Below are 70,886 nucleotides of genomic sequence, written 5' to 3'. Positions count from 1 at the left end.
AGTCCATGAGACTCTTATCTCCAATTAACCACCAGAAAACCAGAAGTGGCCCTGTGGCTCAAGTGGCAGAGCACTAGCCTTGAGCTGAAAAGCAGAGGGAAACACCCGGGCCCAGAGTTCAAGCCTCATGACCAACCAAAAAACAAAAACAAGATCAGCCCTTGTCATTTGCAAGCATTAATTTGTTTCCACCCTCCAGTGGGGAGAAAGACACTACAGATAGCAGGTATAGAGATTGTTACATTGTGACCCCTCTCCCAGTCCAGATGTCATGTCTATGTGCAAAACACCGTCCATCAGTATCCATGGGAATAGTTCCAAGGCTTTCTGAAATGGTAAAATAAAGTTTATAATACACTATGTAAGTACTAGTTATTCTGTATTATTTAGGGAATAATAATAAAAAATAAAAATACAAACATATTTGGTACAAACTCAATTATTTTTTCATATATTGTCTGTGTGAGTTGGTTAAATCTGTAGATTCACAAGTCACAGCTGAGTCCATTGTACTGTCAGCTATGAAGAAAGGGGTAAGTTCACAAGAAATAGCATAAAGCCAGAGAAATTCCTCTTGCCTCACTACTAGGTTCCTTCCTTCTCTCCCCTCCCTCTTTCTCTCTCTTTTTCTTTCTTTCCTTCCTGTATTTTTGTTTGTTTAAAATAAGTTCTAACTATGTAGCCCATGATGGCCTGGAACTCACTGAACAGTTCAGGCTAGACTTCAACTCATAATACTCTTGCCTCGGTGCCCTGAGGCTAATTCAAAATCAGATGCAAATTTGAGCCTTGGTTTCTCCAGGCATTAGCAGGACTCTCCCCATGTCCTCTTCTTCTTTCTTTCTTTCTTTTCTTTTTTTAGTCGGTTGTGGGGCTTGAACTCAGGGCCTGGGTGCTGTCCCTGAGCTTTTCAGCTCAAGGCGAGTGCTCTACCACTTGAGCTACAATGTCACTTCCGGTTTTCTAGTTGTTTATTGGAGATAACAGTCTCACAGACTTTCCTGCCTGGGCTGGCTTTGAACTGATCCTCAGATCTCAGCCTCTTTGAGTAGCTAGGATTACAGGCGTGAGCCACCGGCGCCCAGCCCCACTTCTTGTTCTTTCAGATACCTGGGGATTATTCATGGAGAGCCAAGTAATGGTGACACCCAGTGAGAAGCAGCTTCCCTTGGGACAGCAGCATTTTAGAGTTCCTCAAGCTCTGTTGCCATCTTAGCCAAGCTGCCGAAGGGCTGGGGACCTGCATGAGACTTAGCTCCATAGCTCTTAGTTAAAAGTAAGTAAATTGTCTCTTGAGGTTCTGAACGCTTCTTCTTTGGGAAGGACTTACTTTCATTGTGATGTCAGATCATACCAAACTGACAGCAAATGAGGGATGATTTTGTTTTCTTTCAGGGTCTCCTTTGACAAAATGCAAATATTCTTTGTGGTACTATTTCCCAACAATACTTTTTCAGTGTTCAGGGTTAGAAAAGTCTGGATAGACCTTTAAATTCACTGGTCTTTTTGGAGGAAGGAATGGTGGTGGGGAATAAAGGCGAGGCTATAACCAGGTTGCTCCTCTTGTTCACTTTCATGAAATAAAGCAACTGCTGTACTATAGAGAAAGGAAAAGCTGTTTGAAAGTCCAACAATCTCTCAAGGTCAGACAGTAAAATTTGTTAAGTTAGAGCAGAGACTGTATTACATCTTAGCCAAATTTGGGGAAAATAATTGACTAGGAGAAAATATATCTATTCAGAGAGAAGGGCGAACAGCTGAACCACAGAAATAGTAAGAGGAGAGGACACGGGGAATGGCCCCGGACGTGTTAGTGTGACATCTAGAAAGCTCTGCACCAGTACAGACATTCCAGTGGGCTGTCTCCGTTATGAACGCTTACCACAAGATGGCAGTACTCTCGTTTGGCTTATGCTCTTGGATCAGTTTTCCCAAGATAAAGCTGAGGCATTAGAGCTGTGAGATCAATCCCCTAATGTTAAGTTAGCTGTCAAAAATTAGTTTATGAGGCTTTGAGGGATGGCTCAAGTGGTAGAGGGCTTGCCTATCTGCAGAATGGGTCAGAATTAGAATATAGCACAGTGCCATCATCCAGAAATTCAGAAAAATATCTGCAGCTATTATGACCATTCCTATTCTTACTTAGCACTCAAAGCTAACAGGAAGGAAGAAAGCACTTCTCATCCTGGCATATTAGTTAAAGGTCTGGCCAGTGTAGCGTGTTCCAGTGTTAGCTTTTTCCCTACATCATGCAGCGCATTGGTAGTTAGTCAGTGTGACAGTGTCTGCCTGGCACAACTCTGCAAGTTGCCAACTCACAGGCAGATAAACCCTTTCCTGACCAGCAGAGAAAACCAGCAGAGTTACCAGTTTACAAAGGCACACTTACATACCCCTGGGCACACTTGTACAGATACCCTCACCCTCACATACTTGCATGAACTCACACACCAAACACACAGGCACATACTTCAGCACACTTGGCCCACAGCTTCCCCTTCCTCACTCATATTCCCTCACATACCTCTCCCACACGTCAGAGGTCTTCAGGGGTATAAAATAAGCCAATGCTGATTTCTTGGGCCCTTCATGGTTTTTTCACCCTTAGTCCTGCTCCTCAGTCTTTCCTACCCCGCTCCCCCCAATCCCTGCCTCAGGTTTTCCAGATTCAAGCCCATCCCTTATCTCTGGCGAGAGATAAATCCTGCCTCTGTACATGAAACAGTGACTCACAAGCCACAGCAATGGGTCTGGGATCCTCAGGAAGAAACACAGAGTGAGTGGTTCACTGGGAGCTCTCATAGGACACAATACATAGTCATATTCCAGACGGAGGCTCACTACAGCCATAGGACACACAGCACAATTGGGAAATGAAAGATGTGTGGGTGCAGTTCAATGAGAGACAGGCAGAAACTTTTAGCATCTTCTTCTAGAAGCAGCCATACAACGTGTGCTTAATATTGAGCAGTGAGCTGTGAAGACACACTAGGGAAGTGTTATTAAGAGACTCAGCGCCCAGATTTTTGTTGGACTGGTTTTGAAGGCATCTCTGCAACATGCTTGGTATATACCATATTCCAAACTCCAAAAGGAGAAATATATTCATCCCAGCCTTACTGTTTGTACAGCATATTTATATGTGCTAAAATTTCTTCTCAGGTAAGGTCTTCATCAGCATGGGGGCTAGTTTGTGCTTGAAGTCTCCAGACTATACTCAAGCCACAGTGAGCCATTGAGTTGCCCAGGTGCTAGCTGCCCTTCCAGAACTTCCTCCTGTCATTCACAGTCTCATAGAGAAGGTGCACACCAGCCTGCCACTGCAGGCTGGAGGATGACAAATAAACCCCTTGACCACTGGCCTCTTCTCCAGGCCCCAGGGCCATCAACACTGTCACAGGGCAACTTGCAAAAAGTATTAGAAGAGGAGCAGTGAGGAAAGACACAAGCAACAGCCTCAGATTTGCTAAGAGGCCTGGAGAAGAAAGGAGGACACCGGAAAAGAGTGAAAGGAGTGTGTATGTGTGTGTGAGTGTGTAAAATATCTATGCAAACAGGGCCAGAGTGCTTGTCAACCAAGTCTGATCACCCCACAGCAGCCTGCTGCTCACTCTTGTCTCATCCAATCATCACAACAGCCCTCTAGAAGGACAACTGTATCTACATTTGCACATTACAGATAAGGAGTTTCCAAAGGCAACCTCGTCTAGATCCTCAATCCCTAGCTTCTCTCAGGCTATTGAAGTCTTAGAAATGAAGTTATACAATATATATTCTCATTTCTGGTATCTTTTTTATTTAACATAACAGTGATTTTGTGTGTGCTTGTAGTTAGTTCTCTCTTATTATAAAGTAGAATTCTGTAGCATAAATATACCATTAACTATCCATTCTCTGAAATGAACTTTGGAGTAATTCTCTTTCTCCTCCTCCTCTTCTCCCTCTTCCTCTTTTCCTCAATTCTATCCTATACTCTGGAAATGCAGATTGTGCTAGGCTTCTCCCTAAACCTCCCTCAGCCTGACCCTAGACTCCTGGCAGTAAAATCTGAGCAACCATGGGACCAATGACTCTGCCAATCTCCATAACATCTCTTATCCTCCTCATTCTTCTTCAGAAATTCATTCTTCCTTTTATGTTAGATTCTAAGCTGCCTTTAAATCCGTTTACTTCCTGAAATATCCTGTTGAATTGAGATTTCATTAAATATCCTACCAGTTTGAAGAAAATGGCATTAAGCATTATATTTTTTATTTACTTATCTTTATATCTCTTGAAGGCTTTTAAAATATGTCCACATATAATTTCATCTTATTAAGTTGATTTCCTAGATATTTGTGTTTTTGTCTATTGCAAATAGAAGACTCCATTATATTTCCTCATTGTTACCTGAAAGTGTAGATGTTGTGTGGACTCAGGCATGTGTTTGAGTATGTGCTGAGACCTCACTAGAGTAGCTTCAGCTTATGAACATACCTGGATCAGGCTTTCTGCTCTACCTCTTGCATTGTGCCTCCTGGCACCTGAAACACCTGCTCTTGAGTGTGTTGACTATGGAGCCTTTACCTGTTTTTTTGTTGTTGTTGTTGTTTTGTTTTTTTTAATTTAATTTAATTTTATTTTATTTGAGAACATACTGTACAGAGGGGCTACAATTACATGGGCAGGATAATGCATACATTTCTTACCAAGCATTGCAGCCTCCTCCTTTGTTTACCCTTCACCTCCCTTCCCAGCCTCCCCCCTCCCCCCACCCAATTATACCCCCCTCCCCCCCAGCCTTTACCTGTTTGAGAAAGGACAACTTGATTCTATGTACTTCGTGTGTGTGTGTGTGTGTGTGTGTGTGTGTGTGTGTGTGTGTGTGTGTGTGTGTGTGTGTGTTTCTGGGGTTTAAGGTCAGGGCCTAGGTGCTTTCCCTAAGATTTTTTTGCTCAGGGCTAACACTCTACCACTTGAGCAACAGCACTGCTTCCAGCTTTTTGGTGGTTACTTGGAGATAAGCATCTCAAAGTCTTCTCTGCCTGGGCTGGCTTTGAACAGTGATTCTCAGATCTCAACCTCTACTCAAGATTATAGGCATGGGCCACTACTGTCTGGCTGTACTTTCTTTTGATGGCTGTGAGGACTTTGCTTAAGCCAGAAATACTCCCATGAGCATTGCAATGGCTTTGCCTCTCTGCGTTTCAGCTTTCTCACCTGCAAAGAAATGACCTTGGTCTGAATTTGAGAAACTTCAGCCATAATAATGTGTAATATTTCTCTGAAACAAAAAACATCTTCCCTGTGATGAATCTGCAGGGCAAGAGGTGCTGCTCAGGATGAAAGATGTGCCTCATATAAGGAAATGGTCAGCTACCAACGAGCTGTGACTATTCTATCTGTTGTAGATTTATTGAAACAGTCTTAAGATATATACAGCCACAAGATGAAGGAAAAAGAAAAAGAACAAACTAGTAATATTCATAGTGAGAGTTTTTAAGGTTCTTATATAAACAACATAAAAAGATAAAAAATAAAACCCAAACTCTATAAAATCAAATATCAATAAATTTAAAGTATGAACAAAATGATCTTACCACATAATATTTACTTCTCTAACTAAAAGTGAAGATAATAATTTTTTTCTAAAAGCATAGAGAATATTGTCATATTCTGAACAATGAATCATAAGTCTCAGCCAGGCACTGGTGGCTCATATCTGTAATCCTAGCTACTTAGGAAGCTAAGATCTGAAGCTACCTGTTCAAAGTGTGTACTGTCAAGAAAGTCCAGAGACTCTTGTTTCCAGTTAGCCAGCAAAAGGCCAGAAGCAGAGCTATGGCTCAAGTGGTAACGCCCTAGCTTTGAGCTAAAAAGCTCAAATGCCTCTGCTCTGAGATCCAGTCTAGTACTGGCACACACACACACACACACACACACACACACACACACACACACACACACACACACACACACATACACACACATCAACAAGTTTTAAAGAAGGGCAATAGAGTGGATGTTCTCTGGCTATCATGAACTTCAGCAAAAAAGCTGATAAGAAAATAAACCCCTGTCCATTGCAACAATGAGAAGTACAAGTTGTCATGTCGAAAACGAACTTTACAACTTTGGTGGGGGGGGAGGATTGGGTGGGGGGATGAGGGGAGGCTGGGAAGGGATGGGAAGGGTAAACAAAGGAGGAGGCTACAATGCTTGATAAGAAATATACTCACTATCTTGCCCATGTAATTGTAACCCCTCTGTATAGTATTTTCACAATAAAAAAAATAAACTCCTGATTGGAAATCAAACAATTCAGTGATTTTAGAACATGAGTCAAAATGAAACAAACAAACAAAAACACAAAGAAAAACACCACCAGTAGAAATGAAAGCAGATTTGGAAATAAGGGAAACTTCTAATTGGCAGAGAAGACTAGAAGGATGGAGCCAGGTAGACTCATGGATGAGGGGCAGGGAAGTGGAGAGCTTGTCCTCACCAAGATAACACCCCCTCCACACACACACAGTGTTAGATACATAACCCTGTGCTTCCCTGAGTTCAGCTGGTGGATGAGCTCCAGCCAAGGTCACAGGCAAGCTTGGCAGCTGTTTGAAACCTCCCCCATCCCTGGTCCCCAGGCAGGGCTCACCAAAATTCCCAGAGCTCCTATGACCTTCACAATCCTTGCAAGCACTATGTGAAGACAAGTAGAGAGGGCATCACTCTAGGTGTGGGGCTAGCAGGTGGAAGCTGCCTTGAGAGCTCTCTGTTAGAGCTTGTAAGAGCAGCTTTGGACAGCTACAGGAAAACGGGTATGTTGTGCCTGCCTCTTGGTCCAGGGATTGTGTCATTGGGGCAGGAACCTGTAGCCTCCTGTTCTGCTTTCTGCTTGGGACTGATGGGAGGAGCAAGGCAGGGCAATGCAGATGAAATGAGTGTATGGGCGTGCGGTCGCTGTGTGCAGGGCATAAATGGGTAGTTGGTATGTGTTGGGTATGAGTGAATATATGGCTGGTATGTATTTGACATGGAGTGAGTATTTATTGGTGCCTTGTTTATGACTGTGTATGTTGTGTGTGTCAGGCATGGATATGGGAGTGGTATGTGTCAGACCTGAGTGTGAGTGCATCAGGCATGGATGTGTGAGCATGTGTTTGGTGTGTGTTGGGCATTAGTGTGAGAGTATGTGGTTGCTATGTGTCAGGAGTGTGGGGGGTATCGGTGTGTGAGTGCATGGTTGATGAGTTGTATGTGAATGTGTGCCTGGTGTGTCAGGCCTGGGTGGGTGTCATTGGAACCTGCATGGATGGATTCCGGAGCCTCTAATGGAGTCAGCTTTCTGGAACACTTTCCAGATCCATGAATGGGATTTGTGACCCACTCTGGCAAGATTTCCTAGCAGAATTTGTTTTCTCTTTTTTTGTTAGTAATGGCTTAGCTTTCATGGACCTCTATTTAAAGAAAGGAGAGTCATTCTTGATAACGTTGCACTGGAGTTTAAGAAAGATTCACAACTGCCCAGCATATGAAACTGACCTCAATGTTTGAAAGATGAGTGTGCCATGCAGTCAGTGTCATGAGAAAGACAAGATCCATAGCCTTCAGGGCTCTCACGCTCCATTCTAGACTTCATCCCCCAGAGGGAGAGGGCCACTTGGCTTGCTAGTAGCAAGTGGAGTTTTACCCATCTCCTGCCCTGTGGGAAGGGAGACAATCAGCAGATACCTTTGGGTCTGACTGATGTTGCTCTGGCAGGTGTGGCAGGAGCTCAGGTACGATTTTCTATGTGAGATTCTACTGGCACAGCCTAAATAGCATTACCCAGGCATGAACAACTGGCAAGGGTACATGTCTTAAGAGAACTCCTGGGCACATTTCTGTCAACTTGGAGACATTGGATGCATATTCTTTTCTCTTTGAAGAGGACGATACTGGGGCTCTAAGTCAGGGCCTGAGTCAGACTGGCCCTTAGCTTTTTCACTCAAAGCTGGCACTCTAGCATTTGAGCTACAGCTCCACTTTCAGCTTTTGGTGGTTAATTGGAGATAAGATTCTCATTGGCTTTCCTGTCTGGGCTAGCTTTGAACTGAGATCCTAAGATGTCAGCCTCCTTAGTAACTATGATCATAGGCCATGAGTCACCACTGCCTAGCTTGTCGACATATTCTTATTTGCAGGCACCTGACTACTCAGATTTGGTTTCCTCTTTGTTTTTACTCACTAAAAAACCACAGAATTTAGTAGCTGTTTGTATGATTTCTTGACAGATATGGACAATGATATTTTTAATGGAGTTGGAAATGGGCCACACAGTTTATACAAAACAAGATGGAAAGTTTGACAGTTGTCCTATGCAACAAGGCTTGGAAGCAAAAAAGGTTTGAGAATAAAATCAACCCCAAGTATCACAAGTTGTTTGGGGATGAAAACTGATGTTAAGGAAGATGTGAGGAGAAGCTTAGGAAAGATGTTGGGGGGGGTAATTATGGGGTAGAATGAGGGTGTCTGATCTCTCTCCTGACAGGTCTCGGCAGGAGGGGGTCATCTTAAACAGAGACAGGCTCACAGGACAGCTGGCTAATCACAGGCAACCAGAATAAGTCCATGTGGCCTTCCTCCATCGATGGAGTCCTCCCTTTGGTCCCCAGTCCTGTACTTTCCTGAGACCCTGGAAACCCAGGAAGATGATGCTCTGACTGTAATATCCTTGGGGATCAGGAGGGTTCAGTTCATTTGCTCAGCCAACGTTCCCCTCTAGTTTCTATGTCATAAGGATGATTCCTGGGGAGCCTGCATTCTGACATGATCACTGTATGGGTGACATGCGATCCATGGGATCTGGGAGCTTCAGAGTGGTTCTCTGTCAAGAGGGGGCTATTTATGGATGATCCCACTCCACAACCAATAGCCTTGGGGGCAGCCTCTTTTGGGGCTGGGCTTGTACCTTTGCTCAGGTAGATGAAGCCTGGCAAGGCCATCTCTGTGGGGCCCCTCAAACCCTTGGGGTGCAGACATTTTATTTGGCATCATATATTTTGGGAAGACTGTGAGTGGACAGGATGTCACAGGGGTAGACGATGGTTCCAGCCAGGTGGGGGAATTCAGCTACTTCTGTTCTTTGTTTGTGGAGAGCAGTGCTTTGGGTGTACATTTGGTTTAGCTTTTATTTTTCACTTCTTTTAAAATTCATTTTTAGCACATCTTTTTTTTTGTTGTCAGTTGTGGGGCTTGAACTCTGGATCTGGGTGCTATCCCTGTGTTCTTCAACTCAAGGTGAGCACTCTACCACCTGAGCCACAGCTCCACTTCTGGTTTTCTGGTGGTTAAATAGAGATAAGAGTCTCATGGACTTTCCTGCCCAGGCTGGCTTTGAACCACCATCCTCAGATCTCAGCCTCATGAGTAGCTAGGATTATAGGTATAAACCACCAGCACCCGGCTCATTTTTAGCACATCTTGAAATATGTTATGCCCTATGATGTAGGTGTTACAGTTCTCTAATTCAAGTGTTACACTTGTTACAGTTTTTAAATTCATGTGTTACAATCTATTTTCAGATATACTACACTTTTCAGGTGGATAATCTGCTGTGGTTTTCCCAGTTCATCATTCTTCACAGCACATGTAATGATGACACCAGGAAGGACAGGCCCTTTTGCCACCCACAGGAAAAAAACCCTCTTCCTCTTCAGTGTGACAGTCTATAGTTTAAGGTCTTATAGCACCAGCACAATTAAATGCATCTCAGTCCTGGAACTGTTTTGTACTCTTCTGTATCATGTACTTACTGTGAAAGTCATTGTCTGTGATAAACAATAGAAATTTGTTGTCATGATTATTAGCAGCTTTCCTACAGTTGCAGAGAGCCAAGTCAATCAGACCTCTCAGTTCATGTGAGACGACTCATATAGGGGCTCCATTGGTTGATTTGTATACTCATTCATTCATTCATTCTTCTTCCACTAATTCTTTCACATGTTCATTCATTCACTTTCCAATTTCCCCATTATTTCAGGAGGAATGCATAAATCATGTCTTGTACTCTTATAGTCTCAGCTACCCCAGATGTTAAAGAAGGAGGATTACTGGAGCCTGGACAATATAGAAAAACATCATCTCAAAAACAAACAAACCAAACAACAACAACAAAAATAGTGCAGAATATTTCCCCCAGGGAGCACCACCTAAATTCCCTGCGCTTCCATTTCAGGAGCCAGGTTACCAATGGGTGCCCCTTCTACAGAGGGACCAAACCCAGGTTCAGGGGTAGAACTATGTCCTCATGGCCACTGAGGCTTGGCTAAGCCTAGAAGGAAACCCAAGATCCTAGTAGGAGACTTTTAATCACTTTTCTCAGTAACTGACAGCTCCACAGAGTAAAAATCACAAGAGACATACATAAATTGAAAAATCTATTAAAAGAATTTGAATTATTTTAAATAGAGCTTTAACCCCATGACTTCAGTTACATGCATGCCGTTTTGAACCTGTGAGAGATTCATCAAAACTGAATGTCTTCTGATTCATACGAATTCATGAATTTCAAAGAATTGGCACCACACATTGTTCTCTGACTACAGTGAATTTAGGCAGAAATTAAAGAGAGAAAAGTACAAAAATCTTGCCAAACAACTCTAAACTTCTAAGTAGCACTAAGATTAGAGATGTAATCCCCATGTAGAATAGGATTCTCTCTTTCTTTCTCTTTCTCTTACTCTTTCTCTCTCTCTCTTTTTCTCTCTTTCTCTTTCTCTCCCTCCCTCTGTGTGTGTGTGTGTGTGTGTGTGTGTGTGTGTGTGTATAAAATTAAAACATTCTGAAGTAACAAGCATGTGTTGACCTGGGGCTTCAAGAAACATTCTGTAGATATAGAAATGTATAGACTGGCATCAATCTCTATCTCCAAAACCAAAAAATTTCCATCTGAACCTAGATAAAATAGCAGGGAACTATACCAAATATGCATAAAAAGACACAGAAAGAACAGAGATGGATAAAAAGAATCAGGGAATCCAAATGATCAATTCTTTGGAGGGCATAATAAAATTGCTGACCCTTAGCAGGAGAAATCTAGCATTGAAAACAGTCACAATTTACACCAGTAACTGTGGCATGACAGGAATGGTGAAGATAAAGACTTGGGAGCCTGTATTTTCCTGGGTAGGAAAATGCAAGGGGCTAACACATACTTTGAAGTATGTGTGGTAGTACAAAGATCATCAGCATTCCTTATATCTCCATGCTTCCATCCCCTCTCTCCTCAAAGCTTCAGAAGAATGTTCACAATTGCATCTGTCATTCTGTCCATATTCCCATCTCCTGTATCTGATCCAGTTCTGCCCTTACAACCAGTCCCCAAGGCTGTGGCCAGGTCTTGGGCCCCTTTGTGGAGTTATCAAAATTCAGCTGTCCCAATACCCCAAGGAGGGAAAATTGTTTCATTATGAAACCCACTCTCAACATCAGTAGCCTGCAGACCTTCCCAGCATGCTCAACCTTTGTGTTTACTTTCCAGCAACTTTCCCAAGAGGGAGATAAGGTGTGGGTCAGATCACACACGAGGGCTATGGCACTGCCAAGAGGTAGAGCTGGGCGAGGGTGCATCTGTGGATGTTCGGCTGTGGCCCTTTCTCCAATTCCTGTTCCCTTTTAGTTTCATGGCTGCCTTCCACGTCCAGCTCTGCAGAACTACTGCCTTGCACACTGCTTCCCTCTGGTCCTGGGAGTCTTGCCACTAAGCACAGGCCTGCCCAGACCTCAAGGAAAGAATGGCGGAAAATTGGCCAGCAGCAAGCAGAGGTTGAGTTCTTATGCTGGCCCCTCACTCTGTGCCCTCCTGGGGCTCCCTGAGAAGAATATGGGCTACAACCAAAGTAACTAATATTCCAACCTTTGCTCTTAGAAGTTCCCGTGGTCCTACCAGTCCTGGGATGCAGGGTTATGAGGGTAAGCCAGGAGGGCAGAGACCCCTACCCACATCTTATAAGGGAGGTTATGAGGCTGCAGCAGGCAGCCCCAGAGAAGTGTGGGCAATAGAGATGTTGCATTAAGGCTTGTGAGCCCAGGGCTTATGTCACCAGGGGGCAGAAAATGTAATGTCCTGCTCTGTTTTCTGCTTAGGGAAGATGGGAGGAGCAAAGCAGGGGAGTTGAGATAAGGCACTGGACAGAAACACTGGCCAAAGGGAGGCTGTCAGCAGCAAGAGGCCTCTAGTGGGCAGGGACATGTGGGGTTCAGAGCTTGGAGGGTGCCACCCACAGCAGCATCTGCCATTATTCTGTGTCCCTAGCCCCTAGAGCGGACTCTAGAAACGGCCATGTTTGAGAAGGTGTTCCAGCTGGTGGGGCTCATAGTGTTGGGGACCCATGTCTGTAGTTACCAATTTAATAACATTGACAAGCACATGAAATATTTTGCCATTTCCGTGGAATATGTCGTGCATAAGTTCAATGAAGACCAGGATGATGAGTTTGCCTACAAGTTTCTGCAAGTGTGGAGAAGCCAACACCAGGTGCGTGACCAAATGTCCCTAGGAGGTGTCCATATTTGAAAGCTAGCAGGGTTGGGGGAATCTTGGATCTGTGAGAAAGAGCAAGTGAGTTTTTAATTTGGTGTTAAAAACAGTAACAGCAACAATTTGTAACACCCTCCCCCCGCCAAACAAAAGCTATTACTAAAGGAGCTTTGTTTTATTATCTTAATGAGTGTGGCTCCTGAAAAGCAGACAGAAGGAAGGAAAGCTTACAGAAAGGAGGAATCAGCATCTGAACTTGACATTGGCATGTGGGAGGAACAAGATCTGTTATTTCTTCATGTGGGAAATCAGCGGTGGAGAGAGAAGAACATGTCCTCGTGGGCTTCTCTACTAGTAGAAGACAGAGACAAAGTAGCCCCAAATCCACGAATGAAATGGTGGGGAGTGGGTGATATGAAGGTCAGTACATTGATTCAAGGTCACAGGGGGTAAGGAAGATTAGAAGCTTGTAGCTCCTTGGGTGAGTTCCCTCTCCAGTGGGCCTACCTGGTAGGACCTAGCCACATAGAGGTTTGGGGAGCAGAAGTGAAGGCAGCCACTAAGAGAGGCCTGGACTAGGATGAGCCAAATGTACTTGGAGAAGGAGGTGCTAAAGTAGAGGTGTGTTGGGGAGGCAAAACGTAAGGATGTGGGGATGCTAAGCTTGGAATGTCAGGAATGCATTGTGTGGTGTTTCTCATATGGATTGATAAACACTTCTTCGGATGCTTGCAGGATGTTAGTAGCCAAAATTGACAGGCCTGGACAAACTTGAGACCAGACCAGGGACAAGAGTGCCCTGGTCACTGGGAGGTGGGCATTGGGTAAGATGTGAATGAATATATGGATGGTGTGTTGAGCATGGGCGTATATGTGGCTAGTGTGTCAAGCATGGGTGGATATCATTATCACCAGAGTGAATTCCTGAGGCCCTAATTGAATGGGCTTTCTGAACAATTTCCCAGTCAGTTTGTGGGAAGTATGGCCTCAACCTGGGAGCATACCCTAGTTTGTTTTGTTTTCTCTCCATGTTTGGGAGTTATCATGGATCTCTATTTATGAAATGGAAATAACTTTTATATGTGTGTATGTGCTGGTCCTGGGGTTTGAACTCAGGCATTGTATCTGAGCTTTTTTTGCTCCAGGTTTTTGTGCTCTACCACTTGAGTCATAGTTCTACTTCTGACTTTTTGGTAATTAATTGAAGATAAGAGTATCATGGACTTTCCTGCCTAGGCTGACTTCAAATCACAATCTTCAGATCTACACCTCCTGAGTAGCTAGGATTACAGACTTGAACCACCAGTGCCTGGCATGAAAATAACTTTGAAAGGTGAGCAGAAAAAGGAGTGATAGAATGCTTGCCCAGGAATTACAAGGCCATGAGTGCAAGTTCCAGTCACTGCCAAATAAAGAAAATACATTTTAATGATGTTTTAGGATCCTAATACACATTCAGAATCACACAGGTCACTTAATATTCACCCCATCGAGTGTTTGCAAGATCAAACTTCTGGGCTGACTGTGCTGAGTGAACCATGTAACTTCCTAATCCCAAGAGGCCCACTTGGTTCTTTTTGTTAACTTACCTGATGGATTCCTGTGGTAGAGAAAGGGAGCCATTTAGCTAAAAGCAGTGTCTGACACTCTTGTGAGAATTGTCATATTGGTTATATTGTCAGGTATAGTTGTGGTATGGCAGGGCCTTTGCTGTGTAGGAGTGTGTGTGTGTGTGTGTCTGTGTGTGTGTGTGTGTGTGTGTGTGCCAGTCCTGGGACTTGAACTCAGGGGCCAAGTTGCTGTCCCTGAGCTTCTGCTTTGCTCAAGGATTATGATCTACACTTGAGCCACGGCCCACTTTTGGCCTTTTATTTTTGGATAGGTTATTGGAGATACGAATCTCACAAACTTTCTTGCCTGAGCTGCTTTGAACCACTATTCTTGTATCTCAGCTTCCTGAGTAGCTAGGATTACAGGCATGAGCCACTGGCATCTGGCTGTGTAGGTTTTGTCTTGTTGTTTGTTTTTAGAAAAGGTCTCCAAAGGTTGGGGCTAGCCTAAAACTCTCTGTAGCCCAGGCTGGCCTCAAACTCAAGATCCTATGCTTCAACTTCTTAATGTTGGTATTCTATGTCTGCCCTACTGTGCCCAGTAATATACAGGATTTGGTTGCATTAAGGTGTTATACCCTGAATATTCGTTGTCCTGGTAATTAATTAGCCAGTGAAAAGAGTACTGAAGAAAGATCCTAATGCATGTTTTCCCAAAGAAAATGTCCATTAAGTACACATTAAGAAAACATACTTAGAGAATGTTGCTAAGCACATCACTGATCTACACTCTCAACTTAACTCATTTTTTAAGGAGGAGTTAAATGGAGACATGAGGAGAAAAATGGACAGACATAAATTAGAAAGCAAGGTGCCAGGTATAAAGGTAAACACCTATAGATCCAGGAGTGAAGAGGTGGAGGCAGAGGCAGTAGGCATTAGGAGTTAAAGGCCATTTGGGGATTATATAGATAAACCCTATCTCAAAAACAGATTGAGAGATGGCAATACAGACAAATACACACACACACACACACACACACACACACACACACACACACACACACACACACACACATACACGCACAGTGACAGAGAAACAAAAATAGAGAAATAGAGAAAAGAAATGACCATGATAAGTATATCTTTATTGACATACATAAGTACCTTTGTATCTTTTTATCATTTTTTTCTATTTGGTTCTTTAGAAGAGTTTTGCATAACAACTTGTAAAATTTCTCTTCACAGAGGTGGACTTGGATATTTTTAATAGACTTAGAGTTGGGCCGTACAATTTGCAAGAAATACGAGGAAGACATTGACAGCTGTCCATTGCAACATGGCCCAGGAGCGAAAAAGGTTTGAGAATAAAATCAACTTCACGGTATATCACAAGTCTTTAGGAACGAAACTGATACTAAGGAAGGTCTGAGAAGAGGCTTAGGAAATGTGTTGAGGGGTACTCCTGGGTAGAATGAGGGTGCATGACCTCTGTCCTACCAGATTTCATGAATGTCCCCACTGAAGGCAGGAAGGGATCATCTGTAGCAGAGACAAGCTCTCAGTGTTGGGTGCAGCTCCTTTGCTCATAGCCAACTGGCTGACCACAGGCAACTAGAACATACTCATACTCATCCATGGAGGGAGCCCTCCCTCTGGTCCTAGCCCTATACCTTCCTGAGACCCTGGAGGTCCAGGAAGATGATGTCTGTGGTCCTTACCCTTCCTTTGTTAGTGCCCTTGGGATTGGGGTGGTTCCAGGCATTGACTCAGTCTGCCTCTCCCTCTAGTTTCTATGTCATAAGGATGATTCCTGGAGAGCCCGAGTTCTGACATGATCACTTTATGGGTGACATACGATCCATGGGATTTGAGAGCTTCAGAGTGGTTTTCTGTCAAGGGAAGGTTGGTCATGGATGATCCTATTCCCCAACCAATAGCCTTGGAGGCAGCCTCCTTTGGGGTGGGCTTGTGCTGTTGTTGCTCAGGTGGATGGAGCCTGGCAAGGCCATCTCTGCAGGGCCCCTCAGACCCTTGGGGTGGGGACATTTTATTTGGCATCATATATTCTGGTAAGGCTATGAGTGGACAGGATGTCACAGGGATAGATGATGGTGGTTCTAGCCAGATGGGAAAAGGGATTCAGCAACCTTTACATTTTGTTTTGGTGAAGCCCTTAGCTTTATCCATGAGGATTGTCTTTAGGTGACTGCTTTGCTTTTCGTTCTTTACTTTCCTATTTTAGTGTTTAACTCAAGATATCACGTAAACGATGATATCAAATATTGATATTGATAATATCAATGCATATTGTATTTTTTGAATTTGTCTGTTACTATTATTTTTTTCAGGTTCGCTGCATTTATATTGTGGAGTCTCTAATCTGGATTACCCAGTTCAAAGTTATGAACAGCACCTGCATACAGACATAGGTGGAATGGGGTCTTGGGCCACCCACAGCAGAATCCCCCTCTCCCTCTGTATTAGGACAGTCTGTAGTCCAAGGTCTATGCAGCACCAGCACAATTAAAGGCATCTCACAGCATCTTCTGTGTCCCTGAGCAGTTTTGGGCTTTTCTGCCTTGTTTTCATATATGTCACAGTCAGTGATAAGCAAGAAAACGTCATTATTATTTGACCTTGCCTATAGGTGCAGAGTGCTTAGTAAGCTTTATAAAGCATTTCATCCTTCATGTGATGGTTTCTTTCAGTTGTTCTTCCCTTGTTTCATCCATTTATTCTCATTTCTCTGTAACTTTCACTCATGTACTCAGAAGGAATGCAGAATATTTTTCACGACAGTTGTAGCCTATAGTCTCACTGTTCCCATCTCAAGGACAAAGTTCTTAGTGACCCTTCTATAGAGGGGCCAACCCAGGCCCAGGTCTAGGAAAGGAAGAGGGTAACTGATATTTATTTATTTATTTTCTTTTTTTTAATTTAATTTTATTTTATTTGAGAACATACTGTACAGAGGGGCTACAATTACATGGGCAGGATAATGCATACATTTCTTACCAAGCATTGCAGCCTCCTCCTTTGTTTACCCTTCACCTCCCTTCCCAGCCTCCCCCCTCCCCCCACCCAATTATAGCCCCCTCCCCCCCACACCGACATTGTAAAGTTGGTTTTGACATGACATTTTGTACTTCTCATTGTTGCAACAGGTCCACCTGAATCCTTAAACGACATGTTTGTCCCCATCTCCTCCACATGTTATACTGACATCAAATATAGTGAAAGCGGGGGTTACACTGTGGGGGAGAGACATACAAAGCAACAAAGAAATAATCTTATAAATGCATTAGAAACACATGCATGAAAGAAATGAAAAGGTATGAGTCAAGCGGAAAAGGTCAGATAATGTGATGTTAGGAAAATGAACCCTTAAATAGGTAACTGATATTTATAAGAGGCTTTGCTTTTATGGACAATGCATGTTGCCTGACTAACAAAGTCATCCTCTCCAGGAACAAGAGCTTAAGAGACAGTGGTTCTTGTATTTATGTCCCCACCTGCTCTCTGCTGCCTGTGCTCCCTATCTGGGACTCATCCTGGCTTTTTCAGCTGTCAATATTACTCCTTGTCCTTGAGAGACCATAGTGTCAGATCTCCACCCTGAGGAGCAAGTCTTTCTCATCATATCTTGGTGGGGTGAAACCTTAGAGGGGCAGAGAGACAGGAGAATGGAAGTAGGGTGGCCAGGAAAATGGCAGAGAGGCATTGGTCATGCTGTTTGGAAGAGCACTGGAAGAGTGTTCCTCCATCCTTGGTCTCTGTGGATTCAGTGACCCCTGATAAAAAGTTGAGCCCTTTCCTGGCCAACTTGTGCTCATGATTTTGTCATTGTCTTGGTGGGACAAGATGGAAACAGAAGTATTCCTGGATGGATCTTTAGTCACAATGATGGTACTCTGCCCCAGCATTGATGCTTTGACCTAGTTGTAGGATTTGTAACATCACCCACAATCTGGTAGTGGCATGCTTATATTTCCAAGTGCAGATGTGTGGTCAGCAAAGCTAGTTTGTTACTGGCCTCAGACTCAGCAAGGTAGAGTCCTTATTCATGATCCCTGAGTTCTTTATTCAGGGCTCAGATGTTCACATAGTCCAGGCCTGCTGTTCATAGATCTCATGCCAATTTCCATGACTGACCATCAAATATATCTTGTGTTCTTGGTTCATCAGCCCTGTGTCCATTTTCATAGATGTCTTGCAATATCCCTAACACATAAAACATTAGTTAATTGGCTTTGTGACCAATGTTGTAAAATAGTTCTCTGGGGAACTCTTAATATTTTAGCAATTATATATATATATATATATATATATATATATATATTTCTCTAGGGAATTCTAGTATTTTAGCAATTGTGTGAATTGTTGCTAGTTTATTTTGTCTAAGGCCTGTGTCTGACCTCTGTGCCTAGCTGTCACAGAAATAACATGCTCCTACTGTGGACTTCATGGAGTTGATGCTTAGAACTAGGTAACAGCCATCTGTTGGGGTGCTAAATTTTGTGCCTTGTCATAGGATAAATACAAATTAGTAGGTTAGTAATGAAAGCAACATGTTGAAGAGATATTTTACTCCCAGCATCTCTTTAGCACTCTTCGTAACAACTAAGATATGGAATCTATTAAAGTGTCTAACTAAAGATGAATGGATAAAGGGTATATAGTGTATACACAGTGAAAGATTATTCAACCATGAAAAGGAAAGTCTTCCATTGGTGACAGCATAGATAGACCTGAGGATAATATACTGAGTGAAATAAGACAGACACAAGAAGACAAATACTATATGCTCTCCCTAGTAGGTACAATCTAATAGAAAATTTAACATTGTAACAGTAGGATGTAGAAAAATGTAATAATGGAAAGATGATAACACCAGGAGTTATGTGGTTAGAGATACTTATGCAAGAGTACAAACCTTTAGTTGTAAGATGAATGAGTTCTGCAGATATGATGATTATTACAAATAAGAATGCACTACCCAGGAGACTATCCAAAGCCAGTCCAGGCTGACAAATCTAACTGACTTTTATTTCCAGTTAATCAGCAAAATCCAGAAGTAGAGGTAAGGCTCAAGTGTTAGTGCCAGCCATGCCATGTTTGGTTATTTTAGGCTCAGCACTAAAGTAACCAAAAAAAAAAAGATGTGAGGTAATAAATTTGCTAGAAATGGAATGACTTAGAAAAAATTATATTAAGTGAAGTAAGCCAAGCCCAAAGAATATAGGTCCCATGGTTTCCCTTATTTGCAATAACTAGTATATGTCTGAGACAAGCAGAAAAGGTCAGATAAGTTGATGTTAGGTGAAATGAGCCCCAAGATAAGGATTCAAATGTTCTTTCTTGCAATTGTTTCTAACGTATTTATAAGATGATTTCTTTGTTGCTTTGTATGTCTCTCCCCCCATGGTATAACCCCTGTTTTCACTGTATTTGATGTTGGTATAATTTGTGGAGGGGAAGGGAAAAAACAAATCATTTAAATAGGGATACAGGTGGATCCATTGCAACAATGAGATGTATAAGTCATTATGTCGAAAAATGAACTTTACAACTTTGGTGGGAGGGGGGTGTGGGGAAGATGGGAAGGGATGGGAAGGGGAAAAAAGGAGGAGGCAACAATGCTTGATAAGAGATGTACTCAGTATCTTGCCCATGTAATTGTAACTCCTCTATACGGTATTTTCACAATAAAAAATAAATTTGCTAGTTAGTTTGATTATGATGGTAATTTAATAGTTTACAGATGTGTGAAAACATACCCTTTAATATTTTTATCAGATATATCTCTAAAACTGTAAGAACACAAAAACATAAGAACCATGTAACTATCTATAATCCCTTACAAAAAGACACATAATAATCCCCAAAAGGGAGAAAAGAATAAAAATAGAAATTTCAAGACAGATTTTTCTAAAATTAAAGGGAGAATTTATTTGAAAATAAAATATGAATAAATTCAGAAGAGGGAGGATACATCTTGCTTGAGATATTTACAATAAAATGTTAATTGCTCAAAGTTCTTCTAAGATTCTTGAAAGCCAATAAAAAGAAAAGGAAAGGTAATACATTAGAAAATAATAAGTAGGATAAGTGACAGCAAGAGCTCTGAGTAAAATTTGGATATCTTTAACCAATGCCAATATTGTGAATCAAATCAATACACTATAATTACTCTTCTACCTAATTGAGTTAGAATAGTGGTAGGAAGCAAGCATTATCATTCAACATTTCCAAACTCAAAACCATGACCAGAAAACCAGTAGCATCCATATCACCTTGGAGCTGGTTAGACATGTACTGTCTTATGCTTTACCCAGACCCATCCAATCAGCACCTGTGTTTTAGCAAGATTCATAGAGGCCTCATGGACACATTAATTCAAAAAGCACAGGTGCAGTGCACTGATTCTCACACTTGGCTGCACATTGGAACCCCTGGGGGAATTGAAGTGTTGGTTTCCTGAACTCTCTGAGAGATTCTGCTTTGTATTGATGAAGTAATGGCCCAGGGTCTTAAAACTCCCAAGTGCTAAAATTGGAAAGTAGTGACTACAGCATTAATCAGTGACTAGCAATAGATTCTAAATATGAGTTTCTAGAAAGGTTTTGCAACAATTCCTCAACTAGTCTTTTGTATAATCCCTCAAATATATCGAAAAAATATTCAGAGTGATAACCACAGCCGAAGACATCAAACCACTAAATAACATCCAGTAGAAAGACAACTTAAACAGTGTGATGCTTTTCACAACCTGCCTGGAACACTTATATCCATTTGTGTCTACTGCACATTGCCACTTCTCATACAGGCTGGAGCAAATGCCCAGCTCGTGTCTCTCCAGGAACTTGATGCATACTGATTTTGGATTTTCACAGAAAACAGGAACTCTGAGAGCTTGAGGGGTCCATGTCCACCTTCTCTCTCTCTATGGCCCAGTCCCTGGACAGTGGAAGAGACAATGTTGTCCTAAACAAGTGGAGTCCAGAGGATAGACATTCATTAGGTCAGGTGGACAGCTGTTATCCACAGAGTCAACTCTATGGAAAAGTGGAGGTGCTTGGTTGTTGACTGAGTCTCTTGAGAGCTGCTTAGACCTGAATGAAGGCCAGAAGCCAATAGATGAGAGGTGACTCCCAAGGCAAGGTCACAGGTGCTTGATTACATCACAAAGTGTGTCCTCCCTGCAGTTTCTGGGTTCAGTGGATGAAGATGGACCAGAGATCAGGACACATAGAGTCTCCTGACCACACCATAAGTTTGAACTGAGAGACTTGGAGGCCCAGGAGAACCTCAGGCTGGACCAGCCAGCTAGGGCCCAATTCCACAAGAAAGAAGGGGCCAAGCAGGAGGAGCAGGTTTGAAAGTCGCAGTGGGTTTGGGGCCAAGACAACTTGGGTCAGAACAAGTTTCACAGTCCCATATTTCAGTGGGTGGTGGGAGGCATAGGACCAGGTAAGACCGCAACAGGTTCTACAGAGGCAGGCAGTTGCTCCTAGAAATACAGACTACATTTAGGATAAAAGGAGTGGAAGACTGGTGGAAGAGATTAACTAGGTTGTCATGTATGAGGAGAGGGGTCACTGTAAAGGGTGACCCTGACAGCTTGGTCTTGAATCCAGATAGGCCGATACTGAGAAGGCAGTCTGATATGATAAGATCTTTGAACTATGAAATTGACTTAGAATCAAACTGGAATCATTTTTTTTTGTCAAGATTTAACCCAAAGAAGTAAATAACTAAAGCTGGAAGGTTATAGGGGAAGGTACTTTATGTATATGAGCCTGGTGACAAGAACTCTTCATGAAAGACAGTCAGCACCACAGCTTAAATTAAAAAAAAATGTGTCATCATCCTTAAGCAGTCATGCAAAGGGTTTCAACTCAACATGTCAGTTTCTGAGTAATGCATCTTGATCAATATTACTCCTTTCATCATTTTGCCCCCATCTCTCCAGACTGCCTGTAGAATCCCAGTCTCCCTAAAGCTACCAGTCTTTCAAGGAAATACTTTTGCAAGGACATCCATCCCATGCTGTCTAATTAATTACCTTGGGCAGATACCACCCTATTTATCAACCCATGTTGCCAAAGTTTTGTTTAAAATGTACTTATGTAATCCTCATTTCACCTTTAAGACCATCTTCTCCTCTTATTCTCTTCAAATATACTTAGGGCTTACAATGGCATGTATATTCCCATCACAGGCCTCTGATGTTCCCAGCTAAGTGCAATCAATCTTTAGAGAAACGTCGTGTGATAAATCACTGACCAGTTCACCAGAGGCATCAGCAGCAGCCATCATTTCACCAGCACCAGCACTGAGAGGACAGGAGGATACCATTTTGTGCCTCTTGACTCTGAGGCTCTGGGACCATGACCAGAACCTGGTGGTTCTTTCTCTTCCTCCTCACCTTTCTTGTGGCCATGGGAGTCAGCATAGACCCAGCCAAGAATAAGATGAAGGTGTTGAGGCCATTCACATTTGTCAATGTTTCAAATGCTAACGTGAAGCAATGTGTATGGTTTGCAATGCAAGACTACAATGAAGAGAGTGAGGATGAATTCATCTTTATGGTGGTCAAGATAGTCCGTGCCCAGGTGCAGGTAAAGATCTTCTCTCTAAATGGGACATTGACATGTGGTTGCACAGGTAGAACTGAGAATGAAAGAACGGATCTGTGAGAAACAGGTTGCTATGGCACGTAAGTGTGCACACACACTACAGAGTAACAGCAGTGCACACCTAGTATGGTCCATTGTTCTAAGTAGTCTGCATAAATCAATTCATTTAACTCCAAACTTTGCAAAGTGTTTATGCTTTTTCTAAGGTTGGGAAAAAATCAAGGAGGAAAAATCAAGCACCATGAATATTTTGTAATAATGGTGCCCAGGCCACATTTGAACCTGGTCTTCAAAGCATGGAAGGTGGAGTTAGAAAGAGGCATGTGGCACTGCTGAACTTGTGACTCAGTCGTGCCCTCTCCACTGTTCTTTACCTTTTCTTTTTCTCTTTTTGTCAGTCATGGGGCTTGAACTCAGGGCCTAGGCACTGTCCCTGAGTTTTTGTGCTCAAGGCTAGCATTCTAGCCATAGCTCTACTTCCTGTTCTTTAACTTTTCAACCCAACATTTATATAATGGATGTGAAGGCACATTGATTTCATTTATAAAAGTGTGTCACTTCACATAGCCATGAGTTGCTCAACTCTGTCTGGCAGGTATTATTTATATAAATTCTGATATAAATTCTGTTGGAGATGAGTGCTTCTTGGAATTTTCAATATGATAGTCACAGCTCTGAGATTCAGCTAAAGGCCCTCATGGTTAGACTGAAGTTAACTGCAAATAGCAATAGCAGCTGGGTGATGTGGCTGGTAATTATACCATGAAACTTAGAGGAGGATGGAGTTGAAGAGGTATTCAATGGATAGGTCACTATTAGCAGAACTCACATCCCCGTGCCTTGGGAAAGTGTTTAATTACTATTGCACTTCCAAGATACGATGTTGGGAATATAGAATCCTTCATTGATTTGGAACTCTTCACAATCCATCTCTGAAGGTGGCTTCATAGTGTTGAGATAAAAAGGAAATGACCTTGTCATGTTCCCAGCCTTTTTCACACTTCATTTCCTTTAGTACTCAAATAGTAATTCAGGAAGTTTCTCATGAGCCACTTTTGGAATAGTTGCTGTAGATAGGTTGGTGAGAATGATAAAAAGGATCAAAGTCTTAGAGGAGCCAGAAGTCCAGTTAGTTGAAAGGAAAACTCCTAAAAATCCCCTTAAATCAGGAATTGGAGATATGTTGTTTGTTCTAGTGGCATTGAATATGGGGATGCTGAATGTCAGGGCAAAGCTTTCTTAGGCAATGTTTCTCAACTGGAGAGAGAACATGTAAATGTCCTACTGCAGGGCTATACTATTACTAACAAAATGAGGCCCTTGGGTGGGACTTAGGTCTCAGTAGGTATTAAAGACTTTCAGTGTGATCATGGTACATAATCATTGCTGAAACACACCATTTTAAGAGTGATATTTAAAGACCTTAAGGCAGAGCAGGAGTAATGTGTGAAGTGGTGAGAGGCATTTTATTTTGGATTACTCCAGAACTAGATCCTACTGGTAGAATTCAAAGGCAAGTAGTTTATTTGGAAGACCATATCAGGAAGTACCAAAAAGACAGAGGAAAAGGAAGACTGGATAAGGAGAAGGGCCAATGCAAGTTCAGTAAGTGAAAAAGTAACCACCATGGGCAGCTGGTTCTGTCTTCCCAGAGACTGTAGAGATGGATAAAGATGTACAAAAACTACCTAGGCCAGGCACCAGTGGCTCACATCTGTAATCCTAGCTACTCAGGAGGCTAAGATCTGAAGATCACAGATTGAAACCAGCTTGGGCAGGAAAGTCCATAAGACTCTTGTCTCCAATTAATCACCAAAAAACTGTAAGTGGAACTGTGGTTCAAGTGATAGAGAACTTTGAGCAAAAGAGCTCAGGGACTGAGCTCAAGCCCCAGGATCATCATTGTTAGAGTAGATTAGACTTTGCCAGAAAACCATGTAGATATCCAGGTACAATGAACATAGAAAGGTCTATTGTTAGTAAAGTGACCAGCAAGAACCTTTTTCTTCTCACAAGAGAGAAGTGCTGGCTATTGTTTGAGGTGATTTACATAACCTACTGAGGCTAGGAGGGGCTAGAAGGGGCTAGGAGGTGGAGATCTTGGTGTGGACGTGAGTGCCAGGAGCTCTGCCATGACAGACTAGGATTTATGGCTGCTACCCAAGTAGTAGATAAGGGGACTTGCAGCTGCCTAGACCTGAAGGTCACTCTAAAAGGGCTCTTGCTGCCTTAAAATGGTGGTAGCTGCCCCAGAGGAATGCCATCTCAAGGTAAAAGAGGGGGGGTTGAAGGCTGATTATTTACTGCCTTTACTACATGGGCCTAGTGTTGCCAAAGGAAAGAAGCATGCTAAGCTATGGGAAGGGAGTTTATTGGGCTAATAAGCACCAAAATAAAGAAAACAAAACAAAAACCTACCTAGGAGTTAGGCTACCTTACAGTTGAGGAAGCTGAGTTGTTTATTTACCTACTCCCATCTGTCATGGATTGGGAGCGGCTCTGGGCCCTTAGATTCTGTTGAAGGGAGAGAGCCCCAGGAGCTGGTGTGGGTTTGGAAACAATGTGGGAAATGGGGTAGGGCTCACAGCATCAGCTACAGTAGAGAAACAGGGAGGATTGGAGAGTACAGGATGAGAAAAAGCAGTTAGACATCCTTGAGTACTCTTACGAGGCTCTGCTGTGGCTGGCTGCAGATAAGGGAAGAGACTATACGATGGTGAACCTTGTGAAGCATGGCCGAGATTTTTTTTAAAGTTTATTTTTAAGTTTATTTTTTAAGAACACTAAAACGTCAGAAAAATATTAGGTCAGAGAGTGCTTGGGTTTCCTGTAGAGACCACTATGTTCACTCACTGTCACAGGGCAGAATGTAAACCCTGGAATTTGGATTCAAGCTAGAATTAGGTTTTACCTTCAAGAGGCCCCTATGTGTATCTCCAGGAATTGAGTAATGGTTATTATCCTTCTCATAAAGATATGTCTGGGCTGGGAGAAGAGGACAGAGAGGCAGAATGAGAGGAATTTTGTGTTTGTCAAAACTTATAAAATTTAAAATGGAATAGTGTGTGTGTGTGTGTGTGTGTGTGTGTGTGTGTGTGTGTGTGTGTGTGTGTGTGTGTGTGTGTGTGTGTGTTGGTACTGGAGCTTGAACTCAGAGTCTGGGTGCTGTCTCTTTAGCTCTTTTGCTTAAGGCCAGTGATCTACCACTTGAGTCATAGCTCCATTTCTGGCTTTTTGCTGGTAACTTGGAGATAAGGGTTATATAGACTTTTCCTTCTTCAACTGTGATCCATAGATCTCAGCCTCCTGAGTAGGATTACAGGTGTAAACCAACAGCACCCAGCCAAATAAAACATTTTTGAATAAAATTTCACCACGGCTAATCCACAGATCACAGATCGCCTGGAATACCTAATTGATGTCAGAATTGCTCGCAGTGATTGTAGAAAACCCTTAAACAATAATAAAATCTGTGCTATTGAAGAGAAGGCCAGCCGAGAAAAGGTAAGTGGCAAATGAGTCATCTATAACAGGCCTGGTGGCTCCCAGCCTCACGTGGGTTGATGAAGGTCTCTGGGTGAATTGGAAAACCTGAGGATGCCCAGATGCCTTTGGAGATCAAGTTGGCTCCCAGTACTCAGCCCCAGATGTCAACATTGTGGCTTGTAGAGGAGATAGGGCTTTGAATGTGGACTTTCCCTGCCCCTCTTCCAGGGGCAAGGTGCTGTCAATACCACACCTATCTCAAGCTTCTGGACTTTTGATGCAAGAATGCTGACCTATGATTTCTGAAAGTCTGTCCTGTTGGATCCAGACTAAACACTCAGCTGTTGTGGAGCCAAGTTGCTCAAGCCTGTGTCGGTAAAAAATCCATTTATTTACTCCTCTACTCGTACAAACTTACTGAGCACCAGTTGCAGGTCAAAGCAGGTATTTGAGATTAGGCAGTATCTAGAACCAGATGGTCTCTTTCCTTTTGCTCAGAGCCCATCTCAGAGTTGGATAATTGCATACAAGGAAACAGGGTTATTTATCTGACTCCCATTTATCATTGGCTGAATGCTACTCCAAGAGCCCTTGGCTTACACCCTCCTTGGCTTAGTTAGCTCTTGCTGAGCTGAGCGAAGGTTAGTATGAATGTCAGGGAACTAGCCAGCCAAAGGCTTATTTGGTCTAGACACCTTTAGTCTTAAACCTGTGCACTATTTTATTTGGCAATACATAGTAAACTCAGGACCTCGGGCTTCCTAGATAAATACTCTACTACTTGAATCATGCACCCAATCCTTTTTGCTTTTTAGTTTTTTTTTCTCATGTAGAATCTCGCTTTTTCCTGAGGGCAGCCTAGGACCAGAATCTTCCTACTTACCCCTCCTTTGTAGCTAGAATTACAGGCATAAACTATCTTACCTGGCCCTAAGCCTATACATCTTGACCTCAGAGTTGGAGTAAAGCCCAGGCTGTTCATTCCTGAGCTTAAAATTGAGGAAGTAAATCCCCAACTGGACAAGTTTGCCCAACAGATGTATATTGGGTAATTTTCATGTCACCAATTAGTATTAATTAAAACAACAGATTCCCTAATATCAAACTGTAACATTGACTTACTTTGTCTGATTTTGTGGTGTAGTGGTTTTACAACCATTTGTTAGTGGTTTGTTCTTATTCGCATTACCTGTACAGGTTAGTGAAAGTTGGGACAAGTACATAGTAGCCTCCATGTGGAGTTTGCCTGGTGAATCTTTAGCTTTGGTCTTTTCTGGATGAAGACACCAAATACATGAGGATGGTATGAGGTTTGGGGGACATTTCCTGGTTGCTTTGTCCCAGGCAGCTTTGTTCAACTTGGTTCTGATGTATATGTATGTGTTCCCATCCCTTTCATGACAAACTTCCAGATGCCTCTCAGTGCTCTAGGCCATGCTTCTTAAAAGATGGAAGAATTGGTCAGGTGCTGGTGGCTCATGCCCATAATCCTAGCTACTCAGGAGACTGAGATCTGAAGATCACAGTTCAAAGCCAGCCTGGGAAGGAAAGTTTGTGAGACTCTTATCTCCAATAAACCACCAGAAAACAGGAAGTGGTGCTGTGGCTGAAGTGGTAGAGTGCTCATCTTGAGCTGAAGAGCTCAGGGGTAGCGGCCAGGCCCAGTGTTCAAGCCCCACGACCAATCCCTACCCCCACCCCCAAAATGGAAGAATGGCCTTCTTATTTTACTAGATAAGTTGTGGTTATACTTTGTTTCTCCATTACATTTAGTTCCTGAATTTTGCTAGTCTGATGCAGGAAGATGAGTTCTTTCCTTCTCCCTCCTCTCCCACAGACTGAATTAATCAAAAACTGAGTTTGCCTTAAAAAATATTGATTTGGCCCCTTCATTTTTCTATGCCTCTCCCCTTGCTCCCCCTCTCTTGCATACCCAATTCCTGACACCAACTTTGTTGGGCTTTAGCTTCATCTTTCTAAAGAATTATACTGTTTGTGCTCTTCCTAGAGTCTATTATACTTCAGTTAATTCATTTCTAACCATTTGGATATCACTCTGTGTTTACTTCTAGATTTTTATAGGCACATTCTAGGTACCCACAAGGGAGGAGGGGTAGAAGAATGATCAGGGGAAAGGAGTAGAATGTAGGCAAGCATGCATTGTATGTACATTGAGAAGAATAAGGATAGGGGTGGGTCTAAGGGGGGAAGAAGGTATTAAAGGGATGACAGAGATCAAGATGCACTGTATACATAAGTTGCTTTTTTGAATGGAAAAATTCAGTACATAAAAATTAAGAAACCTAACCTAAAAATTAAGAAAGGTGAGGGAAGGGTTGGGATGGATGGGTGAGAATGTTTGGGGTAATGTTGATCCTATATTCATAAACTGCTCTGTAGAATGGCAACTCTTTTATATAATTGCCTAAAGAAAAAATATTAAAAATATTGATTTGATATTTTATATTATATATGTCAAATAAATAGTAAGCAGCAGGGATCACCAAAGAGATAATAAACTGCAGGGACCAAACTACTTATTTCTGTCTCTTCTGCCTCTTATCTCCTATATGTGACTCTGTGATTCTCACGGTCAGGAATACAGTTGTCAGTCTGCCCATCCACCCACCTATCATCCATCCATCCATTCATCCATGTGCCCGTGCCTCCATCTATTACATCCATAGAATATTTAGTCATTTCCAAAGGATTTTTAAAGGGATAGAACCCTTTGGTACAAAAGGCATGTTAGGCTCTGAATCTTCTAATTTATTCTTATCCTGATTGGTTAGAACAAATGGATATATTTAATCATCAAGACAACATATATTAGTCTGGGTTTAATAGAGAAATGCTTTCTTTCCATTGTAGGCAGTATGAAAAAGAATTAAGCCAAGTTTATGTGTGACTTACTATCAGAATGTTAGGAGTGCTACCCTTGTTGTCTACCTGTGGTCAATATGGGCCAGAGCTACCTCTGTAGAATTGCTGGCCATTGGTGATCCTTAGCCTCCAGCTCTTCAGATTCTTGGGGACAGTCCCTCATGGGTAGGGACCCATCTAACCCTAAGCAGACACCAAACAACAAGATATTTGTTTCTCCTTTTTGTTTTAGCATACTACTAACTTACATTGTTACTATCTTTTTCAGACAGTACATTGCACCTTTTTGGTAGGAGCACTTCCCTGGAATGGAGAATTCAATGTGTTGAGCAAACAGTGTTTTGATGTCTAATTGTGTCTTGGAGACCCATCTACCACTGATCAACCTTTCTCTGTGATAAAAAGCATCTGCAGACATAAGAGTATGACCAACGTGTTTTCCTCATGCATGCCTTTCTGCCTACTGTTCAACTGTTTTATTTTCATAGTATGTGGGGACAAAAGATAAGGTCTTCCCTGGCAAAAACTCACCCTAGGAATAAGTTTGTAACTGAAAATAATGAATAGGATGAGGGCTGTTCCATTTCCCCATGGCAGATGGAAAGTGGAATATATTTAGATTGGATAATAGTCCCTTACAATGGGTGCTAACAGATTTCCTCCCAATGCTTCCTTGGCCCTGATGTTTCTTTATGAGAGTTCTGATTGGACATGTCACCTGACTTGGAAGGAATTTTTACTTCTTCTGTGAATGGGAACAAGGGTCACTGAGCATGTAGTCAGTCACTTTTAAAAACACGTTTTTGGTCTTTTGTCAGTGTCTGTTTTATTTCATTAGAGTAAATGTGTTCTTGATGTAAATGCAAAGCATTTTTTTCTGACTAATCATAGTTATAGACTATACAGTATTATTCAATAATAAAGGAGTAATTAACCTCTAACCCCCCCCCCCCAAGATAATGGTCACAAAGCAAGAAGGTGAGGGTAAAAATGTCAGGTAAGTGACTGAATTATCATTGTGTTCCTGTGTGTGTGTGTGTGTACATGTGTGAGAGAATGACTTAGAAGAGGGAGAAGTATGCAAATAGGGATGATAGGAAGAAACAATTCTTTTTCAAAACGCTATTGACCATAAATGTGTTTAATGAGAATTTATTTAATTATTGAGAAATTATTCAATGAGTAGAGAGATTCAGTTCTGCAACATACAAAGATTCTGGAGATGGGTTGTATAATAATGTATTATAATTGATATATTTGAACTTTACCTTTAAAATGGTTAAAATGGCAAATGTATTGCACCACAATTTATAAAAGAAACTTACACACACACACACACACACACACACACACACACACACACACACACACACACTTTTTTTGTGGGGCTTGAACTCTGAGTTAGCTGAAGGCTAACACTCTACCACTTGAGCCACAGTGCCACTTCTGGTTTTCTGGTGGTTAATTGGAGATAAGAGTCTCACTAACGCTCCTGCCTGGGCTGGCTTTGAACCACAATCCTCAGCTCTTAGCCTTCTGAGTAGCTAGGATTACAGTTGAGAGCCTCTGGTGCCCAAGGGGCTTATTTTTAAATTATTTTTACTTTTTTGTGTTAGGACTCCAGCTTAGGGCTTCATGAGATGTCTCTCTTTTAAGCATAGTGTTGGGGATGATTCAGTGGGGCAAGTGTGTTTCAAATGTACACACACAAGCCACGTTTTACTTTCTGGCTTGTTAGGCAATGAAGGTTTTTACTCTTTCTGCCCTAGGAAAAAAACAAGGTCACAAAACTCAAAGGCATAGGGCCTTGTCCTTTTAACTTAACCCATTACCTGTGTGAGTATCAGGACTTCCTGCCCCTGAGTGGCTGGGTTGAGTTAGAGGCAATAGATGGGTCTGGGCTTTCTCTTTCTATGTACTTGGCACATGTAGACATATCAGATACATTTGTCATGTCTAGGATCTAGGAACAGAAAGTCATTAGGACCTGGAGACATATGGCAACTCCTGTAGGTGTGACCCCCAAGTCCAATGTATGGCTCTCTAGTTACTGTTTTTGCTTGATGGAAATTGGACAGGACCAGTTATAACAGGGCTAAACTCAGGTAGAACCCACTGCTCATGAAAGGGGCGATTCTGTTCCTAGCCTTCTGCTATGTTCTATGTATCTTGGTCTCTGTGACTTTGCAATAAAAGAGATTGCTAACCTAACATTTGGAAAATGACAAAAAAAATCTGTGCTTTTTTTTTCTTGTTCTGTGGCTTGAACTCTGGGCCTGGGTGCTGTCCCTGGGCTCCACTTTTGCCCCAGGCTAGCACTCTACCACTTGCAGCACCACTTCCAACTTTTTCTGTGATTAATTGGAGATGAGAGTCTCACAGTTTCCTGCCTAGGCTGGCTTTGAACCACAATCCTCAGATTTCAATCTCCCAAGTAGCTGGGATTACAGGCGTGAGCCACCAGCGCTTGGCTAGCATGTGCTTTTAAAGCCATGTTGTTTTCTTATTTGAATATGTTTTACTCTTTCTGTAGCCCATCTGTCTTCTGCTGGTGATGGGCCCATGTGCAGCCTCAAGAAAGAAGGCAAACAACTTTCAATCCTGAATAACAGCCCTCCACAGATTTGTAGATCTGACTCCCACCCCTGCCAGGCTCCTCTTCCTCTTCCCATGAGGCTTGCCACCTTTCTCTGCCCTTAAACCATGATCCAGTCACAAAGGAAGAATCTCCACCCTAGGGACAAAATGTCCTTTGCAGAGACCTTTAAACTACATAATGTGCATACACATCAGTCCCTAATTCTAGGGAAATAGGGCCATTCAAAAGTAACTGTGGTTTCCCACCTTCTCTTGTAGCCACAGGAGGCCCTAAGCCACAGGAATCTGGGTAAAATGAGTAACAGAGGGAGCTTGCAACAGGACATACACAGAAGAGCCACAGCCAGGGTTGTTATTCTTGGCAATAGGACTGGCTTGTGCCATAAAAGGCAGAGGGGCTGAAGAGTGGAGGGAAGCAGGTATGGCATCTTTTCAGGCAACAATGTCCACTGCTGCAGAGTAGTCCTGGTTAATGACTGTCTTTCTCCACCATGTGGAGCACATGGCAAGTAAGTTTCAGATCTTGGCTGGCACTGGAAATCAGGTTGGTGACTGGGCAGTGAGGTTCAAAGCAGAGGTAAGTTCTGTGGGATCTCTGAGTATCTAGGCCTTACACCCTCCCAACTCCACTCAAAGACAAAGGATACAGCCAATAGCTCACAGATAGGAGATTTTTATCTCAACTCTGCCATTGTCTGGTTTCAAGATCTTTCCTAACTCAATCTCTAGTTGCACTCCAGTATTCTGAATGAACACCACCCCTTGCTTGCTTCTGACATAGCAACCAGGGTTCAGGAATTGGTAGTAGTATGAGCTGAGCTGCTTCAGTATCCTTTGCTTGCTTGGGGCTATTGGTGTTTGGAGACTTGCATTTGGAGTCAGACCAGAGTACTGGGGATGGATGACAGAGGTGGGGAGGAATAGAGTTCTGGCTGGCGCTACCTCCTCCCCCTGTTTCAGTTCTTTGGAATAGACCTTGTTCCTCAAAAGAGTTGAAACAAATTACTCCTATGGCCGTATTTTTGTTTCTAAGCTGACACTGATTGTTCCAACTTTCAACTAGGCCAAGGACAAAGAGACTGCAAATTTTTGGTTCAAAGAATAGAGGGTTCTAAGATGGGGAGGATGGGGAGGTATCAAGTTGGCAGCCCCCAGGCTCCATCTCAGCACAACAGAGCACGCAGCCTTCCAACAGTGGTACCCTGAGTGTGAATCTGGGACCAGCGTCATGAAAGCCCTCACTGGAGAGTTCTTGTCTTCATGGCCTTTGTTCCCTGTCTCACACTGAAGTGATCCCTCCCTCACCTCCCCACCTGATTTTATTTTACTTTTTGTTGGGCTTGAACTCAGGGCCTGGGCACTGTTCCTGAGCTCTTTTGTTCAAGGTTAGTGCTCTACCACTTTGAGCCACAGCACTGCTTTCTGGTTTTCTGGTGGTTCATTGGAGACAAGAGTCTCACAGATTTTCCTGCCTGGGCTAGCTTTGAAGCGTGATCCTCAGATCTCAGCCTCCCATATAGCTAGGATTACAGGCCCCATGCTTCTTATTTTTTTACCTAGTGAGCTTAGCCAAACATGTATGGAGAACAGGTTTGTTTTGCTTTCCAGCCCTATTTGCTTCTTCTGGCCCCAAACCTCAAGTAACCCTGCAGAAATCAGTGTGTCTGGGTGCCTGTTGAACTCACTGGAGTCCCTCCTCAGTGCCTCACTTTTTTGGTGGGAAAAGAGGAAGAGTGGGGTCCTATCCATTGCAAAAGTGAGGAACTTGATCCTGTGGGGGGAACTTGCTACAACTTAAACATTTGCAGCAAACTTCACTCCTGAGACAGGACCCAGGGCCAGGCTGCAGATCACATTCTCGAAAGTCCTGCCGGTAGGCTCTCCACACTTCCTTGTGCCAAAGGAACTGTGTGATGAAATGAGGAAAATATCTGAAGGGTTTTCCTGATCTAGCAATCCTGGAGCCAGATTTGAAGAATCAATGAATCAAACTACAGTTATTGTGTACCACGTAAGGATATCAAGTCAGTGATGATGCCCAATGTTTTCTCTCACATGTGAAAGATCTAAATCATAAACATGCATGAAATCTTATACAGGGTCATATGCAATATACACAAATTGACTAAAGTATGGTATGTTCAGGGGAGGATTCTACCTGTGTAGCTTCTTTGAACAACTAACAGTTTAACAAAATGAATTCAAGGAAGTGGAAACGTGTTGTCGGGAGAAGGGGACAGGTTAAGAGAAGAGAGAGAAAATGAATGGAGAGAAGAAGGATGGGAAAATACAGTCATGATTCTCAAAGTACGTATATGAAAAATGGAAAGGGTCAGGTAGGGTTGGGAGAGAAGGGGGTGAATAATGAAAAGGAGTGACATCAAGATAATGCTGTACTAAAAAACTGACATATTGAAATGCTTTTGTACAACTACTTATTAAAAAATGATGGTGCTTATATCGAATGGATCTCATTAGATTTATAATGGAGTTGAACAATTCCTACCATCTAATGATGTTACTGCTATCCTAACTTTGTAGTTTCTCACATTTTTAAAAACTGATTCTGGTTCAAAAAAATGTGCTGTTGGTGGTATAAAAGTATAATGGCTAAGCTGGGCTTTGGTGACTAACCTAAAATCATAGTTACTCAGGAGGCTGAGTATCTGAGGATTAAAGTTTGGAGCCAGTCAGGGAAGGAAAGCCCATGAGATTCTTATCTTCAATTAAACATCAAAAAGTTAGTAGAGCTGTGTCTCAGTGGTAGAGCACTAACCTTGAGTGAAGAGAGCCAAGAGGTATAGGGCCAGAGTTGAAGCCCAATGTTTTAAGCTTCTAAAAGTAGGAGACTTTCTAGCCAGCCAATCGTTTAAACAGAGAAAGAGGGAAGAAGGAAGTTCTAATATGTGAACTAAATCAGTACCCTCTATACATCCTCAGAAATGGAACTGAGAGGTAAGGAGGGGTGGACACTGATTTTTGTCATCTATGGCTTCCCTACATCTGATTTTCACAATGGAAACTTGGACCTTTACTTTTTTGTGCTGGTTCTAGAGCTTGAACTCAGGGCCTGGGTAATGTCCCTTATTTTTCCATTCAAGACCACTTGAGCCAGGGCTCTGTTTCTGGCCTTTTGCTTGTTAATTAAGGATAAGAGTATCATGGGCTTTTCTGCCTGAGCCTCAGGTCTCAGCCTCCTGAATAGCTAGGATTACAGGTGTGAGACATTCACACCCAGATTGACCTTTTCAATAAAAGCAGTTTTTCATTAAGAAGAAGTCCAATACTATGAACATAATTAATTTTGAGGGTGGCCTTCCTGCATAACCCTTCTCCTCAGATAAAAGCCTGTGAATGGTTCAAGACTCCCAGATTTGCTTTCTTTTGAGCTTAACAAATTATTGTCTTTTGTTCCAGATACTTCTTTGATAAATCTCTCACAACCTGTTTATAACACCTATGTATAGCAGATCTCTTTTCCTTCAGGAAATGCACATATTTTAAATTTCATTCAAAATTATACATATTTTACATAAGTCTACTACTGATAACATATTTGAGTTGTTTCTCTCTTGCTCTTTCAACTATTAGAAACTATGTCGCATGAATTTATTTTTGCTAACTTTGTGCAGATAGCAAATATTTCTGTGGACTAAAGTCCTAGATGCAGAACATTGTGTTGACAAAAATGTAACTTTTATATGTTTAGTAGAGATTGTTAAATCAATGGCTATGAGGATTGTTGGATTCCCTCTCTCTAAAAATACATGAAGGTGATTCATAAACTTGGCCTTGAGATTTAGTTTTTTTCTGCAATGTGAAGGAGAATAACATTTTATTGATTGCTAATTTGGACTTTCGTCATTCAAAAAATTAAGCATATTTCCTCTTGTGTATTAGCAATATATCTTCTTTTTTCTTTTTTTTTCTTTCTTTCTCTTTCTTTCTTTCTTTCTTTCTTTCTTTCTTTCTTTCTTTCTTTCTTTCTTTCTTTCTTTCTTTCTTTCTCTCTCTCTCTCTCTCTTTCTCTCTTTCTCTCTTTCTTTTCTCTTTCCCTCCCCCCCTCTCTTTTCTTTTCTTCCTTTGTCAGTTGTAGGGCTTGAACTCAGGGTCTGGGAACTGTCTCTGAGCTCTTTCACTAAAGGTTAGCACTCTACTACTTTGAGCCACAGCTCTACTTCTGGTTTTCTGGGGGTTCATTTGAGATAAGAGTCTCATTCACAGACTTTCCGACTTTCCTCCCTGGGCTGTCTTCAAGCTGTGATCCTCAGATTTCAGCCTCCTTATCAGACCCACCTCTGTCTCTGTCTCTGTTTCTCTGTCTCTCTCTGTGCTGGTCCTAGTGCTTGAACTCAGAGCTTCATGTTTCATCTAGCTTTTTTTGCTTAAGGTTAGCATTATACCACTTGAAACACAGCTTCATTTCTGTTTTTTTCTTTATTGTGGTTAATTGGGCATAAAAATCTCACAGACATTTTTGCCTAGTCTGACTTTGAACTCTGATTCTTAGATCTCCATTTCCTAGGAGTATAGGCATAAGCCATTAGCCATTAGCACCTGCCTATTTCTTTTTTCTTTTATTTGTGTAGTCATTACTTTTCTCTAAGTTTTCTGTTGGACTTCTCTGTATTTAATAAATGACTTGTAAGAGCTCTTTCATATAATGGAAGTTAAAATTTCCTGTGACACATTTGTCAACTTCTTATCATTTGTCTCACTTCCAAATCACTAGGATGGCTATAATAAAATAGACAGTTCATATTGGCAAGCATATGCAGAAACTGGAACTCTCATTCATTGCTGGTGGGACTGTAAAATGGTACAGTCACTGTGGAAAAACATCTTGTAGTCCCTCTTATGTAGTTTAACATGATCCAATCATTCTATTTCTTAAGAGAAATAAAGGCATATCTATAAAAACTTGCATAGGCATGACCATAGCAATCCTACTTGTTATAATCAAAAGTAGAAAAATGCCAAGGCCTATCAATTGGTAAATGAGTAAGTTAAAAAGTATGCTACCAATATTTTTATTTGTATTATTTGGTGATCAGAAGGAATGAAGTAACCATTTAAGGTGCAACATAGATAAAACCTTGAAAATATACTAAGTAAAAGAAATCCAAAGCCAGGTGCCAGTAGCCTATAATCCTAGCTTCTCAGGAGGCTGAGATCTGAGGGTCACAGTTCAAAGCCAGCCCAGGCAGGAAAGTCCATGAGACTCTTATGTCCAATAAACTTCCAGAAAACTGGAAGTAGCTCTGGGGCTCAAGTGGTAGAGTGCTTGCCTTAAGCTGAAGTGCTCATGGACAGCACTCATGCCCAGAGTTCAAGCCTCATGACCACCACCACCACCAACAAAACAACAAAACCAGACACAGGTGATTATACATAATGTGATTCCATTTACATGATGTGACCAGTATATGCACACCTCTGGGAAAAGGAAGTAGACTAGTGATTTCCTAGGGCTGAAAGGGGATGGGAAAATTGGGGAGTGATGACTTAGGACCTTAGGGTTTCTTTTAATATAATGAAAATGTTCTAACATTGAACTGTATAGCCATTGTATTGAATTATATTGAGTAGTCCTTGAATTGTATATTCCAATGGGAGAATCATGGGAACAATGAATTATATTTTAATAAAGCTATCACAAAACTTTCCTTCTTATGAGTAGTGAGCCCAGTCCCAGACACTTTCTTTTTTACTTTTTTTTTGTCAGTTGCGGGCGGGGGGGGGGGGGGCAGGGCGGGGACTTGAACTCTTGGGCCTGGGTGCTCTCCCTGAGCTCTTAAGCTCAAAGCAAGCACTCGACCACTTGAGCCACAGCGCCACTTCTGGTTTTCTGGTGGTTAATTGGAAATAAGAGGCTCACGGACTTTCCTGCTGGGGATGGCTTTGAACTGTGATCCTCAGATCTTAGTCTCCTGAGTAGCTAGGATGACAGGCATTACCACTGGCACCCAGCCCACTTTTTCTTTTAGCAGAACCACCTTCTCCAGATGTCCTGTGCGCCATTGCCTTGTTTGTTTGTTTGTTTGTTTTTGGTCTTTTGTAGCTTTATATGTCTTTTTTTTTTTTCTTCAGGGCTGAGAGCCGAACCCAGGGCCTTGCGCGCCAGGCGGGCACCCTTCCGCTGGGCTAAACCCCCAGCCCCTCCAGATGCCCTGTGAAGTGTGGAGTCACAATACCTGTTTACTTGTCTAGATCTTAGAGGTTCACTGTGAAAAATGTGGGTGTCTGTGATCTTTGCATGACTTCCTCTGGCCATATGTTCTGTTTTGGAGGCAGGATTTCAGGTGGGAGTGAATACAGAAAAACAGCATGGCTAGGAAGTCAAGGCAAAGACACACACCTCTAGAAGTTCGGCATTCCCACCATTGCCTTGAGCAGTCCCTGATGTAGGCCTCTAGGAATCACATCATTATGGCTTTGAGCAGTCTCATGCAGCAGGACCTGGGTATCAGGTCAGGGCTCATTGCCCCTGGAAGACTTGCATATGAACAGTGGACTGATTGGACCCTAGAGGTGTGCACTTGGAACTAGCACCAGTCAGAAAGGCTAAAGGACAGAAGGAACATGGAAAGCTCCCACAGGCAATGCAGAGCCTCTGTGATTGGATCTGTGGACTGCTATGGTCCACAGGCTGTCCAATGATCTTGAGTCACACAGCTTTCTTCTAGAGGCAGCTTATAAACCTCTACACATTTACCCCAGGCTGCATCCTCTCTTGACACCCCTCCTCTCTAGTGGGAGCTATCCCTATCTTTTTCTTCAGTATTCCTCCTTCTATGTCATAGATTCATTCCCTGAGATCATAGTGACAAAGGACCCAATACAGGTGTTGTAGGATTTTGGTATCAGGAGGTGAATAATCAATGGGCACAGTTGGAAAGGACTCAATGCAGGCCATTTGTCTTCAAACAACTGATGTGTGACCAAGAAAAAAAATACTTCTTTTGAGTATATTGTCTACTGTAAGTAAGCTAGGAAAATTAAGAAAATTGCCTTTCTTTTTTGCCAAAGTAAAGAGACTTTTGTTCATAAGAAGGAATTAAATTCTTTGGCTGATCTTTTCCAATAATGTATGCTCTGTTTCATTTTTTGACTTTGTGGGAGATATGTGCATCCCATGTGTGTATGTGCTGATGCAAAATGTATAATCAGGTTTGCTATTATTTTCCATGGTCTCTGTGTTTTGTACTTAGCTTAAATATGAAATTCTTGTTTTGATCATTTAAAGGGATGAGTTTCAGGTCTGATCTTCTCTTTGGGATTTTTATCTCACCTATGATATGCTTTTTGTGCTGATCTATATTGTGTCTTGGAAGGATAAATATTAAGGTGTAAAATTCTGAGCTCTTGGGCACCCCCTCAGGTGTGGCCTCCTGAGCACTGAGGGGTACCTGTCAGAAGCACCCTCACTTGAACAGCGTAAGAGGGGCTGGCTGACCTCACAAAGGGACTGCAAGTGTGTGACTACCTGGCTGTTGAGTGGAGCCAGAGGGCAAGAGGGCCCCGTAGCTCAGGCATCTCTAGATTCTCGGCCTTGAGCAGGAACATGAACTGAGTGTGCTGGTGACAGAGACCAGCCAGGGACAGAGGCCAATTAATTCAAGGCTTCAAGACAAACCAAGATTCCACCTGTGACTTAAGGCCCAACAGCCAGGACTGTGAGTAAAAGATTGCTTCAGAGGTGGGTCTGTGGTGTACTTGAATATAGGGTAGCTGCCAAATAGCTTCCAGAGAAGCAATTCAGAGGTCAGGCAAGGGAAAGACATACCATTCTATGTTAGCTGGACAAATCTCTCTTTAACAGAACAGTATAAAACATGGAACAGAAACAGGGCAGTGAGTTGGAGCAGGTTACCACACTAATAGTATGGACCAAGCGGGGCAGAGGTGGAGAGATCATGTTGCTTGGACTGACCCCAGGTCACATCTGCCTCTACTGTATCAACTCCCTACTGATAGTGAGATGAAAGGGACCACAGTGGAGATCCAGTAGGCAGAAGGTGTTTGCCAATAGCAATCCCTCTGATCCATGGAGGATGTGTCCCAAGATTTCGTGTGGGTACCTACATTTTGGAGAGTATTCAAGTTTAGATATACTGTGTTATTTTTTCCTACACATACACATAATGAAATGGAATTTAAATTTAGACATAGGAAGAGATGAGCAACAATAGGTAATGATCAAATAGAACAATCCTAATATGGCATAATAGAATTATTTAAGCTTATGAATTGTTTCTGGAATTTTCTATTTGATAATAATTTGGACTCCTACTATGAGTAAATGATACCAGGCAACCCACTGATAGGATGTGACTGCTGTACATACAGACTCACTTACAGAACAGATGCATGGCCCAACTCTGCACAGATAAGCCCAGATAAGGCTTCTGCACAGCAGAATAATTCATTTGCATACATAGGGCCAGGATGAGGTCACCAGAGTGTAGTCCTATTAAGATCTCATGAGTATTCTAGATGTATGGATCACATTTAGACTTAGTGCGTGATGGATGTCAGAGTCTCTTGGTTTTGCCTTCATGTTCTCTGTCCAACTTAGATTTAATCTACATTCCCCTTATGTCTCATAAATTATTCCCCTGTCTCTAAGATATGTGTATATATGTATATATATATATATATTGATACCACAAAGATTGATGAAATGATCAGCCATTTATGATGAACTCAATCTCTGGCCCCTCAAGGTCAAGAGTGGGCTGAAAAGCCCAACCCTTTAAGTCCACGGTTGGTTCCTCTGGCTCCAGGCCCCATCCAGACATTATCTAGGAGCCAATCAAGAGCCTCTTCCTCAGCATGAAGCTAGATGTGGCTGAAAAGGGATAACAAATAAGATTCTCCTATTTTACCTTATCATTGGGAAATCTCAAGCTTTTAGTTTTGTGTGCTTGAAACTGAGGATGCAGATCAAATACATGTTTATTATATTATCATAGAATCAAAATGATGTTAATAGCAGTTCCTTTCTTTCAGCCCACAGCCATATCAAGAAACGTGTGTGTGGAAGGAATCCAAGCTCCTGCAGAGTCTTCCAAGACTACATCCACCCCAGCATAGACAGAGCTTAGTGGGCGCCCCATGGCTGAGAGGCCATGGCCAGACCCTACCATGCCCTACTGCTCCTGATGGTCACTCTGGCCCTTATATCCAGGAAAGTCCAAGCCTGGGGCTCACCGGAGGTGGTGAGAGAGTTCCAAGACATCCCTAAAAACTATGTCTATGTGCAGCAAGCACTCTGGTATGCCATGAAAGAGTTCAACAAGGCCAGTGGAGACCAGTACAGCTTCAAAGTGCTAAAAATCCTGAAATCCCAGGAGCAGGTCAGTGGGATATTTACTCCTTTATTTTCCGTGGTACTAGGGTTTGAACTCAAGGCCCTGTGCCTTGCTAGGCCGATGCTCTACCACTTAGGTCATACCTCCGGTCCCTTTTTGTCTTTTTAATAGAGTTGTCTATTTTTGCTAAGAGCTTGTGTTGGACTGTGATCTTCCTACCTATGTCACCTGCTAGGATTATAGGCATACACCATCATAACTGCCAGGCTTATTGATTGAGATGAGGGTCTCAGGAGGGTTTTGTTTGTTTGTTTTTTATTGTTGTTGAGTTGGTGTTAAACTTTGAGCCATTTTATCTCTGTCTCCCAAGTAGTAGTGAGGGTAACAGGTATGAGGAGCTGCCTTATTTGCCTGGCTTTGCTCCAGCTAGTATGTATTCTGTTTTTGTACTGGTCTTGGGATTTGACCTTAGGGCCTGAGCACTGTCCCTGAGCATTTTTTCTCAAGGTTAGTGTTTTACCATTGTGGCCATAGCTTTACTTCCAGATTTTTGGTACTTAATTGGAGGTAGGAGTCTCACAGACTTTCCTGCCAGGCTGGCTTTGAATATAATCCTCAGGTTTCAGTTGCTGTGATTACAAACATGAGCCACCAATGCCCATCTGGTATTTGCTCTTCTATTCCCAGTCCTCCGCCAGGGAAAAATTTGGTATAGTGATTGCAAAGTGGGCACGGCAAACATGGACAAAAGATAGCTCTAGCCAAAATATGTTAACCCTAAAGGTTTTTGAATGAAAATTAATTCTAGTTCATTCTTAATTCAGAGGTGGAGATGAATCATAAAACAACCATTAAAATAACTGAAAATTGGTTACAGTCACATAAAAAAGTAGACTTCAAAGTCCAGAAGGCAGCTTGTTGGGGCCAAGTTTGGGGCAAGTATGTCATTGACTACATAAATAACGACAGGAATGAATTTTAACACAGAGAACAAGCAAAGAGAAAAATGCCACTCAGAGCTAGAAAAGAAATGGCATGACTAGAAAATCACCTGCCACCATTACGATAAGCAATTCAAGCAAGGATTGCCAATGAATCCTACAATCTCTCACTGAGAGAGGGTTCATTGATTCACTGTAGGGCTTGATTACTGTAGTCACATGTTGCTTAATGATGGGAACACATTCTGAGAGATGCCTCATTAGGCAAGCTCATCATCATGGGAATATCACAGAATGTACTTATCCATGTCTAGACAGGCACTCATCCTCAAACACAAGATGGATGAGATCGCTGCCAGCATCACACAGCAGACTGCTTTATATGAAGTAATCTTTCTTTAGTAAATAAAGGGAGGATAAAAAAGATCAGAAACACAGCATAGCAAATACATAAAAAAACATAGTCTTTATTAGTATGATTGAATACTATGTACTGCATGTCATTGTATGTGTTATGCTTTATTATGACTGGCAGCATGGTAGGTTTGTTTACACCAGCATTAATTCTAGTTGAATGCAAAAGGAAATTTTTGACTCTGTTGTAATCTTACATGATGCCTTTGTAAATGTGACCCATCTTTGTGGGACACACAACTGTAGTTACAAAAGGGGAAGAACATCCCAATATTCAGGACATCTTCCGAGCACCGCTCTCTTCGGACAGCCATGAAGAGCATGGGGACCAACTGGCATCATACTCCTATGATGCAATGTGTGAAGAGGGCACTGCAAGGCCTCTCCATTGTGAGGAGCACTCCAGCAGATCCAAATTGTGAGACATTCTATATTAGAAATATCAATATATTCTGTATTAGAAATTCCCTATGCCCTAAAACATATATCCTAAACAACAAAAGCAAAAACAACAAAACCCATGACACTCTTTTCCATGGAAGGAGACTTAAGAATCCTAACAACTCAAGTGTGGTCCAGTGTCATTTCTTGAATTTAAAAGGAAAGACTATAGCTCAAGGCCAGTGGCTCATGCCTGCAATCCTAGCAACTGAGGAGGCTGAGATCTGAAGATTACAATTTGAAGTCAGACCTGACAGGCAAGTCCATGAGACTTTTGTCTCCAATATAAACTACAAACAAATAAACAAACAAACAAATAAGTAAATGCCAGAAGTGGAACTTTGGTTCAAGTGGTAGAACATTAGCTTTGAGCAAAATAAATTCAGGGACAGGGCCCAGGCTCTGAGTTCAAGCCCCAGAACCAGGAATGAAACAAAACAAAACAAAACAAAATGGAAAGACTATACAAGATATTATCAGTACAGGTGAGAAATTTGGATGTAAACTGTATAACAGAAGAGAGCCTTTCCAAGACATGTAGTTATATTGTGGTTATCTAGGAGTCTGAGATAGCACACTGAAAGAACTAAAATTAGTCCAGCTTGTCTGGACTCTGATCAAGGAAGGATGGCAGAGGTGAACAGGAGGACACTGGGCTAGAGTTGTTGTGACTTTGACACCAACTGCAGAGTTGTCTTGCTATTTTCCTTCAGTTACATGTCTCCTGCCCTTCAGCCTTCATTTTCCATTTCCCAGGTTGACAGGCACCATGGACTAGTTTCCTACTTTCTTACCTTGGGCAGGAGAGAAGGTTCATTTGAAGCTACATCTCCATCATGATGGCGATGGCTTCTCTGCCATCTTGCTGCCAACTGTAGGACTTTGGCTCTCTCTGGTTCTTTGTGTGGCTTGTTAGGATTTTTTGGTCTGTTTGTTTTGTGTTTCTTAGACTGAGGACAGTTGTGGCCAGGGATGTGTCTCACTAGGCTGACATCAAATACCATTTAATGGTAATTAAAATTCATGGGCTTAAACTGCTTGAAGTGTCTCAGATACCTATGGCATTTGTTCTTAGTAAAGATCCCACCTTTGCCAGGCGCCAGGTGCTCATGCCTGTAATCCTAACTACTCAGGAGGCTGAGATCTGAGGATCACAGTTCGAAGCCAGTCTGGGCAGGAAAGTCCATGAGACTCATATCCAATTAACCAGCTGAAAACTAGATGTAGCGCTGTGGCTCAAGTGGTAGAGCACTGGCCTTGAGCTGAAGACAGTGCCCAGGTCCAGAGTTTAAGCCCCACAACCACCACCAACAAAAAAATCACACTTTATTTTTCTGTTGGACCAATTCCATTATCTAGGATTTCCTTCTATCAATGCTTTCCTCCTTATGCCCATAAATAGATAATTTTCTGTTTTTTTCTGTCAGATCTCTTAATAATACAATCAACCTGTATATATCAAAATTACATATCATTTTATATTGCTTTTGGTTTTCTCATGGATGACGTACATTTTCTCAGTTTGCTGTAAACTCTTAAATGTTGGTCAGAATCAGAAAGAGTCAGAAATATGTTTGGAAGGAGGCTACAACTCAGGCATTTAAAATGCTTTGTAGTTGTACTTACACACTATTGGAAAATATGGAGACAAAAGATAAAATGAAAAATGCTCAAAACAGAAGCAAAATAAAAATATTATTGCTGTCAATTCAGATTAAACTTCATCACCTACACATAGGTTTTATATAAAGGAAATAGCCCTATCTTACTGGTTGAGCTACTCTAAAAGGGAAAATGTCTGCATTACAGCTTAGCCAAATAAGTCCACCTGTATGCTTTTGTATGGTCAGCAGTTGTGATAAGAGACAGGGTGGTCTACAGAACCTTAGATATTTACTATATGGACCTTGGAAAATACATTTGAAAACCCTACCATATTTGTTTTTTATTCTTTTTTTGTATTTGAAGGAGTTTTCTTTATTTCTCTCAACATTATGGATGTTCATTTATTTTGGAGATATACAAGGTGATTTTTGATATACATGTACATTGTGTAACAGGTAACAGTTGCACAAGCAGACTTATTAACAATCCATCCTCTCACATAGTGTTTCAGTGTATATGTGTGTGTGCATGTGTGTAGGAAATATTTGTCATCTACTCTCATCTCCAACCTTGAGTGAAAAAGCGAAGGGATAGCCCCTAGGCCTAAAGTTCAAACTCCAGCACCGGCACAAAACAACAACAACAACAAGAATAAAAATCCAAGCATTCATTTTTTTTTTTTTTTTTGTCGGTCGTGGGGCTTGAACTCTGGGCCTGGGCGCTGTCCCTCAGCTCTTCAGCTCAAGGCGAGCGCTCTACCACTTGAGCTACAGCACCACTTCCGGTTTTCTGGTGGTTTATTGGAGATAGGAGTCTCACGGTCTCTCCTGCCCGGGCTGGCTTTGAACTGCGATCCTCAGATCTCAGCCTCCTGAGTAGCTAGGATTACAGGCGTGAGCCACCAGCGCCCAGCTCAAGCATTCATTTTTTAACATGTATATTGAAGATGTATCACATGATGCTTTGATATTAATATAGTGAAATGTTTATGGTAAAGTAAATTAATATTTCTATGATCACATAGTCATCCGTGTGTGTGTGTGTGTGTGTGTGTGTGTGTGTGTGTGTCTAGAGTATCTAAAGCCCACTCTTTTAGGAAAAATCCCAAATATGATACAACATTATTAATGTTCTTATGTTGTAGATCATTTTCTGGGCTTGCTTACTTTTTATATCATTTGACTTGCTTCTTCCCATGGCCCTACTTACGTTAAGTGAAACAAACCAGATGCAGAAAGAAAACTATATTACCATCTTATTTTCATGTAGAATATTGAAAAAAGAAGTCTGTTCTTACTGCTGCATAGTATTCCTATTTTTATTTTTTCTTTCTACCTTCCTTCCTTTCTCTTCCTTTCTCTATTTCTTTCTCTTTCCTTCTCTTTCCTTCTCTTCTCTCCCTCCCTCCCTCCCTCCCTCCCTCCCTCCCTCCCTCCCTCCCTCCCTCCCTCCCTTCCTTCCTCCCTCCCTCCCTTCCTTCCTTCCTTCCTTCTTTCCCTTCCTTCCTTCCCTTCCTTCCTTCCCTTCCTTCCCTTCCTTCCTTCCTCCCCCCCCCCCCCCCGTTCCTGGCCTGGGCACTGTTCCTGGGTACCATTTGAGCCAGTGCTCCACTTCTGGCTTTTTCTTAGTAGTTTATTGGACATAAAAGTCTCATAGACTTTCTTGTCTGGGCTGGCTTTAAACCGTGAACCTCAGATCTCAGCCTCCTGAGTAGCTAGGATTACAGGCATGAGCTACAGGCACCTGGCTTGCATATTATTTCTTTAGGTGAATATACTGAAAAATTTTGTCTTTTCTAATGTTGATTCTTACTTTAGTTACTGTGAAGCTGTAAATCCTGACATTATGCATATATTTGTTCAAATGTACCTGTGAAGTTGGGTAGAAATCTAGAGGTAGATTGCTAGACCCAAGGGTATACAGATTTCTGCCTATCTTCATCTCTGAATTTAAATACTTCAGAAGGTAAAGCCAAGCCCACCAGGTGAATCTCTTTATTTTGCATTTAGCGATGCCTTAAAATTGAATGGAATTTGAAATCCAATACAGGGAAGATATGTCATGGGGTGGATAACTTGGGGGAAATTTAAAATTCTGCCTTCCATATTCATTTTGGTCAATGCCCAGTAAATGTTTCTAGAACTCCTAAATATTTATTCCATGTTCATTTATTCCATATTTATCTTTGATTCTTCTGGGAGCAGTTTTTATGTTTGATTTGGTCACTCTCTTTCATATGGTCTCTCCCCCATTCTCATAAATCTCATTTTCGAGTAATTATAAAAACCTCTATTCCATGCTGTGCAGTGACTTTTCCCCATGAGGCCCTCCATGGACAGAAAGGATATCTGAGCTCAATGCAAGCAGCCAAGCACCTGTAGCCTATATCATGTGGGACTGCTAAAACTCCCAAAGAATGGAAAGCTTTAGAATGAATCAATGCTTTTATGGAAGCTTTGATTCAGAAGCAGGTCAATATCCCTTCTATCTGTTTTAAGTGTAGAAATGATACAAACTTTGTTATTTATTTCTCAAGTCTCCAATACATAAACAGTTCACTTTCCAATAAACATTCTCAGGAATTTTTTTTCTTACTGTATCATGAGATTGGTTATCATTACTTTAAGATCAAATACATAATGAGAAAGATATTGAGACAGAGAATCCTTTTAAATTATATAAAGACTGCTGGTGATGAACTGTAAAACATGGAATTGTTGAAATATAGCCTTCCCCTAAGAGATTAATGGCATATTTATCTTCCAGAGGGGAAAATTGATGCTGTTTTCTTTCATGATGTTTAATTAATTACTTATTGATAGATCACAGATAGTTTGGAGTACTATCTTGAAGTCAACATAGGCCGAACAATGTGCAAGAAAATTTCAGGTGAAACTGAAGACTGCTTACTACATCAGGATCCTCAAATGCAACAGGTATGTGGCTAAGACAACAGGGAATAAGGGTCCCATAAAATTTTGTATACGAGACAACAGAAAGCTGGTAAGATTGATTCTGTTTTATTTTTTAAGCGTCCTTTTTAAACAGAATTACATTTTGTGGACACCATCCTTTTGAAAAAATTATTTTGTGGATATCTTCAAGACCAGGTCTCTATGACCTTATATAAATTGATATAGAGATCTTTATTATCTTTCCTTTTTAAACTGCTTCTACACTAAGCATTTTGATACAATTCATTCCTTTCTTTCTTTCTTTTTTCTTTCTTTTTTTCTTTCTTTCTTTCTTTCTTTCTTTCTTTCTTTCTTTCTTTCTTTCTTTCTTTCTTTCTTTCTTTCTTTCTTTCTTTCTTTCTTTCTTTCTTTTTCTTCCTTGTTTGCTAGCTTCATGGGGTGAACTGCTTGCATTGAGCTTCTTTTGTGCTCAAGGCTAGTGCTGTACCACTTGAGCCACAGTGCCACTTCCAGCTTTTTTGGAGAAGTTTATTGGAGATAAGAGTCTTATGGACTTTCCTGCCCAGACTGGCTTCGAATTACAATCCTTAGATCTCAGCCTCCTGACTAGCTAGGATTATAGGTGTGAGCCACTGGTACCTGGCTCAATTTCATTTTTTATTCTTTCTTTTTTTATTGTGAAAATACCATACAGAGGGGTTACAATTACATGGGCAAGATAATGAGTACATTTCTTATCAAGCATTGTTAGCATTGTTGCCTCCTTCTTGTTTCCCCTTCCCACCCCCCCCCCCCAAAGTTGTAAAGTTTGTTTTTTGACATAACATCTTATACATCCCATTGCAATTTCATTTTTTAAAACTTTGTTTGGTGCTGTCATTCATGTTTACACTGATATCATGAGGGTATCCTTTATATTTTTAGTCTATTTGAATAACAGAGAGAAGAGAAAAACATTATGCTTCTTGCCCACTACAAGTGAAATCACACTTCTGTTGTAGGACTCTGGGACCAGATCATTGTGTCTTCTCTCAGAAATCCAGCTACAAGCTTTTACTTGTTTAGTCTTTGGCTAAATTTTAAGCCCTCTCTTTGAAGTATGCAGAACTCAGTACTATTCTTTATCTGTTGTTTTCTGGAAAGGACCCACTGGGACCTTGGTGTGTGTCTCAGGGTAGTAATGGGTATGGCTGGAGATGAGAATTTCCCAAGGATAACCAGTTCCTGAGTTCAGCCCTAGCTCACCTTAAGAACATGGCAAGTGAATTGATGAGGGACTGTCCTGCTGAGTGAGGGTAGCTCCTGCGCTAGGAGGTTCAGGATTGACTATCTTTGGACTGTAATGGGCTTGGTTCATTCCTTGAAATAGGGACATCTTATTCTTTCCCACCTTTTGTTTTCCCTTCATATGAACTAATTATTTTTTAAATCTTTTTTTAGGTGACTTTTTGCATTTTTATCGTTAGATCCAAGCCATGGAAATTTGAACTGACTCTGCTGAAGATGAAATGCAAAGATATCTAATTGTCTTCTTGCACATTCTGCGCACTCACTTCCATCTTAAGTAAAAATACTTGTAAGATGTTTGAACAGCACAGTTGGCTCACTCCATTTTTGTGACTTCTTCGCTTTACTGTGTGGTGGTGTTGGGCCCCCTCCTCTTGGTGGCTGCTTCATCTCCTAGTAGAGACAATCTGCTGCTAAAGAACAAAAACTATATCTACAACTTACCAAGAATAAAAGATCTTCCGCAGACAATGCTTTCTGGAAAAGTAACCTCAGTTGCTTCAAGCATGCTCGGTACTATATGTTAGAAGGTCTGAGTGACTGACAGTATCCTTCCATGGATCTCGGTAGATACCTCCCTTCCTCAGACTCCTGGAAAAACACCATCCAGTGGCTCCAAAATGATGTTTTACTTTTTAAAAATTTCTTTGGTTTTGCTGGGGAGATAAAACCCAGAGCCTCTCACGATGCTGGGCAAGTGCTCTATCATTGAGCTACATATCTAACTCAGAAATAGTGGTTTTTAAACTCCAGACCCACTCAGAAATACAGACGGGCCATTTGGATATTGGGTTGCTTTTTAATTGAAGCAGAAAATGTCCAAGAGTAAGGGTGCTTGGAGAGTAGGTTGTGTGTGTGTGCACGCACATGTGTGTGTGTACATAATTGTATGTCCACAGTTGCAAATGTTAGCTAGCTACTGCTGAATAATAAATCATCTAGCCTTTTATTGTCTCAAGATACACATACATGCATATCTACATATATATGTATATATGTGTGTATATGTATGTGTGTGAATATATATATGTGTGTATATATATATATATATATATATATATATATATATATATATATATATATATATCTCACATGATATCTGTGCCTAAGGAATCTTGGTTTGGCTTGCCTGAATGGTTCCAGAATTCAGCTCTCAAGCATTTACTCAGACATTGGCTCTGCTATTATTATCTGAAAGTTTGATTGACTCTGGAGAGTCTTGATTGACTCATTCACATAGCTGCAGATAGCAGTGACTATTTACCAGGAAGCCTTTTTCTCTTCCAAGTGAGTCTCATCACAATGCTATACAAGGCTGGGTGAGGCAGCTGGCCTCTTCCATTTAGTGCTCCAAGAGATCAAGATAGAAGTTACAATATCCTCGTTGACCAAGCATAAGACATCACATCATAGCTCTAACTTTTGTCACTTAGATTAGCCTTGGCCTATTATGTTTTGTGAGGACCAAGAGATGAGAATATACCATAATGGATGTGTGCATTTGTGCATGCATGTACATGCATGTGTGTGTACGTATGTGCATATGGATATGCAGATGTGAAGGGAAAGGACAAGATGATGAACAAGGACAGCAGGACCTTTATAATACTCAAATTTGGAAATGAGAACACTCAGTGTTCAGAGAAAGACCAGTCAGGGAAATGTCAGCAACAGTAGGGTCTAACTTGCAAAGAAAGATAGAAAGAAGAAAGAGAAAGAGAGAAAGAAAGAAAAGGAAGAAAAGAAGAAAGAAGGGAGGAAGAAATGAAAAGAAAGAAATAAAAAAAAAGAAGGAGGGGAGGAAGAAGGAACAAAAGAAAGAAAGGAAAGGAAAGGCAGGAAGGAAAAAGAAAAAAGAAAAGAAAAAAGGAAAGAAAGAAAGAGGAAAGGAAAGAAAGAAAAGAAAGAGAAAGAAAAAGAAAGGAAGAACAGAAGGAAGGAAGAAAGAAAGGAGGAAGGAAGGAAAGAAGGAAAGAAGGAAAGGAAAGAAAGAGAAAGAAAAAGGATGAAGCTCGAAGGCCACCTAAGTTAACAGCTCTACCCCAGGGTTCTTCTCGCATGGGAATCATCCATCTGGACCTGAGCATTTTCATCTGCAAGGAGCGGGGTGGTGTGAAGTGCCAGGTGCCTGTGGTTATGAAGGCTGGAGCAGGAACACCTCAGTATTCTGACACGTTAAGAGGTCACCCTAAGTTGTCGGCCCATGCCTTAGGAATTACCCAGAGTATCAAGCCCTGCTCACCCACCTTGCTCACCTGCTCACTCCCATGCTTCTTCTGCCCATTCCCTATACCACTGTTCTTCTACTGTTTTCTGGGGTCATCTCAAACTAAGACATGTGTATTTAAAGTTTTGTGTCCAGCTTCTGCAGGCCTCAACCAAATAGTGGAGCTCAGGTCCAATGTAAGGGATACACTAGGGCCATCTGGTGCTTGCTTGCAGAGGACTAGGCAGTGGACACCTAGCCAATCAGCTGTGCTCTGGGGCGTGCAGGTGAAGTGGTTCTTGTCTGTAGCCTGTCTTGCCCTAGCTGCCTTCTGCCCTCTGTGTGCTCAGAGTTCTGGGGATATGGTCACAGCAGGTCTTGTCATATTCTTTTCCCCAGTTCAGGATAGGGCTTACTATGTTCCCTGCAATAATTGTAGACTATCCATTTCCTGCTCATCTCTGCCCCTCAAACCAAAGGATTATGGAGGTACAGCCTGTGCTGCTAGGCATAGGTTCTCCATAGCTCTTAGCAGGATGGAGCTGGCCACCCTTGCCTGGTTTTATGAGCTCTCACAGAGAAGAGCTGTCTGTGCTGAGTCCTGACAGTGTGGGTGAACATCTGAAGGGACCTGAGGTGTTCATTCATCCCGGACTGGTCATTTCCATCTTGCTTATAACCGTATGGGTTCTGACTTGGGACCCACCGGATCTTACTGTCCACATTCCAAAGCTGGATTAGAATGCACAGAACTTTGATTTAGACTCAACTCTTCCAAATTACCTGATCCTAGGGCCCCGTTAAGTCAGTAAGCACAAGGAATTGGGATCAAGACAGTTCTATTTACTCAAAAACATTTTGAGCTGGGTACTGGTGGCTCACATGTGTAACCCTAGCTGTTCAGGAAGCTGAGATCTGAGGATCTCAGTTCAAAACCAGCACAGGCAGGAAAGTCTATGAAATTTTTTATCTCCATTAACCACCAGAAAATTGGACATGACCCTGGGGCTCAAAGTGGTAGAGTGCTAGCCTTGAGCAAAAGAGCTCAGGGACTGTGTCCAGGCCATAAGTTCCAGCCCCACAACTTATGACAACAACAAATTTGAGTTTTTAGTGACCCTGAGTTGTCAATGTTGGTATGTGACCATGAAGGTAACTGGAATGAGTGGACACAGCAACACCTGAAAACCTTGAAGGTTGGCTCTTTCTCTGTTAGAGCTCATTAGCCTCCATCCCAGAGGGGCAGGTGGAGCTAGTGTGAGGCACAGTTCCGATTTCCTGCTATTTCGCCCTCCCCTACTGAGATCTTACTCCTAAGATGACATGATTGACAAAAATGTTGGCTTTGTCATCATGTCATTCTTTTCCCTTAGCTGAATAGTTGTTTTTTGTTTTTGTCAGTTGTGGGGGCTGAACTCTGGGTCTGGCGCTGTCCCTCAGCTCTTCAGCTCAAGGCTAGCTCCCTATCTCTTGAGCCACAGCACCACTTCCAGCTTTTTTCTGGTTATGTGGTGCTGAGGAATCGAACTTAGGGCCTCATGCATGCGAGGCAAGCACTCTATCACTGAGCCAACTTCCCAGCCCCAGCTGAATAGTTTCTAAAAGCAAAAGGCGAGTCTCAAAATAAGAAAAAAAGATATGAGTCTGCAAAGTCCTCTCAAGGATGATCTTCCCTGTTTGTGCTCAGTCCTATGTGAAGTATTCCCAAGATGGTAGCTCAATCTTAACATCATGAGGAAGTGGAAGAATATGATGTCCTGGTGTGATTACATGTGGACCCAGGGCTAGCATCTACTCCCATACAGCGTGCACTCTGCAACTTCCTTCCATTTTTCCCCATTCCTGTCTACTTCATTCCTTCCATGTCTTTCCATTCTTCCTGCCCAGGCTTCATATTGGCCCTGCAGTTGCCAGAGTTAGGACCACCCTTCCTGAGAGCCTCGGCAGCAGTACCTCACATGATGCTACACAGGCTCTCACAGCGGCTTCAGTTCTGTGCAAAGCTAGGTCCTTTGGCTCTTATCTGGGGGTCCCTGGTGCCAAAGGAGAAAAACAATATTTTCTCTCAACTAATTGCTGAAGGGTAGCCGTAGAAGAAAGTGACTGCATTCCTGAGGACATTCAGCAGGAATTCCTCTGAAGGGCTAGGTGGTCTGTGGAAGTGTCCGATGACATTGATGTACTTGGGGGATGCACAGAACGACGGAACGCTGAGCCTACTAAAGCTGCTGGGTATGATGAATCCTCACTGTCCCCATCCTCCCCTCTCTCCCTCTCTCATTTTCCATCTGATTGCTTTTTGTACCCTGTATCAGAAAGGAACATAGTTCTTTAAGATACCTGGCCCCACACAATTCAGTCTGCCCCTTTCCTTGCTCTTTCCCTAACCATGATTCTGTCCACAGAAGGTACTCTTTACCGAAGTAATTTCAACAAGTGTCTTCCAATGACCAGCTCCACTCATTCCATTCCAGCACTTATTCCAACACGGTTTGCCGAAGAAGGCTTCTCAAGGGTCAGACCTCAGGTTGTTTCATCGCTGTTTCCTAAGTGAACAGGCCTCCTCTCTTGGTCCCAGGGGGCTGGAGCCCACAAGACAGGCCTCCAAGGGTCTGGATCCTACTAGGATCCAGACTGATTGTTGTCAGACCCTAGAAAAGGGTTTCCCTGAAGTCAAACACTCATCTTGGTTCCTACTGTGTCCTCAGGGTTCAGAACTGAGTGTGCTAAAGGCTGGGTATCTGGGCTTTGTTTGTGGACAAGTCTAGTATTAAGGATGACCCTGGACCTTCAGGAAGGCCTCTTCTCCTCACCCTGCCCATGTCTTTCTGCTCCTAGAGGTGGATACTTGACCCTTTCTTCTCTTTCCTGAGTCTGCATAGCAATGGGTGAAGGAATTATGGGCATGAATGCTGAATATGGCCATAAGATGTTCCTGTAGGAAAATCCTATCTATCCCACAGGCTACCGCTGGACATATTCTGTGACCCCTCATTCTGAACCATGCATGGAATGTTCTCCTGAAATTCATGTGTCAGAAACTCATCACTGATATGCTGGTATTAGGAGATGGGTCATGTAGACAGATTACCAGGAGCCACTTCCTCCCTTGTGCCTTTGTTGGGCAGAGTTGATTGACTTGGTTGCTCCTGAATCAGACACTTGAAAAACATAGGCAAAAAGAGATGGTAGTGGAAGGGTGATCTCTGAACCTGCCAGTAGATGGGGATAATGAGTCAGGAAGGGATATGGGAAAAGTGAGTGAGGAGAAATTACTGCTGCTCAGTTACTCTGTGTTTATTCTAGACCTACAGGATGGAGCAGGGGAGGAGAGTCTTCTCACCTAGCATGATATCCTCAGAGTGTCTGGGCTCCATTGTGGCCTCAGCCTTCTCACCACCACACACTGGGAAAACATCACTGGGCTCTAGAGGATTGGAGTATCTGGAGTTGAGGAATTCCAGCAGCAACAGTGCTGTGAGTAGGCTCATTTTCCTGATTCCAATTTCTTAGCCTAGGGATGTGCTGCCCTTGCTGCTCCCGGCATCCTGGCTGGTGATGTAAATGCATTCCTCCACAGAGGCTGAACAGAGGGGTAGCCATTTGTAATTAGAGATTATGAAAAAGACAGGGAGGACAAGTTTTCCCAATTGGCTGACGTGTCTATTTAGAAGTTACTGGTGCCCCCTTGTGGTCAGAAGGTCACAACGTGTCTATTTAGAAGTTACTGGTGCCCCCTTGTGGTCAGAAGGTCACAGTTTAGTCTTTGAAGTTGCTGTGTAGAGGCTAGGCTAAAAACCTCCCACTCTAACAGCAAAGGGACTAACATAAGTTTTTTGTTTTGTTTTTGCTTTTTGTTTTTTTGTCAGTCTTAGGGCTTGACCACTAGGCCTGGGTGCTGTCCCTCAGCTTTTCACCTCAAGGTGAGTGCTCTACCACTTGAGCCACAGCGCCACTTCTGGATTTTCTGCTTATGTGGTGCTGAGGAATCGAACCCAGGGCCTCATGCATTCAAGGCAAGCACTTTGCCACTAAGCCACCTTCCCAGCCCTCACACAAGTTATAATAACACATCTACTGGACAAGACTTAGGCCTTGTCCCTGTGAAGTATGCCTTTAGCAACTATGTAAACCTACCTGTAATCTTCAAGGTCCCAAAGTCTTTTATATGTCCTTTTACTTTTTCTGAGTTCAAGGCCAGTACTGGGCCTTGAACTCAGAGCCACATACTCTCACTTATAGTTTTTGCTCAAGACTGGTGCTTATCACTTGAACCACACTTCCATTTCCAGCTTTTTGCTGGATTTGTCTATCTGGGCTGGCATTGAACACCACTTTTCTTTTCTTTCTTTCTTTTTTTTTTTGGGGGGGTCCGGTCATGGAGCCTGAACTCTGGGCCTGGGCGCTGTCCCTCAGCTCTTCAGTTCAAGGCTAGCACTCTACCACTTGAGCCACAGCACCACTTCTGGCTTTTTTTTCTTTTTGCTTATGTGGTGCTAAGGAATCGAACCCAGGGCCTCATGCATGCAAGGCAAGTGCTCTAACACTGAGCCACCTTTTCAGCCCTGAACACCACTTTTCATATCTCAACCTTCTGAGTAGGTAGGATTACAAGTGTGAGACACCAGCACCTAGCTCCTTCTATTTACCTGTTTGACCTGCAAATGATTTTATAAATACACAAAATGGCCCCGAGGAGAAAAAGAATGTTTCCTACTTCTAGTAAGCATCACTTCTGCCAGAAGCTGTCCTAGGTTTTCCACAAGCATGGACTCATTCTTTGCACATGGAGACAGTGAGCCAAAAGACAGACAAATTTAAGATAGGCTCGACACGCATAGGGAAAATAGAGGCAGTCTGCAGAGTGTCTGGGGTTGAAACAACCTCAGAGTTAGATAACAGATGGCTATCATGGGACACTGAAACAAAAGTCACAAGAAAAAATTCACTGGGACCAAGACAGCCAAATCAGACAATTGTTAACTGTCTTTTCCTTCATTATAATAAACATCTCATATAATTAACCTTGCAAAATTGTCTGCTACCACCTATGTGTTTGAAATCATGGCCCATTTGAAAATCTTTAAAAAGACAGAAAAGGGAAGTAAATAGTATTCTGGGAAAATCTTCAATAAGGTTTTTCCATCATAAGTGGATTAACTCATTTATGGGATTAATGAGTGATATTGACAGTGGTTCTGCTTGGAGAGCCAGCTTAGATAGATGTCTGGAAAATCCAGTCCATTCCTGGAATTTCCCTCAGTCTTGCTGCATCTTAAGTCTTGGATAATCCTCTTCTCTACTAAGGCTTGCCCAGGAGCTGCTATCCACACGCACAGTGATTAAGCCACCCTTGAGAAGCCTGCACACCCTCTTAAGAGTATGCCTTTGCCCTGTAATAAAACCTCCTTTGAATTCCTTACTTTGCCTGTTTCTGGATTCTTTCTTCTAATGGCAACAAGAGCCAGAAAGCCCTGGATTGAAGGCTCAATCTGCCAGATCTCTGAGATCTCCCAGCCTTCACCACCACCAATAGGTTGAGCATCCTTAATCAAAAATCTGAAACCTGTAACATTTCAAAATCTGAAGCTGTGAGCACTGAAGTGGAAAATTCCACTTCTGAGCTCGAGTGCTGATGCCTCACACGCAAAGCACAGGTGCACAAAAAGGATTACTTAAAGTTGCTTTCAGGATGTGTGTATACCGGTATATAGGAAACAGATGAATTTCATATTTGGACTTGGATCCCCAAGATATCTCATTATGTATAAGTAAATATTCCAAAATCCCCAGAAATCCCAAATCCAAAACACTTTTGCTCTCCAGTATTTCAGATAAAAGACAGTCTGTGGAGTGTTAGGTTCTATATTTTTAACATTTTGCACTAATTACCATGCTGCTATTGATATTTTCACTCCTATTGTAATCATGAGAGTCAGTGTTGGCATTTTTAGATCTTGTTCCTTATTTATCCCTGTTTTACTCCATTTATGAGAACATGTACTAGCCAATTAAATCATTCCCTACTGAGATGATTCTACTCTTTCCTCTTCAAATTGGGTGTAATGGGCAACCCAGTCTGGCTTTTATGTGCAAACCTATTAACATTTCCTTGCCAGCATGTGGGGTAATCTCTAATTTAGCTTTATTTGGGTCATTATGCTAATGATTTTTATTTACTAGACCGATACAAAAAACAGACTGTTTACTCCTAATGGTGACAAATGTCTGTAATCCCAGATACCCATTAGATGGAAATAAGAGGGTCATGGTCTAAGCCTGGCTCAGGCAAAGTTAGTACATGATCATATGTGAAAACAAACTAAAGGCAAAGGGACTGTGCGAGTGGCTCAAGTGGTAAAGCTCCTGAGTAGGAGGCATGAGGCCCTGAGTTCAATCCTCAGTACTGCCATAAGTAAATAAATAAATGGCAGTAGGAACTACCTCATGCTGGAAGTACGTTCAATCCTTCAGAGGGTGAAGCCTCCATCTTTACTTATCACCTAATCCCACCACTTTTTTTTTTTTTTAACATCATCAGGTTAAAGATCAAGCTTCAACTTGAGTCTTGGTGGGACACACAATACCCAGACTGTAGCCATGAGATTTATTCTTGAAAACCTTTTTTAGGATTAAAAAAAAAACAAACCAAAAACTTTCCAAGGAGTTTATCTTCCTGGGACACTGGAATTTCTTTTTTTGAGACAAGCCTTGTCTCAGTGAAGCAGGCAAAAAGCCGGATTGAAGAGATCTTTGGAGATGAGCATGCTGGAGTTCAGGTCTCATTTGCACCTCTTGCTAATTCTGTTACCCAGGGCTTATTTTTATTTTCTGTGAGCTTCATTTCCTCAATCATAAAATTGAGAATTATTTGCTATTGTTGGAAATGTCTTCGGATCTTGGGATGTTGTATAAAAATGAAAATGTCAGCTTGAAAGGAGCTCAGGCAAGGCAAACATTACTTCCACACAAGTGTTTGCTACTGACAAGAATCCAAGTATGCAAGAGCGCTGGGCAGGAGATCTGCCCAGGTTTTAACTCTAATGAAGTACTGCTGCTCATTTTGATTGGTCAGAACTTAGGTTCACTTAGAACTTGCCCAACTGGGGGGCTGGGAAGGTGGCTCAGTGGTAGAGCGCTTGCCTTGCATGCATGAGGCCCTGGGTTGGATTCCTCAGCACCACATAAGCAAAAAGAAAAAAAGCTGGAAGTGGTGCTGTGGCTCAAGTGGTAGAGCGCTAGCCTTGAGCTGAAGAGCTGAGGGACAGCACCCAGGCCCAGAGTTTAGGCCCACGACCAGACCCCCAAAAAACAAAACAAAACAAGAACTTGCCCAAGTGGATAGCTAGAAGAGAGTTAAAAATGTTTTTTTTTTTTTTTAACAGGATATGGCTTAGTTAACAAAAACAGATGTCTTAATTAACAGGAACAGGGTGTAACCATAATGTAATCTACCAGGGACAAACCACCTGGCCAAAGTAAGAGCATTTCAGAAAAAATTAATTTCACAAGGTTGATCTACAGGAAGCAACCACTTTGACAGACAAAATTTTAGTTCCTGCAGTATTTCCCTTGAGAGGTTCAGTTATGAAAATGAATGTGATGGAGTATGGCATTGGAAGAATGTCCAGCAGAACCAGGCATTCCATAAATGGCACCTGGCGGGCTTATAAGGGATATGACTATTGATTATTGAGAAATTACTCCTTGTGAGCCATGTTTGTTTATGACAGTCCTCTCATCTGGCAGGCACAAATCAGCTAAGCAATGCTTCACATACTGGACTTTCAGAACAGGGATCTGTGGAGGTTATGTGTGTGTGTGTATGTGTAGGGGGATATGTGTAGAGGATCAAGGGTTTCTATGGCTGCATCACCACTTACCAGGTCCCCTGGGATGCTGTAGATGCAAGCACAGAAATGGAATTGCCTATTGTCATTTGACTTTGAGTTTAGCTTTGCGCTAAGATTCAGATTGAAACCAGAGTTCAAGACGACACATTCTGGATAACTAAATATGATGGTTGTCTTCAAAAGATTCTCTTAGACAGCTTTCTGTTACAGCTCAAATACTTGAGATAAATGACGTGAAAGGAGAAAACTGGTTTACTGTGGTTCTCCAGGGTACAGTCAATGGTCACTTGGCACTATTACTCACCTGTGGTGAGGCAGAATGTCACCGTGAGGAGTGCATGGTGGAGCAAAGTTCACAGTGGCTAGGAAGCAAAAAGAGTGAGAAAGAGCAGGGTCCCATTATTCCCTTCAAGAGCAGGTCCCCAATGATTTGACTTAACTTCTATTAGGCCCTACCTCTTAATGGTTCTACCACCTCTTAATAGCACCACAGGTTGGTGACCAAAACTTTAACATGTGACCTTTGGAGGATATTTATAATTCAAACTGTAATGGTTCTAACAATCAAATTAACTTTTTTGAGCTTCAAAGAAAAAAAAATTGTGCTGGTCTTGGGCTTGAACTCAAGGCCTAAGCTTTTTTGCTCAAGGTTAGCACTTTACCACTTGAGCAAGAACTCCCTTTATGGCCTTTATGGAGGGGGGTAGTTTATTGGAGATAAGAGTTTCATGGATTTTCCTACCAGGGCCAGCTTTGAACTTCGATCCTCCTATCTCAGCTTCCCGAGTAGTTAGGATGGCAGGCATGAGCCACTGATGCCTGGCTTCTGGGCTTCAAATTTGGTGTTTGGGTGGCTAGTCACTCAGTGGACAGCAGCCTACTTTAGCTAGCATGCACAAGGCTCTGGTTCTATCCTCAACCCAAGAAGAGGATGAGGTAGAGGAAGGGGAGGAAGAAATGGAGAAGAATGAGGAGACAGAAGAGAGGAGAGATGTGGAAAGAAGAGAGAGGAGAGAAGTAGGAGTAACTCTGAGACATTTATATTCAAGTCATTATGTTACTGTCCTCATAGCTGTGAAACACTGGCACATCTCAGCCTTCCGAAGCTTCTTTCTCCTCTCCTGTGAAATAATTGTGTGCCAAGTTTAACTGCTGTATGACCTTTCATGGTACCCTGCTACCATGGGCTAATAGAATTCCCACCATCCCTTGTACCCACTCCAATGTCAGAACAATCCCTGCAACTCTTCTTTCTTTACAGGGAGCAAGCTTTATTTCAGAGTAAAATCAGACATAGGCAGTAAGAGAAAGGCTCAAAACATTCCTTTCCAACTACTCTGTTTCATTCCACAATGAAGCTCTGTTGTCCTGAGCCCTTTCTGTTCGAGGGCCCTTGGGATTTTCCTGCCTTGGACCACTTGGGACACTGTGCAGTGTTCTCAATCCTTTTCATTTGGGCAGTTTTGGGCAACACTTACTGCTCCTCCTTCCCAAACATTTTCTTTAGACTTGGCCAATTTGACAAATGTGGTCTTTTTGCCTTCCTTAATGGTTGTCCAGTCTTGGACAACAGCTGCTTTCTTCTAGAAATGATTCCATTCAGAGTTCTTTTGGGATCTCTTGAAGCAGTTTCCACCAACTCAGCCAAATTTCCACTTCCTCTGAGTGTTATTTAGAAAGCCACCTCAAATGTCCAACATCAGCACTAATTTTGGAAATGTCAGACAGTATAACCACGGTGGGGTTCACACATCCTTTTTGGGAACAATACACTATTTTTTCCATTTTTTACTTTCCCAGGCGTATTAGTTGTCCTTCACTAGTTAAGGTTTTACCTAAGTTTCACCACAGTTGATGTGAATTCAGTCAAAAAGAATTAGATTTGGAATATATCTCTCCAATGCTGTGTACAGGCTCCAGTTAAGAGAAATATTAAAATAGCAAATACCAGAGGTAGGTTTGTGCCTGGACTAGTCAACTACTATGTTTATTATTCATGTGTGGTATATATGATCTAAAATTAGAAAACATATTTGGAGTGAGGTAGACCTATGGTATAGCTGAGTTATGGGAAAAGATACGAAAAATGCAACATGGTTATGTGCCCATTGGGATTGGACACAGGATTGACCTAGGACTTTGCTGCTTCTCATTTTAAGCAATTCTGAACCTTGTAGAGACATTATTTTGGCAAAAAATATAAAATAGTGGTTCTCAGCCTTTTGCATCCTCTTGAATTCAGAGAGAAACTGTCTGACTCAAGAGGACCATGTGAGTGGAGGAACAGTGTAGGAGAACAGATAGGAGAATAGATAGGATGAAAGAGAACACCTTCTACCTTAGAGGATGTCCCATCTTGGGCTTCCAGAGGAGGGACAGGTGGAAGGAAAGGAAGTTAGAAAGTTTTCATGGAGAAAACCCAATGAGTCTCATGGGAGTCATTTGTGGCACTTGACTTCAGATATTCTGAGTAAATGATCTAAGCTAATTGTGTGAAAGTCACTACCTTGTGCTTCAAGAGTTTAAGGCTGGAGACTTCATAGTCAATTGTAAGCTTGTGGACTTTGCCTCCAGGGCTCTGCTGCTCTCACCTTCTCTCTGAGCTTTCTTCTGTTTCAGATACTTTCCTTCAGAGCTCGCATGTTGTCTGGTCTGGTAGGCCTTGGAAGATCACATTGGCAGAAGTAAATTCACCACAATGTTTACTCACCATGGTACTTTAAAACAAAACAGGAAACACTGAATTTAAAAAAAAAAACCCACAGCAACACAAGGACTCCCTGGTGAAAACTCAGTGTCTTGAATTCAGCCTGAGTCAGTAGATTCTGGCCTGTTTGATTAGAGTCTTGGTCTCAATCTCTGTTTGCATCCTGGTGGAAGTTACCAAATAACTATTTTGTCCAAACCTCCTAACACACCAGGGAGACCTTTGAATCCCAGGACACTCACACAAACCCTTCAACTCAAGGTCACAATAATCCCTCTCAGTGACTACTCAGTGATTTAATTTTTTTCTTGCCATGACATCCATCAAAATCATTTGGGTGCCAGGTGCCAGTGGCTCATGCCTGTAATTCTAGCTACTCAGGAGACTGAGATCTGGGGATCGCGGTTCAAAGCCAACCCAGACAAGAAAGTTAGTAAGACTCTACACTAAACTGGTGCTATGGCTCAAGTGGTAGCATGCTAGCCTTGAACAAAAGAAACTCAGGGACAGCACCTAGGCTTGTATTCAAGCCCCAGCACTGGCAAAAAAAATCACTTGGAATCAGGGTACAGTAAATCCATTTGTATAACCATGTTTGTTGCTGCACCCTTCACCATAGCCAAAGGGTAGAAATAGCCTAGACACCCCTCAATGGACAAATACATCAAGCAAATGTGACACACACACACACACACACACAGAGACACACAGAGAGAGAATTCTACTCTTCCATTAGGAAGAATCATATTATATCATCTGCAAAGAAATGGATGGACCTGGAAAAAGAAACATGTTAAGTGAAGTAAGGCAGGCTCAGCTTGACAAAGGATTCATGTTTTCTCTCATATGTGGATGCCATTATTGACTTAAACACATACAGATTGTATAATAGTATACACAAATGTATTAAGCAAGTATGGGGAGAATTTAAACCATGCAATTCCTTAGCAAAACTAAATCATAGTCCAACAAAATGAATACCAGGGAATTGGTACTTGAAAGGTGTTGGGAGAGAGGTCAAATAAAGAGAAGAAGGGGAAAATATAGTCAACATATGTTCTATGAAATTAATAAAATTTGAAGGGAGGGATTTGGTTGGAAAGGATGGAGAAAATGATGAAAGGAGTGATATTAATCAAGACACATTGTGCTTATAAGCTGATTTGCCAAAATGGTAACTCCTTTGTACAACTACTTAAAAATAAAAAAAATATAATGTTAGCTGGGTGCTGTGGTTCATGCCTATAATCCTAGCTATTCAGGAGGCTGCGATCTGAAGATTGTGGTTCAAAGCCAATCTCTATTTAATCACAGAAGAAACCAGAAATGGTTTCTAGCTCAAGTGGTAGGATGCTAGCCTTGAGCAAAAGGAGCTTAAGGACAGCACCAGGCCCAGAGTTCAAAGCCCAGGAATAGCAAAAAATAAAAAGATAAAAATTAAATATATATATATATATATATATACATACAATTTTCAAAAATTATTTGAGGAGGTTAAAAACATACATGGACTCGAAAGCCTTATCGGATGGACTCTCAACCTCTGGCAGTGGGGCCTGGGAACTTGGATTTTTAACAAATACACAAAAATGCCCCACACTTTTACTCCTCAAGCTGTTTTTGTTACTTCCTTTCTGGTCATCACAGGCACTGAAGTCTCACATTAGGCTAGAAATAACCAAGTATGGAATACACGCAGTCTTCTAATGGAAACTAGCAGATTTTAGAGTTGGATTTCTTACCTTGAAACAGGCTCTTCTTACTTCCTGCTGATTCTCATTGAGTGAAAATCCTACAAAGTTCTAGAGCAGGGAGGAACCATGTTGGACTCTTCTAGTTACAGTTCTGTCAGTTTTCAAAATCAGCTCAAAATTAGGAGAGACAGGGAGCAGGCAAGATACGATCTGAATAGCTGGATGTGTAGGTGACTGAAGATGTGAGCTATACTCACAAGACAATTTAGAATTTGTTCATCTTGCTACAAGGCCTGTGCTGGGATATATTCACTGAATAAATAAAACTATCACAGGCCAGAAGGGCTTTAAAAATATTCTTGAGACCACCAGCCCAGTGGTCTCCACAAGCCAGCTTACAGATGGTACCTTAATGCTGCATTGGAATCCCTTGGATGCCTTCTTAAATCTGGGTGTCCAGGAATACTTTGATTATAACTCTTGGGAAGACAATATCAAGAGTTTGTAATGTGCTCCACAGCCAGTGTGAGGATGGTGGGTCTTAATTGTCAGATGGTTGGATTGAGAAATGCTTCAGAAATTTGTAAAACACACCTTTGTGAGGGTATGAGAGGGCATTTCCGTAGTGGATTGGACCATGAGGGCTCTAGACTAATAAGTGGGTTGAGACTTTAGTGCTTTCACCATAGGATGGTGTATATATTAGGAGATGATGTAACATAGGGAGTAGGGCCTACATGGAGGAAGTAGGTCACTGTAGCTATGTGGTTGGAGGCTGTATGTTGCCTTGGTCTCTTCCAATACTTACGTTCTCTGCTTCCTGTCTTTCATAATGTGAACAGCTCTGCTCTGCTGTGTGCTGTCTATGATGATGACTGACAACTCTGAAACCATGAACCTAAATAAACCCTTCCTCCCTTTTAGTTGCCCTCAAATATTGGAATCACAGCTATATAAAGGTAACTAACACAGTCAAGATCCCCCTTAAGCTAAACAAACTAAAATTGAGTAAAGAAAAAGCTGAAGAGTCCGCCTTGACTAAAGAATCTATTCGTTAATTTTTTTCAACCTAGCCACTACAATTATCTGGTATTATTTACCCATGTGCAACAAGATCAGTAGCAACTGTGCAAATGCTTTGGCTTTTCAGTTGGCAGGCAGAAATTCTATCACCTAGGATCCTAGAAAATGATTCAGTTGAAGCAGAGAGTGGTAGCTTTATAAAGGAGACCCTCAGTACAATGTTGAACACAGTTGCACTAAGGATATCACTAAAATTACCCACCAGGTTGGCCAAAGACTCTCTTAGGACCTTGGATTTGACGTGACAGATTGATTCAGCATCTGTCAAGTTATCTACTAAAGTTAGCTACTTATGTGAAATTCTAAATGCATCATTATATTGTTAAGTAAAAGAAGGTAAATAAGGTAAATAAGCAAGGTAAATCAAGAATAGAATCTTGTTTTGATGGAGTCTTGCTCAGTTGGAGAAAGCTGCCCACACATGACATCAGCAACCTCTTATCCTGGTTTGGAGCTGGGATGTCTATAATTATGACAATGGGAATTTTAGTGATCTCACTTTAGGGCCCACACATCAGACTGTCCCTTGAAATTTACACTGAGTTGTCCATTTTCAGGGTCTAGACCTTCACAAATGAAGGAGTGTTTGTTCTTATTGGAGATTTGCAATCTGATGTTAGAGTTTTTTTTTAAACAGGATGAGACAAATTCACCAACATCCAATAAGTCCACAATGAAAGAAGAGGTGTAACATAGTATTGTTTTGAAACTTAATTTTTCTCTTGCTAACTCCCCTGCCCCCCCCACTGCCATTTTTACCAAAGATTATCACAGTCAGGTCAGTTTGTCTGCAAAGTAGCTATAGTCTCCTGATTATTTACTCTAGGATAGCCATAATAATCAACCACATAGACTTCTTTAACTTTATCCTGTTCTCTTGTTTAATCTGTCAAGACTAGAATGCCACAGTAAGGAAGCCAGTCAGATATTTTGTTGTCATTCTGAATCATTACATTAAACCAAGCCAACATTTCCAATTACATCCTTTTTTTTTTTGGTCTGTCGTGGGGCTTGAACTCTGGGCCTGGGCGCTGTCCCTCAGCTCTTCAGCTCAAGGCGAGCGCTCTACCACTTGAGCTACAGCGCCACTTCCTCCAATTACATCCTATTATATGAAAAAAAGATCAGTTTTTTTTTGTGTGGAACTTAAAAATTGTCATAAAAATAAGGATACCCGGGAACAACTAAATGTTCCAATTTTTGGTTTACAGAAGTCTATTTTACTAAAGTGGTATATACTCGATAGTTTAACTGGGAAAAAGTTCCCTTAAATTCAGACAACAAACTATAAAAAGACTCAGCAACATGTTAACCAAAAAAAACCCAAACCCATAAAATTGTGTTTTTCTGCATTAATTCATTCCATTTCATGTAATTAAATCTTGTTCTGCTTGATCTTGACTAGTGAGTTTACAAAATTATTAGTTTCTTATGAGAGGGTTGGAGTTTTTGCTCAGACTACAGTTATTGGAATCCTAAACTTGTCAGAGTTTCACAAAACTTTAGGATTATAGTTGCATACAAAAATCTTCCAGAAAGGCACCAGAAAAAAAGCAATGTGACTGTGGGGAGAAAGACTTTTAAGTCATGATTAAAGATCTGATGAATACAGATTCTTTGTAGAGTACAGTAAATGTTAAAATAATAGTTTTAGACCTGATAATATTTCTAGGCTTCTGGAAATCCCATACAAGTTTTGGAATTCATGTAAACAAAAAATTTATAAAACATAACTCAAAGAAGACTAAGCATCACTGGTTCTCAAATAATATATTAAATCAAAATAAACCTAATATGCTGGGTATTAGTGCTTATGCCTATAATCCTACTCAGGAGGCTGAGATGGAGGTTTGAAACCAGCATGGGCAGAAAAGTTCATGAGACTCCATCTCCAAAATGAACAGAACAAAAAGCAAGGCTGGAAGTGTGGCTCAAGTAGTAGATTACCAGCTGAGAGAGACTAAGGCCCTGAGTTCAAATTCAAGTGCTGCTACTGCTAATAACAATGATGATGATGATGATGATGATGATGATGATATTTCAGAATTTCCTAGGAACCTTTGGAAATTCTGTGGCCAGTTCTATTTAGTTCCCTGGGCAGTGAAGTATATCTAGGCCTCCATCAGAAAGAATGATACTGCCCCAATAGTTAGGAAATGGAAAGACTTGGAAAAAAGTATAAATGAAGTAATCCAGGCCCAAAGAATCATAGGTCCCATGATTTCCCTTATTTGCAATAACTAGTATATGTCTAGAATAAGCAGAAAAGGTCAAAAGCTATGTACATATTACCAGATAAGATGATGTAAAGTGAAATGAACCCCAAGATAGGGACACAAGTGGTTTTTTCTTTCTTGCTATTGTTTCTAATGTATTTATAATGTACCATGTGATTTTTTTGTTTCTTTGTATGTTCCTACTCCATGGTATAGCCCCTGTTTTCACTGTATTTGATGTCAGTGCCCTGCATTAAAAAGATTATTGTAAAAATGTTGTACAGAGGGGTTACAGTTACATGAGTAGGGTAATGAGTACATTTCATAGAGAGCATTGTTACCTCCTCCTTTGTTTTCCCCCACCATCACTTCCTTCCCCACCTCCTCAACTCCTCCTGCCTGACCCCGACATTGTAAAGTTCATTTTCAATATAGTGTCCTGTACATCTTGTCATCACAGTGGGTCAACCTGCATCCCCATTTAAGCGTTCTCTAATATCCCTTCCCCTCCTCAAAGTACAAATATATATACACAATGTACAGAGCACTGGCACCAAATCCAGTGAAAACAGGGGTTATACCATGGGGGAAGAACACACAACAGAAACAAGAATCACATAGTGCATTGTTAAGTACATTAAAAACACTAGCAACCAAGAAAAAAACCTCTTGTGTCCCTCTCTTGGGGTACATTTTGCTTAACATTATCTCATGTGGTTCTTATGTACATAGCTTCCTAGACATGTAATAGCCACTGCAAACAAGGGAAACCATGGGACCTATGTTTCTTTGGGCCTGGCTTACTTCACTTAATATGATTTTTTTTCCCAAGTCTTTCCATTTCCTAACAAAAGAGGCAATGTCATTTTTTTCTGACGGAAGTGCCCTGCATCTTGTATATACACTTTTTTAATTTGGGGAGGGGAAGGGAAAAAACGAAATGTTTAAATAAGGATACAGGTTGACCCATTGTAACAATGAGATGTACAAGACACTATGATGAAAAACGAACTTTACAATTTAGGCTGGGGGGCGGGGTGAGGATGGGAGAGTGTAGTTGTAGAGGTGGGAGAGAAGGGATGGTAGGGGAAAAACAAAGGAGGAGGTAACAATGCTTGATAGGAAATGTACTCATTACCTTGCTCAGGTAACTGTAACCCCTCTGTACAGTATTTCTACAATAAAAAACATATAAAAAAGAATATGGAAACAGACACTCATGGTTGTATTTTTTTTGTTTCTTTGCTGTTTTGTTTTTACTGTGAATAACAGTTGGGCACATCTGCTGACTCTTCTTCCTTTAAAATAGATCTTTGAGCTGTGATTTGGCTCATGCCCATCCACTGAGAAACCAAGTCCCAGCTCCTTGGCAGCTGGGTGGAGCCAAGTAAGGAATGCCAGAGAGAAACAAGCAGAGGCATGTGGACCCGTGAGGATGGGAGCTCCCTGTGTCTGCCCTGCTGTCATGATGAGAATTTGTTGTCTTCTCAGCAATGTGACTGCACAGCTAGTAGCCAAGAAGGCAAGAGAGAGAGGCCAGAGTTAGAACATTCTGTTCCAGAATCATATTTCCTTGGGCAATTAAGCAGAAACAGGAGGGGAATATTTTGGAAAAAAAAAACATGCTTTGGTCTAGCTTAAAAATAGGAACCGAGGGAAAATAAAAACTGAAAAGAAGAAAACCAACTATGAAGGTTAACATTTGTCCATGTCAGTTTGAGTTAGTGGAAGTGCCCACCATGCATTTAACAGTGAAAGCCCTGTGTCTGGCTCCTTGGCTCATTGTTCCCTGTGAGCATTCCCAGTCTGCTTTCTTATCTTTCTCCCCAGACTGAGAGGATGTGGCCAGCTGGGTATTTTGTGGGCTTGACAAAGCCCTCAGCTCAGGGAGTGCAGGCCTGGGTTGAAACAGGGCCCTGGGAGTGGAAAGCCATAGGGGTACTTTGTATAACCACTGTTTTTGCTTCTTCTCTTAGTTCCACCCGTGTGCCTGAAAATGGCCTGTGACAAGTGACCTCACAGGTGGCACTTTGTCACTGGAGGTTTTTAAAGGGCACCCAGAACTATCCTGGGGGTGCTGGAGGCAAGGATCAGCCAGCCTGGGAGCTCAGCCTGGTAGTGAGCTTGGGGTGGGGCTACAGGTGAAGCTGGATCAACAGGAATCAATAGGAAGCTTAAAGAAGCATGTGATAGAAACTGCAGTAAGTTCTGTGGAAGATCTTGCTGAGAGCTCTGATAGGGGGCTACAGTGAGCAACAGCTATTCAATGTGATGAGTCAGCTTTGTATTAGATGAAGACATCTAGAACACTCGTCGCTGAAGAGCTGTCAAGGCCAGGCTTCCGAGCTTTGAGGAACAGGCTGACGCTCTTGTCAGGGGCTAGCACAGCTGGGACTTTAAGTAGAAGCCAATACTCCTCTGCCATTCTGAAAATTCTAGGAACCTCAAGAATTAGGTTTAATTGATTCTGTACTTTATGAGTAGAACAACAAAGCCTGAATGGCAGCACATCTGTTTACAACATGGTTCACTGAGTATTTTTTTTTTTGGGGGGGGATCTGGTCGTGGGGCCTGAACTCTGGGCCTGGGCGCTGTCTCTCAGCTCTTCAGCTCAAAGCTAGCACTTTACCACTTGAACCACAGCGCCACTTCTGGCTTTTTTCTTTCTGCTTATGTAGTGCTGAGGAATAGAACCCAGGGCCTCATGCATGCAAGGCAAGTGCTCTACCACTGAGCCACCTTCCCAGCCCCTCATTGAGTATTTTAAGCCCATTGCTGATAACTACTGCTTGGAAAGATTCCTTTAAGAACAAGACTGCACTTCGCTAAAAGCGAAGAAGGGAGCTCCTGCCCCTCCTAAAGCCGAAGCCAAGGAAAAGGCTTTGAAGGCCAAGAAGGCAGTGCTGAAAGGTGTCCACAGTCACAAAAAGAAGAAGAGCCACACTTCGCCCACCTTCCGATAGCCCAAGACGCTGTGTCTCCAAAGATAGCCCAAATACCCTCCCAGGAGTGCTCCAAGGAGAAACAAGCTTGACCCCTATGCTATCATCAAGTTCCCCCTGAGCACTGAGTCAACCATGAAGAAGATAGAAGACAACAACACACTTGTGTTCATTGTGCATGTCAAGGACAACAAGCATCAGATCAAATAGGCTGTGAAGAAGCTCTATGACATTGATGTGGCTAAGATGGATACCCTGATCAGACCTGATGGAGAGAAGAAGGCATATGTTCTACTGGCTCCTGATTATGATGCTTTAGATGTTGCCAACAAAATTGGAATCATCTAAACTGAATGCAGCTGGCTAATTATAAATACCTTTTTTCCACCAAAAAGAAGAGAACAAGACTGCAGCTGAGGGCTGGGGGCTCCACCTGTAACCTTAGCTACTCGGGAGGCTGAGATCTGAGGATCACAGTTTGAAGCCAGCTGAGGTAGGAATGCCCATGACACTCTTATCTCCAATAAATTACAAAAAATCCCACCAGAAATAGAACAGTGGCTCACGTGGTAGAGTGCTATCTTTGAGCAATAAAGAGGCTCAGGGACAGTGTCTAGGCCCTGAGTTCAAGCCCTAGGACCAACAAGCAAAACAAAACAATACAAGATTGCTCATTGACAATGCACCTGGTCATCTAAGAGTTCTGATGGAGATGAACTAGGAGATGGACAGTTGAGCACTGCCTCCTATAGCTGTCAATCACCTAGGGCAGGGTATTGTACTCAGCATCAACTCACACAGTTGGTAGAGCTAGGTCTGAACACCATTGGAATGACCTGGCCAGATATCCACCAACTCCACCTGCCTGCAATACCCACAGCTCTGCTGGTGGCATCTCAGGTGCCTCAGACTTGGTAGGTGGAAATCCAGGTTGGCTTCTGGGTCATGAGATTCTTGAGCAATTCAAGCACAGTAAGAGAGAGTGCTACAGAAGTGTGGCTGCCAATGGGAGCTAGCCAAGGATAGCTAGGGGTGTGATTGTGGGGACTTGTCAGGCATTCTGCTAGGAAATTCACCTGGCTCAGGACAGGAGAACAGAAAGATCTGCTTCAATAGTAGATATTTGGAGACAGATGGGCAGTTATCACCTAGACCCTTCTTTGGGCAGCCCTTTGGCATAGTGTGGAGAATGGTACAAGAACAGAAAATAAGTGGGCTAGAAAGAGGAAAATGGAGGTGAGGCAGAAAGGCTCAAGCCCACCAGAGTTGGAAAGGTGAGGGAGTGGCCTAAAGGATAAGGGGAAGCAGCAAAAATGCATCAACCTTCTTGGGAGGTAAAGGGAAGAGAGAAGTGTGTGGCCTTGTTGGGGACTGACCATCCTGAAATGAAAACAATGATCCTCAAGCTCCCAAACCACAGAGGGCTCTGTGGAATAATTATACATGTATAACAAAGCTTTGTAAACGTAGCAGCCTGAATAATAGGTGTCTGTGATCATGTGGTTTATATAGGTCAGAAATCCAGGTTTGGCACCATGGAGTGCCCCAGCTCATGGCCTCTGAGAAAGCAATAGTCATGATGCCGCTGTGGCTGCTGTCTCTGGGAA

At 42.0% G+C, this 70,886-nt stretch overlaps 3 protein-coding genes and 1 pseudogene across 6 annotated transcripts; all 4 read left to right on the top strand.

Moving 5' to 3' along the window:
• Positions 1 to 12,246: 12,246 nt before the first annotated feature.
• Positions 12,247 to 16,608, top strand: LOC138817203 (cystatin-12-like). Its single transcript, XM_070007610.1, has 3 exons — positions 12,247 to 12,499; positions 15,301 to 15,411; positions 16,404 to 16,608. The coding sequence occupies exons 1-3, from the start codon at positions 12,305 to 12,307 to the stop codon at positions 16,482 to 16,484; spliced, it is 387 nt and encodes a 128-aa protein (XP_069863711.1). The 5' UTR covers positions 12,247 to 12,304; the 3' UTR covers positions 16,485 to 16,608.
• A 4,670-nt stretch (positions 16,609 to 21,278) lies between these two features.
• On the top strand, positions 21,279 to 29,483 carry LOC138817202 (cystatin-8-like). 2 transcript variants are annotated; one of them, XM_070007608.1, is made up of 4 exons: positions 21,279 to 21,428; positions 22,277 to 22,676; positions 26,085 to 26,198; positions 29,332 to 29,483. In XM_070007608.1, exons 2-4 carry the CDS (start codon positions 22,446 to 22,448, stop codon positions 29,413 to 29,415), a joined length of 429 nt encoding a protein of 142 aa, XP_069863709.1. In that variant the 5' UTR covers positions 21,279 to 21,428; positions 22,277 to 22,445; the 3' UTR covers positions 29,416 to 29,483. The 2 variants fall into 2 exon arrangements, with proteins under 2 accessions (XP_069863709.1, XP_069863710.1); XM_070007609.1 differs by having other exon boundaries at positions 22,245 to 22,676.
• Positions 29,484 to 38,543: 9,060 nt separating this feature from the next.
• On the top strand, positions 38,544 to 48,886 carry LOC138817201 (cystatin-13-like). 3 transcript variants are annotated; one of them, XM_070007607.1, is made up of 4 exons: positions 38,544 to 38,641; positions 40,674 to 41,020; positions 47,199 to 47,312; positions 48,732 to 48,886. In XM_070007607.1, the coding sequence occupies exons 2-4, from the start codon at positions 40,793 to 40,795 to the stop codon at positions 48,813 to 48,815; spliced, it is 426 nt and encodes a 141-aa protein (XP_069863708.1). In that variant the 5' UTR covers positions 38,544 to 38,641; positions 40,674 to 40,792; the 3' UTR covers positions 48,816 to 48,886. The 3 variants fall into 3 exon arrangements, with proteins under 3 accessions (XP_069863708.1, XP_069863706.1, XP_069863707.1); XM_070007605.1 differs by lacking the exon at positions 38,544 to 38,641 and adding an exon at positions 39,169 to 39,337; XM_070007606.1 differs by lacking the exon at positions 38,544 to 38,641 and adding an exon at positions 39,169 to 39,360.
• A 4,066-nt stretch (positions 48,887 to 52,952) lies between these two features.
• On the top strand, positions 52,953 to 69,627 carry LOC138817112 (large ribosomal subunit protein uL23-like; annotated as a pseudogene).
• The last annotated feature ends 1,259 nt before the right edge of the window (positions 69,628 to 70,886 follow it).

The sequence above is a fragment of the Dipodomys merriami genome, unplaced genomic scaffold (assembly GCF_024711535.1).
Source record: "Dipodomys merriami isolate MVZ:Mamm:240054 unplaced genomic scaffold, mDipMer1.0.p SCAF_7, whole genome shotgun sequence".
NCBI lineage: Eukaryota > Metazoa > Chordata > Mammalia > Rodentia > Heteromyidae > Dipodomys > Dipodomys merriami.
Note: the sequence above shows the minus strand (reverse complement) of the source record. Positions and strands in the feature narration are given on the sequence as shown.

Bases quoted from the DNA above. Each gene is read 5' to 3' on its own strand.
- LOC138817203 (XM_070007610.1), top strand. From the start codon at position 12,305: ATGTTTGAGAAGGTGTTCCAGCTGGTGGGGCTCATAGTGTTGGGGACC. The intron at 12,500-15,300 runs GTGCGTGACCAA...TTCTCTTCACAG, and splicing joins TGTGGAGAAGCCAACACCAG to AGGTGGACTTGGATATTTTT. The intron at 15,412-16,403 runs GTTTGAGAATAA...TATTTTTTTCAG, and splicing joins ATGGCCCAGGAGCGAAAAAG to GTTCGCTGCATTTATATTGT.
- LOC138817202 (XM_070007608.1), top strand. From the start codon at position 22,446: ATGACCAGAACCTGGTGGTTCTTTCTCTTCCTCCTCACCTTTCTTGTG. The intron at 22,677-26,084 runs GTAAAGATCTTC...GCTAATCCACAG, and splicing joins TAGTCCGTGCCCAGGTGCAG to ATCACAGATCGCCTGGAATA. The intron at 26,199-29,331 runs GTAAGTGGCAAA...TATCTTTTTCAG, and splicing joins AGAAGGCCAGCCGAGAAAAG to ACAGTACATTGCACCTTTTT.
- LOC138817201 (XM_070007607.1), top strand. From the start codon at position 40,793: ATGGCCAGACCCTACCATGCCCTACTGCTCCTGATGGTCACTCTGGCC. The intron at 41,021-47,198 runs GTCAGTGGGATA...ACTTATTGATAG, and splicing joins TCCTGAAATCCCAGGAGCAG to ATCACAGATAGTTTGGAGTA. The intron at 47,313-48,731 runs GTATGTGGCTAA...ATCTTTTTTTAG, and splicing joins AGGATCCTCAAATGCAACAG to GTGACTTTTTGCATTTTTAT.